At 40.1% G+C, this 71,724-nt stretch overlaps 4 protein-coding genes, 1 long non-coding RNA gene and 1 pseudogene across 9 annotated transcripts in view; 3 read left to right on the forward strand and 3 right to left on the reverse strand.

The window, feature by feature from the left end:
* LOC146579413 (uncharacterized) overlaps positions 1-606 on the forward strand; it is a 6,275-nt gene extending 5,669 nt beyond the window's left edge. Inside the window, exon 4 of the long non-coding RNA XR_014891610.1 lies at positions 1-606. This exon is cut by the window's left edge and continues 1,712 nt beyond it. This is a non-coding gene — a long non-coding RNA (uncharacterized LOC146579413).
* The window catches only part of LOC146579412 (protein NLRC3-like), a 12,236-nt pseudogene extending 8,222 nt beyond the window's left edge, over positions 1-4,014 (reverse strand). Inside the window, exons 1-7 of the transcript XR_014891587.1 lie at positions 3,922-4,014; positions 2,997-3,026; positions 2,674-2,787; positions 2,279-2,404; positions 822-873; positions 159-378; positions 1-68 (exon numbers count right to left, since the gene is read on the reverse strand). The exon at positions 1-68 is cut by the window's left edge and continues 1,727 nt beyond it. The product of XR_014891587.1 is annotated as a protein NLRC3-like (transcript). The remainder of the gene's footprint in view (positions 69-158; positions 379-821; positions 874-2,278; positions 2,405-2,673; positions 2,788-2,996; positions 3,027-3,921) is intronic.
* Positions 4,015-9,691: 5,677 nt separating this feature from the next.
* LOC146579414 (tripartite motif-containing protein 16-like) lies at positions 9,692-13,173 on the reverse strand. The gene has a single exon (XM_085269230.1). It carries the CDS (start codon positions 13,143-13,145, stop codon positions 11,472-11,474), a length of 1,674 nt encoding a protein of 557 aa, XP_085125356.1. The 5' UTR covers positions 13,146-13,173; the 3' UTR covers positions 9,692-11,471.
* Positions 13,174-26,094: 12,921 nt separating this feature from the next.
* On the forward strand, positions 26,095-50,554 carry LOC146579415 (uncharacterized). The gene is made up of 4 exons (XM_085267950.1): positions 26,095-26,144; positions 26,252-26,473; positions 47,903-48,049; positions 50,355-50,554. The coding sequence occupies exons 1-4, from the start codon at positions 26,096-26,098 to the stop codon at positions 50,552-50,554; spliced, it is 618 nt and encodes a 205-aa protein (XP_085124076.1). The 5' UTR covers position 26,095.
* Positions 27,987-41,743, forward strand: LOC146579416 (protein NLRC3-like). Its single transcript, XM_085269184.1, has 11 exons — positions 27,987-28,176; positions 29,389-29,418; positions 30,156-30,284; positions 30,629-30,757; positions 31,422-31,500; positions 31,670-31,889; positions 33,482-35,276; positions 35,365-35,538; positions 35,996-36,169; positions 38,946-38,992; positions 40,107-41,743. Exons 2-11 carry the CDS (start codon positions 29,411-29,413, stop codon positions 40,646-40,648), a joined length of 3,297 nt encoding a protein of 1,098 aa, XP_085125310.1. The 5' UTR covers positions 27,987-28,176; positions 29,389-29,410; the 3' UTR covers positions 40,649-41,743.
* Positions 50,555-56,697: 6,143 nt separating the features above from the next.
* LOC146579417 (tripartite motif-containing protein 16-like) lies at positions 56,698-59,623 on the reverse strand. Of its 4 annotated transcripts, none has more exons than XM_085269229.1 (2): positions 59,423-59,623; positions 56,698-59,020 (listed from the first exon to the last, which is right to left on the reverse strand). In XM_085269229.1, the coding sequence occupies exons 1-2, from the start codon at positions 59,615-59,617 to the stop codon at positions 57,944-57,946; spliced, it is 1,272 nt and encodes a 423-aa protein (XP_085125355.1). In that variant the 5' UTR covers positions 59,618-59,623; the 3' UTR covers positions 56,698-57,943. The 4 variants fall into 4 exon arrangements, with proteins under 4 accessions (XP_085125355.1, XP_085125354.1, XP_085125353.1 ...); XM_085269228.1 differs by having other exon boundaries at positions 56,698-59,447; positions 59,583-59,617; XM_085269227.1 differs by having other exon boundaries at positions 56,698-59,186; positions 59,304-59,617.
* Positions 59,624-71,724: the final 12,101 nt, after the last annotated feature.

The following is a 71,724-nucleotide window of genomic DNA, read 5'->3' on the forward strand; positions in this document are numbered from 1 at the left end:
AGAGACACACTGGAACTTCTTCTTTAGGTTACATTTAAATGTATTCTCACAAAGTGGATCAGGATTTTCTACAGGAAAGCACCAGAAACATGAGTGTTATGAAAATGTGACAATTTCATTCCTGTAAAGACTGAATTTATGAAGAGAAATCCTCTCACTGCTCTGCAGACAGTCAGCCAGCTCCTCCTGTTTCATTATTCTCAGGAAGTTAACTGCAAGTTTCAGAAATGCCTCTCTGCTGCTCCTTCTCTGCTTCTCTTCCTCACTGTCCAACACCTCCTCTTCATCCCTCTGACACTCTGAATAATCTGGATTCAGATCATTCTGCAGCTTCTTTAGCTCGTCCTTCACAAACATGATAATGTTTCCCTCCAGTATCTGGAAAATAAGCAACACAATCTGAATTCACAAAAATCAGATCTTCATAGTAAAAATAATTTTTCACAGATTTGTTTTGTGTGTGTTTTCAATTTAAAAAAAATACCCTGTACTTATGTTCATTTTACAGGAAACAATAAAATAATAACATAAATTAAATTAAATAATTCTAAGTACTCGGTTATTTCCCCATCTTACATCTTATGTTCCCTGTAGTTTCCTGCAAATTCCACGTAAGTAAAGGGTACTTGCGCCTTATTTTCAGGTCGTGTTATAAAGTTATGCTGAAGCTTTGCTTTGAAAAGTGTTTCATAAATAAAAATAAAGTAAAAAATTAATTCATTGTTGAATTGTTTCTGGAATTTTGCCATAATTTTATGACGAATATTGTACTGTGCAACATGAAAACAATTACAAACAGAGGTTGGTGTACATGTACAAACCTTAAATATTGAGTCCAGATCAGTTTGATGCTGCAGTTTCTCCTGATCAGCTCTGTGGAGACATCATTATTTATTTTTATTTTTTTAGAAAGAGGGGCAATACATATTAATGAACATTTTAACAAATTTAAATATGCCAGATTATAGCCTTGGGCTAATTTTCATCTGCATGAAGAAATTAGAACCATTTACCACATAAATACAAGCCAACGATTTCTTCTTCTACTGTTAGATGATCATCCTGATTAAAACAAGCACAACTGTGCTATAACAAACCTATTATGTTAATTTATAGACTTATTTATTAGACTCCACTAGTCCAAGACTAACAGGTCAGTGATGGTTCTGTACCAGTGTTCTTGTAATGACCATATTATGGATATTTCCTGCACATTGCATCATCACATTAAAAAAGTCAGATTCGTGTTGATGTGTTGAAGTGTTTCATTTTAAATTTGACCGTTTTTAAAAATACAAACACCAGGGAAGAGCATCTTACAGCAGCTGACGCTTTTTTCTGAGTAAAAAAACTTAAAATGCACAAATTAAAAAATTGTAAGATGACACTTTGAATCAGCTACATCTGTGGTGTTCAGTGTCCAGATGCTGAACAACAAAATGATCATCTTACTACATGACCCATTTTGTCATGTTATTTCATGGAGGCCATATAAAAAGGAACCACTGGTGAAAAATGTAATGTAAATGGTATGGTAATGTAAAAGGTAAATGGCCTGCATTTGTATGGCGCTCAGTCCCTAAGGACCCCAAAGCGCTTCACACTACATTCAGTCATTCACACACTGGCAATAGCAAGCTACATTGTAGCCACAGCTGCCCTGGGGCACACTGACAGAAGCGAGGCTGCCGGACACTGGCACCACCGGGCCCTCTGACCACCACCAGTAGTCAAACATGGGGTTAGTATCTTGCCCAAGGATATTTGGCATGCAGCCAGGAGGCAGCCTGGGATCGAACCACGACCTTCTGATTAGTGGCTGCCCTGCTCTGCCACCTGAGCTGCAGCCACCCCAATCGAATGTAATGTAAATATCAAGTTTAAAAAAAAAGATTTGCTGTTGTCCTTATTAGTTTTGTTGACGATTGTCATGGTGATGGTTTGTCACTATGAATTATGAGAATCATTTAATAGTTAGAGAAATCCAGCAGCTCATATGGTGGCATCCAGCACCACACATACAGCTGCAGATCATTTCACCTTCCTATGCAAAACTGGCAACTGCATCAGAGTCAAAAGAGTCAAACTAACTGCTGACACATTCCTGCTGATTACCACATAAATTATAATCAGTGTGATGCCCAGTGCAGGGAATGCAGGGCTGTTAAAATAGATTTATTTTTCTTTTAAAGAAGCAGCCTCACTTATGGAGCTCTTCAATCTCAGGACTGAGGCCAGGTGTACCACAGAGCTGTAAGGTAAATGTGAAATGTCTTACTCCTCAGCAGCAGCAGCAGACTTTCTTCCTTTAAAGTTGGTGATGAAATATTTTGACCGATCACTCTTCAAAGACACACAGCTGGGTCCAGGTTCAGGTTCAAGCGCATCTGGTGTCTCAGTGATCCTGGTGAACAGAGAAATTACATTTTTAGCCTTCTGACACAAAAAGTAGGATAAACTTGGAGCTAGTCACAGTGATAATATTACAGTAAGGCTAAAAAGTTTGATGCTCTTCACAATGTTCTCTTTAGTCTGTTTGTTTATCCAACTGTCTTTTCTTCTTTTTGTGAACAAAGTTAAAAATAAATAAATAAATAAATAAATGACTAAACCAAACCTTCTCACTGTTTACTCATGGAGTTAAGATACGTTTAACATTTTGTTAACTCTTACGTCTCATCAGGAGTCAGTTTCCTTCTTTTAAAGTCAGGACGGTCTTTCTCTGGAGAGCTTCTCTCCCTCATTGTTACAGACCTGAGTCTGGTCTCAGGCTCAGGAGAGTCTGGTCTGAGGAGTGAGGAAAAGAATAAGGCAGGGTTATATATATACACTTTTTTAATCTCCAGGTGGAACATACGCTGGAAAAACCTTGCAGGGTTAAATTGAATGAACAAAACAGAGAGCAGTTTTTTTGTAGAGAGTTACTGCATGTATGAAATCATTTCTGTATTTGTTCTTTTAGCAGTGACGATAATGTGAGGTTTTGTGTGTGATACCTTTCCATGTTGGTAAAAACCTGCAGTCACCTGATGGGAGAGAAAAGTGAGAATAAAACACAGATTTTATTTTTTTCTGTTTATTGAGATATTTGATAGCAATAAGGTATCGCTATCAAATACCTATCAAATACCTGTATAATAATAGTTTTATATTATATTATATTATATTATAATTAAGGTTTCATTGTTTGTCAACAAAAATCTGAAATCTGAAAGAGTCAACAAACAATCATTGTGATGATTAAACTTTTTAAAGAGGAGATTACATAGAAAACAAATTTTAAAAAAGCATAAAAAACTTACATGATATAAATCAGATCAAAGATTCACTTTTTCATCATCTTCCTGAACACTGTCTGTCTGCAGCTGTTTGCTGTCTGCACCGGGAGAAGATCTGATTCTGTTCTTTCTCCATTAAGGTCTTGTCTTACTTTCACCACTTTATCCTTCAGGAGTTTGAGTCTGTACTTAAGTAAACTATTCTGTAGCTCACTTCCTTGTTTTTCTCTTATCTGTTATTGTTTTGAATACAGGTGCTCACTGTACTGATGACACGCCTACACTGTTAGACTGGTTAAGCTGGTTAAACTGGTTAAACACTGCCTTGTTCTGATGTTTTGCTGAATTTCCTGCCCCTGGCTACTGAATTTCATCCATCAAGTAAAGGGTTTGAACAACTAAACATAAATTATGCAGTTACTAAATGGCGTAAAACATTTTAATTGAATAATAATTATGTTAAGAACTGTAGGGCTCTGCGTCCTGACAAAGTCAGAAATGATCCAGCCACCTGAATCAAAAACATGATAAACTACACAGAGAGCTCATCACCCAGAGGCATTAACAGTTTTGTCAAAGCACATAAAACCATCATCTGATTGTCTGAAAACACAAAACACCAAATTCATGGTTCATGTCTCACCTTTAGTCCTTCCAACAGAGTCTGTTCTGCCTGCAGTGGGAAACCTTCAGTCTCCTCAGTCCAGTAAAAAGGTTCTCAAAGGTTTTGTGGTCCCTTTCAGAGGACAACATTATCCCATATAATCAGCTGATTTGGTCTTAGCTTCACATGATGATGTGCACTGACTGAAATATTTAACCACGTTCACCAGATAGCTGACTGGCTAATAATTCATAGGTAGCAGGACAGAAGACACAGAATTACAGTAAAAATAAATGAAAGATAAAATACGTACATCTGCCGTGTGTCCTTCTGTCACTCTGTACTTTTTTCATCAGCCCTTACAGGACACGGACCCAAGTGTATTTCCATATGCAAACACAGCCGTCACGCCCGGCTGCCTGAGGTCAGGTTACATCAGCGAGTTTGTTCCTCTGTTTGTTTTCACTACAGCTTCTGTTCAGTTTTCAGCAACTTTGAAGAAACACACAGATATTATTGGGTTTGGTTTTAAGAGTAAAGTTTGAAGACAGCAGTAAAACAGGAGTAAAATAATAATAATAATTATGTGTGTGTGTTGACCTTGAAACAAAAAATATGATCCTCTGTAATAGGAACTAATATGAGCTCATGTTTATGTGTCTCTTTGGCACACTTAGAAATGTTAATGTAGGTAAACTGGAAAATTTATTAATATTAATAATAATTCAGTGTCCAATCTCAGGTCATTGGCTCAGACGCAGTTTTCTTTCTCTCTACCTGAGCTCACCAGCTCAGTAACAGCCCCACTCTTTGGTGTAAATGAGTCTTTTTATTTGCTTTCTGTAACTTGATTTTTCTTACTTATTGTGTGCTCACTGTCTGTGTGTTTGTGTGTGTTTGTTCCTGATTCTTCACTTTTGTTGTTGTTTCAGTTCCAGCCTGAACTTTGAACTACATGATCACACAGTGGATTCTCCATTTTGTGCCAAAATCTGTTTTGAGTTTTCAACAACAGGTGTTTAAATCCACTGTTTCCCCTGTTCTGTTGTGCCTGCCTGTGTTAGAGCCTAAAACATTACACACATCACACTGGAGTGGGTGTTCACAACCAAACCTGACAGATCCTGGAATTATATTTTTATCTTCTGTGGAGAGATAACTGATCAAACGGTCTCTGTCCTGTATTATATCCATGACAATTTGTTTGGCAGAAATCTGGTTTCATTTAACACAATGTATTCACCTCAACACCTGTCATGTTCATGAAGGCGTTCAGGTGTCAGAGTCTCAGGAAGGACGAATCAGACTTCAGCTGTTCAGACTCAGGACTGGACCTGTGTCAGATGAACACTGATTATGGCTTCAGCCTTTTTGTCAAACTGAGTCTGAGAAAAAATGAACTTTTTTTTATTATTTCCTTTCTGTTTGAATCTAAAAGAGGCCTAAACACACAAGATATCAATGGAAATCCCAGGACGTCCTCTATTTAGTACATGAGGACTTAGCTAAAATAAGTCAAAAGATATAGACTTAAAACAAATGTCCATTACAGAGGACATAAATGCTGCTTCTCAGGAGGATAAATGTGTCAGGTTTGGTGGTGAACGTCCACTCCAGTGTGATGTTGTGGTTCTCCTCTGCCTGATAGCAGGTCTGTGTCACATTGACTACAAATGATCCTGTTGAGGAGACAGAGAGGGAAAGAGAGGAGCAGACACACTGAGAACTGGAACAAATCTGTTGTTGAGCTTTATTTGGAGTTCATAAAGTGAAGCTGTAAACTAACCAGAGACACATGAGGTGAGGATGATGAGCAGCAGGATCCTGCAGATCATCTTCTCCCTGTGACGATAAAATTTGATTTGAGGAAGAACCTTTTCACACACATTTATATGTTTTAAATAAAAGTATAAAAAAATTAACAGACCTGAATCCTGTCTCACATGAACTTTCTCATCTTCTAAAACATTTTGGCAGCTACCCCTCAGCCTCTCAGCAGCTGCACTTCTGGTAAATGTGAAAATCACAGGTGATCTCAGAAAAGTTGACTCTGAACTTGAGGTCAAGATCACAGGGATTCAAACTCATCTCAGAGCTGACAACCTGTCTCTGAATGTGGACAAAACAAAAGAGATGATTGTTGATCACTGCCCACTTAACATCAATAGATCCTCTGTGGAGGTTGTCAAGAGCACCAGATTCCTTGGTCTCTACCTGGTGGAGAACCTCTCCTGGTCCCTCAACACCAGCTCCATAACCAAAAAGCCCAGCAGCGTGTCTACTTCCTGCAGAAGCAGAGGAAAGCCCATCTGCCATCATCCATTCTTACCACCTTCTACAGAGGGACTGTCGAGAGCATCCTGAGCAGCTGCATCACTGCCTGGTGTGGTAACTGCACCATATCAGATTGCAATACCCTACAAGGGATAGTGAGAGCAGCTGAGAAGATCATTGGAGCCTCTCTTCCCTCCACCAAGGACACTTTCAGCACCCGCTCCATCTGCAACGCCACCAGCACTATGGAGGACCTCACACACACTTTTCACCCTGCTGCCTTCTGGAAAGAGATAACGGAGCATTCGGGCCCTCACTGCCAGGCTATGGAACAGTTTCTTCCCCCAAGCCGCCAGACTCCTGAACACTCAGTGACTGGACACACACACACACACACACACACACACACACACACACACACACACACACACACACACACACACACACACACACACACATCCATTGCACTGTCTTGTGTCTGTGTCGCCCTGTTCTGTCTAGTGTTGCACTGTCTTGTCTTGTTTTCTTTGCAATTTTTTGCACATTGCACTTTATGTAGTCCCGTGTTTTTCTATTATATGTCATATGTAGCACCAGGGCCTCAGAGGAAAGCTGTCATTTCACTCTGTACTGTACGACTGCACATGGTAATGACAATAACAGACGCTTGACACTTGACAGAGTCTGCAGCCACAGTTTCAGTGCAGCTCACCAGCACATCAAGAGTTAATGTTTGTCTATGATCCAAATCATCCATCAATTTATAAACGTACATTTTAAAAGCAAAACACAGCAGTGTTTGAGTCTTAAGAAGTGAAACACAACACTGACTCACACACTTGTAATCATAACTCAACGTGTCATAAATGTTTCCTGTGCGCTGCAGTTTCTTCTGTTTCATAGTTTCTACATTATTGCTGCTCCAGCTCAGCACACACCTCTGAATGACAGGAGGCAACATGACGTTTAGAGGATACTGGTGACTTATGAAAGTAGACTGGTAATAATCACTTTCTGATATTTGATACTGACTCTGCTGACAGTTGGTCTGTGTAGATCAGCAGAAATGTTTCATATAAATGTGAATTTAGAGTAAAACAGACCAAAGAAAACAGTCGGACACTTTCTGTTTGAAAGTTTATTAGGACATTTTTAGTTTGATGTTTCAATTCAAATGGTTTTGTTCTAAAACTCAGAGACTCAGAGAGAAAATGTGAATTTAAAAGTAAAACTCTGAACATAACCTGCTCCTAACAGTTTTTTTCTCTTATTCTGATGTGTTGTTGGTGTAATTGATTTTAATGAATGTGAGAAACCCAGATGTGTTTGTGTCTCTGCAGTAGAGAGACGAGGAAGGATCGGCCTCTACTGTGGACTGACAGCAGCTCTGCTTGTAAAATTGTTTGCTGCAAACAGGAAAATCAAATCAAATAATAATAAAAATAGTATTACACATATATTATGAATATTAATTATTAATACACTGTGATAGTTTGATATTTATTGTTATCTCAGACCTTGAAAGTTACAGGTGTTTTAGGCTGAGCCTGTGGAGCAGGATTAGAGCTGTCGCTGGTTTTGGGTTAGTGACAGTTCAACAGGTGCTGTGAAGTCGTTAAAATTAGATCTACTTTAATAATCTGCTTCAACTGGAACCCAAAGTGGGAACTCTTCCTGGGTTTAACGTTAAACTTAAATGTTTTCACTCAAAACCACAAAAACTAAAACACTGTGCTTAAAACTGTGCTTTTCCGAGATCATTTGGAGAAATTAATAAAACAAAAACCAATATTTCCTGTGCTCTGTCTCGTTCCCCATGACCAGGCCATATATATAAAATAAGAAGAAGCTGAGGTGTAAACAGGAACCAACAAAGTTTGTGCTAAGTTCAAGCATTTTAGCCAGTTTAACTGTGGCAGGTTGCGCTCTGTTACCATTTACGTTTACCAGCTGAGGCGCAGAAAAGATCACAGACTGGGAAACTGTCGGACCAACACAGGAAGTCTCAGATGCAGAAGTTTTACTGTGTCCAGGGCTGGCTGGGCAACACCGGAAATGTGAAAAGACAAAACAGGTTGGAACACAAACCAGTCACTAGAAGGAGCATCGGCTACAGGACAAAGTCTTCGACTGTTTGTGCTCCTCAGCACGCACTGTTTTATTTCCAGCTGTTGATGGTGTGTGGCTGGGCTCAGGCTGGGAAACCTCAGAATCAACAGGCTGAGGAGTAAAACAGTCCAGCGGGGATACAGTGCCAGTAACAGCGTGTAGGTGAGTCTGGGGTGGAATAACAGTCCTTTGTTCAGCTCAACAGCTGGAAAATCCTTATTGGCTAACTCAGAGAAAACACTGCGAGCATTACCAGAGTCTGACGGCTCAGGAACACAAAGATCACTAACGAGGACAACCGGTGAATAACTTGACACCGAGGGGTCACTCTGAATAATGTCTGTAGAGTTCAAACACACAGTAACAGAGTTTTCTGATTTAGGAGATACAGAGTCCACGGAAGACGAAACAGTGTTACTCACAGTGGTAGATCTGTCATGAAGTGCAGGATCAGAAAGCTCGAGCTGAGCGTGTGAAACACAGTCACTCTCTCCCACGGTTGCAGTCTGCTCAGCTGTACTGGAGCGACGGCGGCGTGAACGCCGTTTTCGGCCAATCTGACAATGTCTGACGTTTTGACAAACACCGGTTCAGGAAGCGCTCCTCTCCTGTTCAGGTGGAGTAGTTTAGTGGACCCGGTTTGTATAAACTGCAGTTTCCTGTTCTTTGAATTTAAATTGTTGTTCTGCTAAATGCAGTTTGTCAGTCTGAAGATATTGTAGCTGCTGCTGAGGGATATCCTGCTGTTTTGTTCTCAGTTTGTTTTCCTGTTTTGTGCTTCTCGTTTGTTCTCGGTTGTGTTGCTGTAGTTCTTTTTGCTGCTGTGTGCGTTGGTTTGTGTCCTCTACATTCAGTGTGGTTTTGTGCAGTTCTGTCACTTGAGCAGTGACCATGTTCGATGTCTTAAATGGAGCCTTAATAATTTAAAGTGAGTGTGTGTGCACCTGTTTGAGGTGGGTTAACTGTGTATTGCTTTTCTTTGATGAAGCATTGTTTAATTTTGTGTGTCTTGAAAAGTTGTGAGGTTTATGCGTTGTTGTTGCACAATTTTGCTCATGTAAAGTTTGAGGTATTTGTGGCGGGGTGTGGTTTGTGGCTGCAGGGGAGGAGCAGCGGGTTCAGGGTTGTGGTGTCAGTGAATGCTGCTTTTGTCAGCCGGCAAACATCATCTAATCATTCTTCCCTGTTTCAGTAGCACCCCGGACTGATCCAGGACCAGATTCCCTTCACGATTGAGTGCACGTTCAAAAGCGCCTGAGTTGATCTATTTTTTTAAATTTATTTATTTGATGGATCCGCCTTCCCCTTGTGTCGACCATTCTCACCTGCTGGTAAGCCTCAGTCCTGAACTCCTCTTCCCTGTATGGTTGAATGTGTAGGTTTTTTTTAAAAAAAGTTATTCTCTGTCTGAATAATAAATCTTGGAAGCACATCTCCTGCCTCACTTTAGTGTAAAGAACCTTTGTTCAAAAAAATAAACTGTTGGTAGATGCAATTTACAACGAATCATTCATCAGTAAAAATCTAACTCAAATCAAATACAACAAATTCAACATTCATAGAAAAAAATCCAACCCTGCAGGGATCAAACATCTGATCAAACACCAGGGTTGGACACAGACTTTCTAATCTGACATCACAAAGTTATTCTGAAGCTGTAAATCTAATTAAAAACTCCCCAAAACTACTAAGAGAAAACCCTTAAAAGGTTCAGTGATAGAAGAAAAATCCTTTACATGTAAAATCAACAGAGGTTCCTGATAAATAGACTAATAAACAGAGAATAGCTGAACAGTTTCTGTGACACAGACGTAAAAATGCATAAATGCTCCATGATTTTCATTTCTATCCATCATCTTGAACACTGACTATAAATGTGTTCACTTCATTATTGTGTGATTTGGTTTCTTCACGTGTCTCCTTCAGTGCAAATAAAGGACTGTTAGAGTGTGTGCTGTGTGTTTTTCTGAAGCATGACAATCCTTTCCAACAAGTATTTCCAGCTGTTTGTCTCCACTCTGCACTTTAGTCTTTCTTCCTGTCATGTCTTTGTTTGTCCACCAGGTGTCTCCCTCAGCTCATTTTCTCCAAATCAGAAGCTTCAGATTTGTGGAGACACTCTGCCTGCCAGACACAGCTCAGGGCAAAGAAACATGTGTATCCTCCACAATATACAGGCCTGTGTTATTTAGTTTTATATTTAAATGTATAAATAATCGAGTGTGATCAAACTTTTCATATGAAATATAAAATTAAATGTCAAACATTAAGTATTTAATTTTTGTTACATTTTAAAAGTTTTAACCTCAAAGACATTAAGTTTACAGTCATATATGATAAAGAAAATCAACAATCTTCACATTTCAGAAACTGGAACCAGCTTTAAATGAGACTAAAATAATGATAAAACAATCAATTCTCTAATCATTGACTAACTGATGTGTTAAGTCTAATTGTTGAATTAAGCAGCCACTCTGTGCTGGGGGAGGTTTTATTGTAGATACATCCTATCTGAAAGATCTGTTTCTTCTGATGTAAGCTTCCTGGGTTTATGACCCTTTGGTCAGCAGGAGGTCACACACACACACACACACACACACACACACACACACACACACACACACACACACTCTTACATACAGTGCCTTGTCTTTGTAACCAAAGGGGGTTGCAGGGGGAGGTGTTTTGTAAACTATTGTTTGAAGTTTGTCAATAAAAGGCAGCGAGAGGAGGCCACCAGTGTGGTCATTTCAATGTGCTGGTCACAGATGGAAGGGCCTCCCTTGCGCAAGAAATCGATCGAACACTGTTGCCTTGTTTTTCTTTCATGGGAATAAGTCCTGGATACAGCGGGGTCTGAGTTTAGACCCAACATGATGAATCACTGCAGCTCCAATATATTGTTGCATTTGACAACCCACTACAGCAACTACAGAATAAAACCACTAACCAGACTGATGACAGATTTCAAACATGCTGAATATGAAGCGTAGTATCATTTAAACTCACATGATTATCAGCCATAAGAACAAATTCAGATTTATATTGATGTAAGGTATATAAATGTAAGTACAGTTTGAATCAGTGCAATATTATTTTCACACATCAATGGACCACTGAACTTCTCAGCTTCTAAAATGTAAAGCCTCATTTAGAAACTACACAAGTACATATAATGTTCAGGGATCAACATGAACCTGTCTTCTCTATTTGACTTTAATCAACTCTGCAGTGACTCCAGGTCCATAAAGCCAAAGTCCAGCATAGAGCGGCTGAGTGAATGTGGTCTGGACTCTGTGGAGGAGAGTCATGGTTTCAGAGACGCTGTAGAAAGACAGAATACCTGCTCTGTGATCCAGGTACACTCCTACTCTGGAGGACTGAGGACCTGAGAGGACAGTTTGGACTTTGTTGTGCAGAAATATATAACTGTTTGTGTCACAACGTAATGCCCAAGATTTGTCATTGTTTCCAAATCCACATTCATCGCCCCACCCTGCTCTGCTGATATTCTTGTATGCAACTGCTACACGAACTCCTCCCCCTCTCCACTCCACCTCCCAGTAACAACGTCCAGTCAGACTCTCTCTACTCAGGACCTGAGACCATCCAGTGAATCTGTCTGGATGATCAGAATAAGACTGTTTTTGTTTCATAGATGTTACTTTTCTGTTCCCCTCAGATAATAACAGATATGCGTTTGCTGTGTTTGGATCCAGTGTGATTTCATGTGAATATTTTAAGAATCCAGCTCTGGTCTTTGGCTCTGCTGGTGACAGTAAAACATCCACTTCAGTGACTGTCAGTGAGATGTTTGTCCATTCCTCTCTCAGAATGTCCTGTAGTTTATCTCTGGTCTCTGACACAGCTGCTGTCACATCCTCAAAGTAGCTCAGAGGACGAATATTGATGCTGGATGAGTGTGTAGACTCACTGAGTGCTGACAGTGAGGGGTAGTTGTGTAGAAACTGGTTGTGATCCTCTGTGTGTGAGAGCTGCTCCAGCTCGCCGTCTTTCCTCTTCAGCTCAGCGATCTCCTGCTCCAGCTTCTCCTGAAGCTCTTTGACTCGACTCACTTCAGTTTCCTGCTGGGATCTGACCTGCTGCTTCACATCAGAGCTTCTTTTCTGGAGGAGACGGATCAGCTCAGTGAACATCTTCTCACTGTCCTCCACTGCTTTATCAGCAGAGCCATTGATGGCCTCCACCTCCTGTTGAAGCAGCTTCACATCTTTCTCTCGCTCCTGGATTCTCTGCTGGATGTTTAGTCGTCTCACCTCGAGCTCCTTCTGCTTCTCAGTCCTTTCTGCTGCAGCTGGGACTGTTTCATGGCCTTTATGTTCATCCATCGTGCAGAGATAACAGATACTCTGCTGATCAGTACGACAGAAAATCTTCATCACCTCATCATGACGAGAGCAGATGTTGTCCTGGAGCTTCTTGGAGGGGGCCACCAGCTTGTGTTTCTGAAACTGAACTACATCATAGTGAGGTTGGAGGTGTTTCTCACAGTAAGAAATTAAACAGACTAAACAGGACTTGATGGCTTTCAGTTTCCTCCCAGTGCAGACATCACAGGCCACATCTTCAGGTCCAGCATAGCAGTGATCAGCTGGAGCAGCTTGGAGTCCAGTCTTCTTCAGCTGCTCCACTAAAGCTGCTAACATGGTGTTTTTCTCCAGGACAGGCCTCGGTGTGAAAGTCTTCCTGCACTGAGGGCAGCTGTGGATTCCCTTCCTGTCCTCTTCATCAAAGTGGGCTTTAATACAGTTCCTGCAGTAGCTGTGTCCACAGGCTGTAGTCACCGGATCCTTCAGTAGATCCAAACAGATGGAACAAGAGAAGGTTTCTCGGTCCAGCTGAACTCCTTTCTGCGCCATTTCTCCTCTCAGTGTCAGTGACTGTGTGAGTTTCACTTCCTTATAACTGAAACTAGTCTGAGCTCTGATCTCAACAACATGTTTCTGCAGTGAATGGAGCCTGTCAGCTCTTACACGTCACCACATGTTGGTTACACCCATCTTCAAAGTGCAGATCTGAAGGGGAGGGAACGAGGAAACACGTGGACAGAGAGGAGGTGCTGTGTTTAAGAGCAGGAAGAAGAGGGAGGGTTATCAGGCTGTGCTTCACTCCAGGAAGAGGAGCAGTTTGAGAGCGATACTGTGTGTTTAACCCTTTTTATTTACTGCAGATCACAGAGCCTGTGTCAGCTCAGCTATCAGAATCAAACAGTGAAGCTGACCTGTGTAAGTCAGCAGGTCAGACAGTATGTTAATGAGGGCAAATCTACAAAGCAGTAATGAACTTTTCATAAACCACATTTAATATAAATCTATGATACGTCCATAAGTCTGCACCGTCTGAAACCTCCTCACATTTCAGCCCTCATTTCTCATCATATTGTAATCTACAGTTATTTATGGTTCAGTGAGTTTTGTTTGGAGTTTCCAGCTTCTGAGAGCATTATTTACATCACTGAAGTATTTATGATTCCCCTGGTATAAAAAAGCTTCACAGTAAAATCTCATCTTTGTAACATTCACACTGAAACATGTTTACTATACTGCATGATGAAGACAGCTGAACACGACGTCCCCAGAAACATGTTTTATTATCAGAAACAGACAAAAAGAATCAGCTTTCCTGACCTACAGTTTGATGGTTCAAAAGCACGAAGGACAAAAAATGTAAAGAATTGAAATGTAAGAAAACTGTCCTCTCCTCATCCTTCACCACCCTCAGGGTGACCTTCATTTTCTTTGCTCTCTTCACCTTCATCATCCTCTGCATCGTCTTCTTGCTCACTGTCTGCTGCACACGCACACACACACACGCATGCACACACGCACACACACACACACACACACGCACGCATGCACACATGCACGCACACACACACACACACACACACACACACACACACACACACCTCTACATCAATGAAGGAAACAGCTCAGATATGAGCCTCTTAACCTGCTCACAGCCTCATACTGTTTTTAACATCAGAGGTCAGCAAGGATCGCCATAACAACTGTAACTAATACCAGAATAGGTCAAAGGTCAGAGTTGTTAAAGTGGTTAAATATATGAAATACTCAACAGTGTGTCAGAGAGAAGGGAGCAGCTATCAGTCTGAGTCATACACTGAGCAGTTTGGCAGCATTCATGGTTTTATTGACACAGTTATGATCAGTTTGAAGTGTTGCAGCATGTTCACTCCTGCTCTGCATGTTGTGCAGTTACTGATGTCTTAAACTGTGTGTGTGCAGGCTGTGGCTCTGTTTCACTTCCACAGTTCAACTACAGAGGGCGCTAAAAGGGTCCAGGTCATGTTAGTCTAAGTGCCTGAAAAGAAGTTCAGTTTCCTTCTTTTTAAGATATCCAGGATGAACTTCACGACAACAATTCAAGCGTCTACCAATGAGAGTTCAGGATACTGTGATTGATCTACGACGGGGTGGTAAATACATCAGAGGGTGACCTCAAGTGTTTTTATGTCTAGTTAACAGAAAGAGTAGGAGTATAAGCCATGTTTGCTCAGCAGCAGCTTTATATTAAAGGTTGTAGCTTTAGTATTTTAGCTTTTATATAAACCCCTGTTTCACCCCCTGCTATGTGCCTATTGTGAAGAGGGAAGCTGTGACCACTAGAAGTATAGTAGTAGGTGGTCGGAGGAGGCTTTAGTGGGACTACAGGGTTGTTTTGAGGTGACAGACTGGGAGACACTCTGTGAGCCTCACGGTGAGGACACCAGTGGGCTTACTGAGTGTGTCACTCACTACATAACCTTCTGCACCAGCTCCATTGTCCCAGCACGGACATTATTTGTTACCCAAATAACAAGCCGTGGGTGACTAAGGACATCAAAGCTCTCCTCAATAACAAGAAGAGGGCGTTCAGAGCGGGCGATAGAGAGGAGGCTACAACGGTTCAGGTGTTACTGAAGGCCAAGATCAGCATGAGACAGTTGTGGCATGAAGACAACCACTGGATTCAAGCCATCCAAACACAGAGGAGCTGGAGGCAGTGAGGACAGAGCCAGATACCTGAATGTGTTTTCAACAGATTCGACACTGCAGTGAATGCTCAGCCCCCTGCTGACTTACCTGTAGCCAGCCTGCAATCCACAACCATGCCACTCTCTCTCCCTCCCTCTCCACATTGCACCATTGCCGCCTCTCCTCCATCATTCACTTCCACTCGTGACCAGATTCAAAGACAAAGGAGAAGACTCCAGTCAAGCACGTCTGCTGGACCAAACCAGATGAGTGCTGTGTCCTCAAGGCCTGTCCCACCCAGCTTTGTGGAGTCTTTTATAAATTTTCATGTTGAGTTCGCCATCTTCAGAAGTTTTATGATGACTCTGCAGTGGTTGGATGTATCAGTGTGTCATGGTCCGACAACTGAAGTTTAACAACTTTTCTGCATCAGGATTAAAGTCAGAATGAAAATCCTCTATTTTCTCTTCTTCTGCTTCTTGTCAGGTGAGGACTGATGATCTTAATGTTGCTCTTTAACTTTAATTTTAACTAAAAACATACTCAACTTTATAAAACACCTTATGAAATACATATATTTACTAGAGCTGGATATATTTAGACCGGTCTTGGTCTCGAGACCACTTTTACGTGGTCTTGGTCTTGTCTCGGTCTCACTGTCTCAGTCTCGCTGTCTCAGCTCGACATAGCGGTCGGGAGATTTGGAGTCAACAGCATCCATGACACACAACATAACGTTCGATAATGTGTCATCTGCAAAAGCATCAGCTCTAAGAGCCGTGCTTAGAGAGAGCTTTGTAGTGAATCAGAAGAGTCGACTCCCACTGAGCGAGAGCCGGCTCCTCACTTCATTTCCTTTCACTGCTCAGCTCTCACACAGTGGCTCAGCTATGCTCCAATCTCTCCATATTGTGGCCAATCACATGCGAGGATATAGGATAATATCATTGTGTGAAAAACAGAGAGGGTGAGAGACGCGACAGTCAAGTGGAGCGTGCGTCTGTCCTCTCAGTACCCCTAACCCTCTCATTTTTCCAGCCATATTCTCTCCATCGTCTAGAGCTGGTGGAATTATGCTGTGTGAGACATACGGATCGCCAGTCATCCTCTGACAACTCAAGATGTAATTCAGATTCCCACTTTTGTTTGATGTATAATGTTTCATTCCTATTCAAATTTTGCAGGCCATTATATAATTTCGATAAAATTCTTGATGGAGGATTTTTATATGCACCTGTTATTATTTCTATTATATGGCTTCCTTCTCTCAAGAACTTCTTCCTAATTGGAGAAATTACTGTATTGTAAAAACGTCTTAATTGAAAATACCTAAATAAATCTGATTTATCCAGTCCAAATTGTTTCTGTAGATTCTTGAAGGATTTGAATGTTGTCCCGTCTATTATTGTGCACATTGCTGTAATTCCTTTATTGACCCATCTTAAAAATGTACTATCCCATTGTCCACTTTGGAATTTTCGAGAATATGCAGGCCAAATCAGCAATTTACAGTCTTCTATAATTCTATATTTCTTCACTATAATCCACCAGAGTTTAATAGTGAATTCAGTAATGAGATTTGTGTTCGTAGACTGGATAGTTTCTTCTCCCAATCTTGCTTGTGGATGATATGATAAGCAATAATTTATCTCCATATGCTTCCATTTTGAGGTGTAATCCGGTGAACACCAGTAAACATTATATCTCAGCTGGGCTGCATAGAAATATTCCCTGAAATTCGGGAGGGCAAGTCCTCCCTTTTCTTTTCTTAATTGGAGTATTTTAAATCCTATTCTTGGCTTTGTCCCTTTCCAAACAAATCTACTAACTAATTTATCCCATCTACCAAATTGTGCATCTGGTATATGGACTGGCAATGAAGTGAATAGATACAGTAGTCGGGGAAGCACATTCATTTTTATTACCTCTATTCTTGAGCTAAGATCCATGACAAGCGGAGCCCATTTAATCAAATCTTTTTGGATTGTATTACTAATCTTTACATAATTTGCCTCGTATAGTGTACTTATTTCGCTAGTTAGATAGACACCTAAATATTTGATCTTATTTGAGTCCCATTTTAGTTTATATTCGTTTTGAATTGATTCTTTGGGGAAATAATTCAGACAGAGTACTTGAGTCTTTACGATATTTAGTTTATATCCTGAATTTTTGCCAAAATATTTTAATGCTTTAATCAACCGAGGAAAGGTCGTGTCAGGATCCTGTAGGTATATAATTATATCATCTGCAAAGAGACCTATTCGTTGTTCAATTTTAGAAACTAAAACCCCTTTTAAGTCTGCACTTTGCCGTATATACTGAGCCAAAGGCTCGATATACAGAGCAAAAAGTGCTGGACTCAGGCAGCAACCCTGCCTGGTTCCTCTGAAGAGCTCAAAACTGTCTCTTAGGTCTCCATTTATTTTAACTCTAGCCAATGGCCTGTGGTACAAGGATTGTATACACTCGATGAAGATACTGTTAAAGCCCATTCTCTTCAAAACAGCAAAAAGAAATATCCAAGAGACTCTATCAAAGGCCTTTTCAGCATCTAAGCTCACTAAGGCTGTTGGGATTTTCTCTTTATTAACTTCATTAATTATATGCAATGTGCGTCGTATATTATCTTGTGTCTGTCGCCCCTTAATGAACCCTGTCTGGTCTTCATCCACCAGATCTGGGAGAAACAGCTCTAAGCGTCTTGTGATTATGGATGTAAATAATTTATAATCCACATTTAAGATAGAGATTGGGCGATAAGAGTCACAGTTTTCCTTGTTTTTACCTTCTTTTGGTAAGACTGATATAATCGCCTCTTTCCAAGAGGGTGGAGTTTTAGCGTGTTTTAATGTCCAGTTAAAAGAATCTATCAAAATAGGAGCCAAAACCTCTTTAAAAGTCTTATACCACTCATTGGGATACCCATCACTCCCTGGACTTTTATTAGATTTCATTCTCCTTATTGCCTTATCCAGTTCTTCCTTAGTGATTGGTTTAGTTAAAAATTCATTTTGAGTTGTCCCAATAGAAGGAAGGTCCAACTGATCCAAGTACTCTTCAATTTCTTGTCTGTTTTTCTGGTCGGGTTGATTATACAATGTTTTATAATATTTTTGAAAGGCATTTTTTATCTGTATTGGTTCATATAATAGTTCCTTGGTGTTTGGATCTCTAATCTTATTAACTGCATTACTTATTTGTATTGATTTTAACCGTTTAGCCAGTACTTTGGTTGCTTTGGAACCAGACTCATAAAATGTTTGTTTTGTGAATCTCAGTTTCTTTTCTATTTCCTCCATAGACAGATTGCTTAGTTGTTTTCTTACATCTTTAATGCTTTCAGCCAAGTCGGCATTCAAATCTGTATGCTGTTTTTTTTCTAAATCCCTTAATTGTTGTTCTAATTTGAATTGTGTGAGCTTTTTCATTTTTTTGATATGGGTAGTCCTTGACATCAGATACCCTCGGATTACTGATTTAACAGAATCCCAAATTATTGTTGGATCCATCTGTTCATCCTTGTTGTCAGCAATACAGACTTGTAATTCTTTTTTAATCTCTTGTACCACAGATTCATTGTTAAGAATACCAGTATTTAATTTCCACAATGATTTCTTGTTCTGATTATATAAATGAATAGTCAAGTGTATGGCGTTGTGATCTGACACATTTATCAGAGATACCACATTATTATTAATCTTCCCTTTAACAGCAACATATCTACCATCCTTGTCACAGACTTCCTCTAACATTTCACAATTTACCGTATTAGAAATTAAAGTTATAACTCCTCTTCGTCTGCTATTCTTACATGAGCTGTAAAAGGAATTTATATAGCCAAACTTGTTAAATTTTTCATGTTCTTCTTTTGACATATGAGTTTCTTGAATGAATATAATCTGCGCCTTGTGTCGTTTCAATTTAGATAACAACCTACTCCTTTTAACCGGATTCCCCAGACCGTTGATATTGATTGAGATAATGTTTATTTTACCTACACCACTCATGACTTGTACAATGTGCAGTAACCATCCCCTCAGATTTGAAAAAACAAAAAACAAAAACAATATTACTAAACATAAAACAAAAAATTATCAAAAACTTGCGACTCCCAATTAGTAGGAAAAAACAATCTCCCACCATGACCCCGTTGGTAGGTTTAGGGTAAAAACCTCCATAAAGGGGGGGCCCTGAAAGGCTCTGGATTTAAAAGCGAGGAAATGTGAGAGATAACTGACAATGATTCAGACTGCAGACATCCTGACACCTGATTCACACCTGTTTGCTTTAACATCTCTGATCAAGTTCAACAATCAGGACACCAGATGATGTTCCTGTTCTCACTGAGTGTGATTAATGAAGATTCAAATAAAACAGTTTCACCTCAAGTTTCATTTCTGAGGATTTTAAGTTTACAGTTAAAGATCAATTCTGCTCTTTAAACAGTTTAAACAGTTTCTGGATCCACAAACACTTTATTAGTCTGAGTTGATCCAGATGTAACTTGAAGGAGAAGTGAAAATCAAACAGGGATGTTGGAATTTGTCTGATCACCTGATCACTGACAGGAACATGTGAACCTTAAAGCAGAGAGTTTGTTTCAGTCAGTAAGAAGAGCGAGTCATCATGCACAACAACGATAAATCAAGTCTTTGAAGCAAAGAGAAAGCTTCCATTTGAAACGAGGAGACATTAGGAGTAAGTATTTGAGTGTTTATAATATTTTACTCTATCAGTGTGTTTATGTTATAGTGTGTTTGTTTCTATTTTATTTGAATCTGTTTTCTTTGTGGATTCAAAGGCAGCAGCTGTATAAATAAAATAACTGAGTGTTCGTCTGTTACTGGCTGCAAAGTATGAAGCTGCTGTGTTTGTACAGTGAGATTGAACAACAGTAATGTGGGGTAATTTCCAATAAACCAAGTTCAAAAAGGGGAGTCTATGGCTGACGCGTGTTCCTGGTTTCCAAAAGAAATGCTTCCAGTTGCATTATGATTTGAAGACTGTTTATTTATTACAAACTGAAGATGTAGCAATGAACTCCTTCCTAAATAAGCATGAAAGTTCCAGAAAATAGCAGTCATCCAGAACTACCTGTGCACACGGTCAGAAAACCGTGAGACTCATAACCTCTCTGTCCATGCTCCTCCCCTCTCACACAGGGTTTCATGCTACTATTGCATTTGCATACTTAAAGTGAGAGGTGACTTAAAATTACTTTATGGAAACACATATATTTTCACATTTATTAATCCTGAAAAGATGACTTATGTAATGAATCTATGAATTACCAGTGGCAAAGAAGGCAAGAAGTAGCACTAACAGGTCTTACATGCCCATTAACACTGGTGGTGCAATACTAGTAATGGGCATGTAAGACCTGTTAGTGCTACTTCTTGCCTTCTTTGCATGTAGTGCGGCAGTATAGTTACCTTTAACCACAGTACGAGGACAGAAGGGAAATATGGACCAGATCAGACAGGTTCTAGATTGGTAGGAGCCAAGGGTGTATGACAACAGAGTACTTGTACACAGTGGGTGTAGAAAACACAATCGCATTTATTAGCAATTATTAAAGTTTAGCACGTTGTGCACATTTAACAAAAGTAGAGCACGCTTCTTGAAAACAAAATAAAATAAACCCCACAAATGGTCGACTCAAGGATATATTGTCTTTTGTGTCTTTTTTAAAGTCATTTTCAGTCTTTCAATGTTCAATAGTCACTCAGTGTGTTTGTAACCAGTCGGGTTACAATCTACCAGTTCATCCGGCTCTTTGGGCTGGGCTCGCCATCCAGTACTGGAAAAGGGATTCTCGATTCTTCTCAGGTCCTCAAAACCAATCCAATCCAAATAAGCAAAGGGAAAAAACCTGACCATGTCAAGCAACAAATGCTACACGGGGCTTCACAGTGCTCACGCTGGCTCACGGCCTCTGGAATACAGTATCACTGTTATTATTCTCGCCGAAAAAAGGACTTTCACTATCCAGCTAGCTTCTTCGCTGCACGGGTAAACTGATCTTTCACTGTCTGTGTCTCTGGCGTATCTCACTGGCACACGAAGGCACACACAGGTGTCTGAGCAGCGCACAGACTGGGGGAGGGTCAGACCGGCCAATGATTGGTTGCTCAGTGGATTTGACAAACACACTCTAAAAGACTAAGTCCTGTATATAAGTACATATTAATTAACTTATATTTACATGCTTTTTATCAGTATTTATTATATTTTAACTTTGTTTTTATCAATATTTATTCTCATTGTGAGAGTATGAATATTTATACTTTTAATCCCATTTTTAACACTGGGTTATACCTGCCTATACAGAAATGTGGACACAGAACAGCAGCACAGTATCACCTATAACATATAATAATAATCAACATAATCTACTTTCAGTCTTGGCCATCTCAAACACACGGCTGTGACTGCACAAAAGTCCACCCAGCTGCTGTGAAATCCTTTTTCTGAAGCAAAGCCAATCAGAAGAACCTGGGTTAAAAGCAGGTGGGGTTAAAAAGTCTCATCTCAAGTTCCTGCAGTGAAGTCCAAGAATGAAAATATGGAGCTAGAAAAAGACCTGTGAGTGTGGTGATCAGCACATTCACCTAACATGGGAAAGGTCCCTGTCTGTACTGATCACCTACAAATAAGGCATAAAAGAAGCTCTGTTTGTGTATTAGTTAGCTGGTTTCAGTGATTATATATTTATACATCATGTATGTCACAGACTTATTCTTAAAGCCCTTTTCACATAGGAAGAGCACATCCTGAGCTGACTGCCAGGTTGAGTAAATGAGACAGAATTTGTGCTGAGCTGATCGCTGCTCTGCATGTCCTGTGCTGTAGTTTGTCATTCTGCATTTCTATCAATGTCACACCATGCTACACTTTGTTTTATGTGGCAGGAAACCATTATTGCACAGCACAAGCCTTAAGAAATAGTGTGTTTATACCATGTTTGTACCCATAAGTGAGGGAAAATGAAAAAGAGAAATACCTGTACAGCTCACAGGTGCCATGTCCTGGACTCTTTTAATAAAAACCTTTGTTAAATTTGTACAAGGCTCTCTTTGTTTGTTTGTTTGTTTTTCATTGGTTGGTCATGAAAACTGAAGCTTACACTGTAAACAGCATGAGACGTCTTTTTAAAAGATTCTTCCACTGTGAAAATTACTGTTTTATGTTGTTTATTGTTTGTATTCTTCCTGCTGTAATGGTCGTCCTAAATATATCCTGAAAATGACTGGAGCTGTCCTCCTTTCTGGCAAACATTAAGGATAAAAATACAAATGACTGAGCGTGTTGAACATAATATAATCTTTGTGGTATTAGTGACGTTTTGCTGTGGGAAGATCAGATAATGCAAACTGTTTTCCACACTGAGTTTCATTCACCGAGCAGCGATGCTGTTTGTTTTTCACACAGTGAGCTCCTCTCTGCTCAACTTAAGTGGATGAAATCTAAATTTGTCAAAGCACTGAATCAGTAGGTTTGTTAGCAGTTAGCTGCTACCTAAACTGGAGAGTGAGAGGAAGTGACATCACAGAACTCTCCAATGAGACAAGAGGACTCTGAGCCTGTTGTCTCTCTTATGACTGTTTATTTTTTATTTCTTAAAAATACATAATAAATATACAATCTTACAAATACAAACAAAAATGCCACAAACCCAGAGTGTGCTTGCACCTGATCACCTGAGTCAGGATAAGTCACTGATAAATACAGCAGCACGATGTTCGTTATATTACACTGAACATGTATAATGTGCATGCAATTTTTCTGATGTTCAGATTAAATTAGATTTGTTTTATTGTTATTCCAGTAAAATGCTGATGCATAGAATCAGTAAACTACAGTATAATACAGCATGTGATGCATCTGATTTAATGTTAGAAAAACACTTTAGACTATTTAACTGTAGCAACAAACAACAACTAGTCTCACAACTATGACATGCATTCAGTTATAATTACAGGAAGTGATGCTTTGCTTTCACTTGACATGAACTTTGAGTGTGAAGGACACAAAGATGAGCTGCTGTCTGGTTACCTGCTGGACTTTATTCTGCTTCCAGAACAGGATCATCACAGGAACCTCAGCTCTTCTACATGGAGACCAAACAAGGTCCCAGTGGACTGAAAACATTCACTGAGTGACTGATTCCATCATTCAAACATTCACATGTTGGATTCATGGAAGGAAAGAACTATATGAACCAAACAGCAGCATCTGGAACACATCTGGAAAACACAATCCCTCCATGCTCAGACAGTCAGGACAAACTCTGATTTTCTGCATATAAAGATTAATACATAAAGATTGATTCAACTTTAACACTCTAGGAAATAATAGAGTCACATTTGTGTTTACAGAGTTACAAAGTGTTTTATTGAGTTTAGTTTGAATCATTTTCTATCACAGAAAAGTTCATAGAGAATATAAATCATTTGATAACAGCTTCTCCTCACAGGAATCATCTGTGTGAACAGATTCAGAGGTAAATACAGGAAATAAACAGAACTGGTGCAAACAGTGTAAATATCACAGTAATATGCTGACTTATGAGTGTTATAGAGGAGGAGCATCACAGCAGCAACAGCTTCACCAGGGGCGATCGTGGCTCAAGAGTTGGGCGTTCGCCTTGTAATCGGAAGGTTGCCGGTTCGAGCCCCGGCTTGGACAGTCTCGGTCGTTGTGTCCTTGGGCAAGACACTTCACCCGTTGCCTACTGGTGGTGGTCAGAGGGCCCGGTGGCGCCAGTGTCCGGCAGCCTCGCCTCTGTCAGTGCGCCCCAGGGTGGCTGTGGCTACAATGTAGCTTGCCTTCACCAGTGTGTGAATGTGTGGGTGGATGACTGGATATGTAAAGCGCTTTGGGGTCCTTAGGGACTAGAAAAGCGCTATATAAATACAGGCCATTTACCATTCACTGAACAAACATTTTTCCATCCACGAAGTAAGAGCGTATAACATGATGTGTTTCAATACTGCATCAGAACTCGTGACAAAAACAAAGAAGGATGCTTAAATGTTGAGATAAAAACACATTTCAGGACTGAGTTGGAACAGATTTCCCTCTAAGACCTAAATAAATATCCACAGGAAGCAGCAACACTGAGTTGATACTCTGAATAAAGATTTTATTTATTTGAAAGGTTCAAGGACTGAACTGCTCTTCTGTTTCCTCAATGCGCACTTTAAATTTTCAAAACTTCACAGCTGTGATTGGTCCAAACAAAAGCTGACGAAGGACCAGAGTCAAAATATAAAAGCTGGTTTAATAATAGTTTAATTAATGGGCTTCCTCTGGATCACTAAGAAGTCCCGACCAGCTCAGGACGTATCCTGCCTTCCGCCCAAAGACAGCTGGGACAGGCTCCAGACCCGGAATAAAGTGATAAGCGGAAGTAGATGGGTTGAAAACAATTCTAACATGAAATCCTGCTGAGTTTTATATTTTAACATTAAAGATGTTTTAAAGGACTGAACATGAAAAATAGAAAGAGCCAAACTCACCAGTTTAAAGAGAGCAAGCAGCGAGCTGTCCCTGTTGTTCACATTAATAATTTAATGATCAGCTGAAGAACGAAGTGACTGTCAGCAGCAGTGAGAAAGACTCAGAGGAGGAAGAAGCTGCTGGCTAGAAATTAAAGACTGATCAGAAACACAAGAAAAACAAGTTCATGTAAAACATGAACGGCTTTGATTCACACCGAGTAAAAATGAGGAAACACGAGAGTCGATTCATCTGGAATCAAACATTTTCTTTAAGTCCGGAAAAATAAAAAAAATGTTAATACGTGAAACGAGTTTGAAGCAAAAACTAAGCTGAAGCGAAAATATGAAAATGGTTGTTAGGTAAACAGTTCCTGCTGTAAGACACGAACACATCAAATACTGCTGCTGTCTGTTCTTCTTCCCACACAAATTCTGAACACAACATCCACGGACAGATTTCACAGACTGGAGGGAACAGACCACTCCCGCCTCGTCCAATGGGCGTGGTTGTGCTTGATTATTCCCTGCCCCTCATCATTGGGCGGGGTTTGTGCTAGGCACGAAGGGGCGGTAGGCGGAGCAGAGGTTAGTAACTATAAGTAACTCTGCTCCTTCCAGCTCAGTCAGTGAAATCTGTCCGTGTTTGTTGGTGTGTGCAGAATGTGGGTATAAAGAAGAGCAGACAGCAGCAGTGTGTATGTATTTGTATCTGTAACTCTGTTTTTTCATGTCAAACGTCTCTGAGAGTGTTTAAAGTGAAATCTCTGCTCTCATTATCATTAGATATAATGTTATTATTTTACCAGCTGATGTTACAGTCTAATACAGACTGTTCTCCTTCTTTTCTCTCTCTCTCTATTTCATCCATCATCATCATCATTTTTATGAAGCTGAACAAGTGATGATGTCATTTCTGATTTCACTGTAATGTGAGAACTCACAGAGGCAGATTTTATGAGTTACGCTTTATATTTTACTGTCAGCTTGGAGAAACAGTTTCTTTATATTGTGATCATTCCTATAAAAGTAATGAGGTTTATATAACACTGTGCTATATTTGCATGAGGCATCAGTTTGAGGTTAATTTTTTATAAGAAGAACACAAAAATTGTTTTTTTTCTCCTGGTGGACAAACTCTGTAACTACAAAACTGTTTCTAAATGATTTTAAGCCTACTTTGATATTTCTGCAGTTTCTCTTTGTGTTTGTTTGCAGATCTTGAAATGAGTGAATAAAGTCAGATTTTCCTTCTTCTAGCTGCAGTGCCTGACCTTTGACCTCATGTGTTGATGACTCTTCACCTCTGTCTCCTCTCACAGGGAGAAGATGATCTGCAGGATCCTGCTGCTCATCATCCTCACCTCATGTGTCTCTGGTTAGTTTACAGCTTCACTTTATGAACTCCAAATAAAGCTCAACAACAGATTTGTTCCAGTTCTCAGTGTGTCTGCTCCTCTCTTTCCCTCTCTGTCTCCTCAACAGGATCATTTGTAGTCAATGTGACACAGACCTGCTATCAGGCAGAGGAGAACCACAACATCACACTGGAGTGGACGTTCACCACCAAACCTGACAGATCCACCAAAACTCTCAACATCCTCTGTGAACTGATAACTGTGGTTAAACGTTTAATCCTGTATGATGTTAATGAAGGTGTTGAGGTGTCAGAGTCTCAGGATGAAAAGTTTTCAGGACGAGTCCAGAGTGACAAAGACGCCCTCAGAGAAGGACGAATCAGACTGCAACTGTCCAGACTCAGGACTGATGACTCGGGTCGGTACTTGAGTGAGGCGGAGACAGGTCATTGGTCCGGACAACATTTTTTTCTTGTTTCTCCTCCTCTTCTTTTCTCTTTTTTCTGAGGACCTGATGGCTTTGAACTTTTCTTGTCCATCTTCCATTGGTTTTAATTTTGCACTCCAGTATGAACACCCATCTCAACCCGAGGATCACCACAACATAATCTAATAATAATAATAATAGACCTACACCTTAGTTCACAGATTCACTTTGTCTAGGGTGCATTTCTGAGATTTCACACAACCCAGGATTCAAATCATGAATACGTAATGGACTTGGATTTACAACATTATAAATGAAATGTGCTCTATTTGGAAGCAGCATGTCTCCGTCCCCTTTCGACGGGTTGTGTGTGAGACTTTAAATCATCAAACTGTAAATTTTAAATTGCTATTGATCTCTTTACCCCTAGTCTTAAGTGTATATTTATTTTTTTACTCTTCTTATATATATATATTGTTTGTTTACTTGCACTGCTGTAACTGGAGCCTCGTCGTCTCGTCTCTCTACATACTGGACTGTATGTAGCGGAGATGACAATAAAGTTTACTTTGACTTCAGCAGCGAGCAGGCGCACCGAGGGCTCTCGCGCCTGCGAGAGCCCTCGCAGGCGCAAACCAACAAACACGCTGTTTTCGTGTTTGTTGGTTTGTTTTTATTTTGTTTTATTTTGCGAGTTGGTTTTTAGATGCCGCACCAGCCCGCCCTCTCCTCTGCGCCGCAAGCAGCAGGCGCACCTCGCAGACGAAGGGCGTCCTTACTCCCAGCAATGGGCGATAGAAAACCGATCGGAGCCTATGCCATTCCCAATATGCGCTGGCTGACGTCGGGGCAGCATGAGTACGGGCATTTTTTTTTGTGCCGATGCCCGTGATGTCGCCCCCCACCACGATGCCGCCCCGGGCACCCGCCCGTGTCGCCCGTACCTAAAACCGCTACTGGGAGACAGATTCAAAGTTCAATAAAATAACTAAATGTCTTGATGTTCCTTACTTGAATATACAACATCCACAGTGTTACATATTTTATAAAGGAGGATCAGCACAATGACAACAGCATCACTACATAAACCAAATTTAAAGTATTTAAGGGAAGTTAACTGGACACGAATTAAGTTTTTCCTTAAAGAAAAACAATTCTAAGTAAATGTTTCAGTCCTTTTGGTCAGATGTTGGTGCAAAATTACTGACGTAGCAAACATGTCAGGTTAGAATGCTACAAACACTGACGCTGGATAAAATCTAACTGAGGACTTTCAGTTCAGTTCAGAAGAAATGTGTCATTCTTCTATAAAAGTCATAACCTCGTAAGTGTGTACAGGTCACACTTAAATTAAGCTACCAGAATTTTTTTTCTGGTTAAGCTGGAGGGCGTGACATAGAGCTGACCGCCGTTTAGTGCTTCTGCGTCTTTATAACGACCATAAAAAGCTGGCTGAAACTGATATGAAATTACTTTCAGAGCGAGCTGCCATGTTGGGTCACACTGCTTCCTGAAAAGGTTTATTCCTGTGTTTTCTCATGGCGGTCCGTTAACGTTTCTGTTCAGCTGGACCGTTTCTGCATTATCGGTGGTTTCTGGATTAAATTCTGCACCGTTAATTGGAGGTAAAGTTGTACACCGTAAACCTTCATGCTAATCGTGTCGTTTTACGGTGTCATAGGTTTTTCTCTCTTCTTCTTCAGAGTTTGTTTTCCTTTCTTCAAGCTATACAATTAACTTTATTAACGCACAGATTACATTTATGCGGTTTTATATTATTGATATTATTGTTCTCGGTCATCCGGTTCATGTTACTGTAAAGAGCTTGGGGGAAAAAAGGCGACTGGACTGCTATTGTAACCAAATAAACTGCTGATGCGTCTTTGTTGCGAATTTATCGAAATAAACTCAATTTCCAGTTTATGTCGCACATTTTCACTCGTCTTTGAAGGCTTAGTCTTCTTTGTTTCCTATTATTATTTGGATTCACTGGGTTACGAACATCCTGATTATATCTGCGTAGTTTGATAAATAACGAAAGTGAAACTAAAGAGGACGCCGCCATCTCCCCAGGGACAAAAACAAGCAGTATAGACAGCAGTAAAAATGCACTACATGAAACATGGAAGTAAGTTAAGGTAGTAAAAAATAAGAAGTCAGTTAGGGCTCTCTGTGTTTAAATGCAGTAATTAGTATTTAAGGAACATTTTAAATCTGATTAAATTATGTTATTGATCGGAGTCTCCTTTGTTCCATATTTCATATGTGCCAAGATCTTTTCAGTGGGTCTGGAACACAGCTGTGACTCTGAGCCATGTTGCTGTAACTGCTTGATGCATTTTGTTGAATTAAGCAAAAAAAGGACGTGAAAGTTACACATAACATTATCAAAAATGCTCCGGATGACGAGTTTCTTTTTTCTGTTTTTCACCGTCCACTTTTCCCTAAAATAATTTCACGTGTTGAGATTCAGACCAAAGTCTTCTGCTTTGCCTCAGCCCGGAGTTTGTGGAGTGTGTGATCCAGCCGCTCTGGATCATTTTCTTTTATTTAATAATACAATACAATGTACTATTTTAAATTAAATTAATTTTATGTATTACTTTATTTTTCCACAGTATTTTCTTCTGGATTTTTTTTAGCCACTTATGAATTTAATCACTTGTGGAATTGCCCATAAACATCTGTAAAAGCTCTTTAAAGCGCTGGTACTTTGTATCTATGTATCAGAGTATCCATATTATTGAATACACCACAACCTAATTAGAAACAAACAAATAAACAGAACACATCAACAGAAACAAACCAGATTAAAACTTGTTTCTCTCTTTGATCAGGTGACTGCAGGATTTGGCCAAAATGGAAAGGTATGACACTCAACACCACACATTACATTTCTCTGTATTAATTCTTTCCTTTTTAGTATAAGTGTTATTTATTCATACAGTGTCACTGAAAGCTTTACTCTATGATGGTTTGAAACTAAAGCTTATTTTTCCTACAGATTAAGATGCCTTTTAGGGTTATATATATTTACTAGAATAATATTTACAATGAACAACATTTCCCCTGATCTGCCTCATTATGAGATTTTCTTTAAAGAGAAAAGAAAGTGTTTTTACCACCTTATCAAAACGCTTCACTATAAAAGCAGCATCAATGTGAAATCATTTCAAAAGACTGCAGTAAATATTGGACTGGTGTGTTTTTGATACACATGTGCCATATAACCTATATTATAAATCTAGAGGTGCTGGTTATTATATTAGTCTTGTTTTTAGATCCAAAGAACACCTGCCTGCCTTTAGTCTTCACAGCCATTATAAGCTGTCCTCTAACATCCATAGATTTATGTGATCTGTTTCAGATCATAGGTTTCTTGCAGTTAAGCACCAACAAAAACAGATGAAAACAGATGTCTGAAGTCTTCCTGGAAACCAGAAAAGACTGAAGTGAACCAAAATAATTTAGTGTGAAGAGCTGTAAACTATATAGACCCAGTGTTTTTTTTCTTCTTCTTGTAAATAGTTTGTGCAGCATATCCTGCAGCTGAAGACTGTAAAGGTAATTTCCATCCCTGATGGTCTCCTTTTCTGCCTGCCAGGATCCATCAAAGACCAGAAACCCTGGAAACTGAACAGGAACCTGAACTCAGCTGTGTGTCTGTGAAGAGTGATCGGTCAAAGGAAGCCATCGTTGTTTTCCAAGGAAGTGGATCTCCTTCAGATGATGAGTAAGATATAACCATTTGTCTAGCAGCTGTTGTAGCTGAAGAGTAAAGAAAAAGCAAAATTATATCCCACTGAAGTTAAAAGAAGAAAATCCTCCGCTGCACATAAGTAAGATATGATTATTTCCATACATTACATATCTGCAGTAAGGAAAACCTAAAAACTGCTTTTGTTTCACTTACACCTTAAATTAAAGCTAAAAATAGATGAAAACTATTTTTGTCTAAAATGTGTCTAAAATGGTCAGTGTAAATAAAAAACAATCACATGTAGCTTCAGTAGTTTATAAAACTGAAGATTGAAAAGTGTATTTTCCTCCTTGATGGTCATTGTTTCTGTTTACCAGGACACATCATAAACCAGATGTCCCTGAACTTGGACTTGAAGCTGAACCCAGATGTGTGTCTGTAAAGAGTGATCGATCAAAGGAAGCCATCGTTGTCTTCAAAGGAAAGGGATCCCCTGCTGTTGAGAAGTAAGATTAAATGATGCCTAGTAGGAGTTATAGCTGACGTGTTTCCTTACTCCAGTCTGGTGAACTGGTGATAAAATGGTAACTTAAAGTAAGAATTGAAATATAAGGAAATCATTTTCTGTCTGAAAGATGAATTCAGTGTATCACTGTAATCCATACATGATATCAACATGAGCTTGGTATTGATCTTTCTCTTTGTAGGAACACTACTGATAAAAAATTAGTATGTGATTATTATTCTTGAGTATCAAAGAAAAGTCTTATTTTAATACTAACATTATTCAATAGTCACCTTTTGTTTATATTCATGTTTTATAGTACTTTTCAAAATCGGGTCTACAAAGTTTTTACAATGAAAAATTAAGAAACAACTATGTAAAACAAAACAAATTAGACATTTTTCCCTTTGATATTTATGGTGGTATGAAAGATGAAGAGAGAATGGCCTTTATATTGTTATTTCAAGCACTGTGAGTGTAGAATCCGCCTGCTGGTCAGACAGAGGATGAATTGAAGGCCTGCACTGTTACTCATGCAATGGTACTCTAGTAGAGTCCAAATTTTAAAAAGAGAGCTCAAGATGAACATAAATAGGTTAATTTTAAGACCTTTATAAAACAGACACACAAAGTCTAAGCTTTGATTCTTCACGTTGTCTCCATAGAGTTGTTCAGTCTGGCTCAGATGTCTCCTGCCCCCATCATGCCCCGCAACATAAAACTGACCTGAGCCAAATATTTATGGTCTGTATATGTGAAACATTTATTTATTTGTTTTTTTACTATACAGCTTAAATCAAAAAGTAGATAAAAGTAATCTGCTTTCACTAGAGCTACATTTTAAACAGAAATAAAGCCAAAGCGTTACCTTCACTTCAGGAAATTTGTTCATTTGTCATTCATTCTGTTTCAGGGGCTGGAGGACAACATTGTCACTTTTGTGAAGAATGAGCTAAAGAAAATGCAAAATCATCTAAATGCAGAATCCCCTGAAAGTCAGAGAGAAGATGTGAAAATATTGGACAGTGAAGACGAGGAGCAGAGGAGGATCATTGGAGAGGCACTTCTGCAGATCACAGTTTATTTCCTGAGGACAATGAAACTGGAAGATCTGGCTGCCTGTCTGGAGAGCAGTAAGAGGATTTCTTTTCATAAATGCACCATTTAGGAGGACAGAACTGTTGTGTGTCCTGTATAGGGATGGGTATCGTTTAGGTTTTATCCGATACCGGTGCCAAACCGGTACTTTTGAAACGGTGCCGGTGCTTAAACGGTGCTCAAACCGGTGCTTAAAGAATGGAGAACACAAAATTGGTCCAAAAACCTCTCGTGTTCAGCTGTTTTTTTGTAAAGAGATAACAATGTTAGCCTTTTCTGCAGCTATAGGGCATATATGGTATCACTCATGGCTGGAAGCAGTGCTTAAACAATGGAAAAAAACACAAACTTTGTCCAAAGACATCTCATGTTTAACTGTTTTCCACTTTTGGCAGCACGGTGGCACGGTGGTTAGCACTGTTGCCGCACAGCAAGAAGGTCCTGAGTTCAATTCCACCGTCAAGCCTGGGTCTTTCTGTGTGGAGTTTGCATGCTCTCCCCGTGTTTGCGTGGGTTCCCTCCAGGTACTCCGGCTTCCTCCCACCGTCCAAAGATGTGCAGCTTGTGGGGATAGGTTAATTGGATAATCCAAATTGCCATTAGGTGTGAATGTGCGAGTGAATGTGAGTATGAATGGTTGTCTGTCTCTGTGTGTTGGCCCTGCGACAGACTGGCGACCTGTCCAGGGTGTACCCCGCCTCTCGCCCTATGACAGCTGGGATTGGCTCCAGCGCCCCCCGCGACCCTGAAAAGGATAAGCGGTAGCGAATGGATGGATGATGTATTTTAGCCTTTTTGGCCTGGGTGAAGGGAGTATCTGCCATTAAACAAGAAGACAGCCGCATGTAACTACTACGGTGTTTGCTAGTTCACCTTACTTGCATTAATGTAATAACGTGGTTAGCCTACTCAATGTAAAGTATACACGAACAACATTAAGCTACTCACGCAGAGAAGAACGGCTGCTGCTGCCATCATCATCCATCATCATTTCTGCTACACTTGCAGGGCTAGGGGCCAGGACTCTACTCTTCGGGTTTTTGGGGGATGTTGCTAACTCCGGGTCCAATAACAGGCAACCCACCCGCAGTAGATGTGCTCGGTGTGAGGTCTCGCAGCAAGCTATCAAATACGCTGCATTTTTCGGCTTAAAAAAAAAAACACTATGCGTCGCCAGGTGTTTCATCGGATTTGAGGTGTTACCTCCTTTGACAGTATCACAGTATCAGCTTAAAGCACTTGTTGCTGCTGAGTTTGCATATTTTGCTGTGAAGTACAGCCAGACTTTTGACCGCTTCGCCTTGGGCATTTTTAATCTGTAGCTCTGCTCTAAAAGAACGTACGTACCTGGACCCGCCTACTATCCTCGGAAACGTAAAATGATTGGCTAGAATTCAAATTGTGTGACATCTCAGGAAAAAAAAAAGCACCGAAATAAAGCACCGAAATGTGCGCTGCTTTTCGGTCTGGTTACTACCCTTTATGCCATCATGGCACCGGATACTGGTACCCATCCCTAGTCCTGTATATTCAATACTTTAATAAAAATATATAACATTCTTACGATACTTTTATAAAAGAAATTATGGACTAACATTTATATTTGAATTTCTCTTTTTTTGCTTAGAAAACCCTTATTCAGGTTGTAGGTGTGAGCTTAAGTCTACCCTAAAGAAGAAGTTTGAGTGTGTGTTTGAGGGGATTGCTAAACCAGGAAACGCAACCAATCTGAATAAGATCTACACAGAGCTCTACATCACAGAGGGAGGAACCGGAGTGGTCAACACTGAACATGAGGTCAGACAGCTTGAAATGTTTTCCTGGAAACCAAACAGACCAGAAACAACAATCAGGTGTGAAGACATATTTAAAGCTTCAACTGGAAGAGACAAACCAATCAGAACAGTTCTGACCAAAGGAGTGGCTGGCATCGGGAAAACATTCCTGACACAAAAGTTCACTTTGGACTGGGCTGAAGACAAGACCAACCAGGACATCCAGTTCATGTTTCCATTCTCATTCAGAGAGCTGAATTCACTGAAGGATAAAAAGTTCAGCTTAGTGGGACTTATTCATCACTTCTTTACTGAAATCAAAGAAGCAGGAATCTGTAACTTTAAAAAGTTCAAAGTTGTGTTCATCTTTGATGGTCTGGATGAGTGTCGACTTCCTCTGAACTTCCACATCACTGAGATCCTCACTGATGTTACAGAGTCCACATCAGTGGATGTGCTGCTGACAAACCTCATCAGAGGAAATTTACTTCCTTCTGCTCACATCTGGATAACCACACGACCTGCAGCAGCCAATCAGATCCCTGCTGAGTATATAGACATGGTTACAGAGATCAGAGGGTTCACTGACCCAAAGAAGGAAGAGTACTTCAGGAAGAGACTCAGAGACAAGGAAGAGGCCAACACCATAATCTCTCACATCAAGACATCACGAAGCCTCCACATCATGTGTCACATCCCAATCTTCTGCTGGATCACTGCTACAGTTCTAGAGAGCGTGTTAAAAACCAAACAGGCTGGAGGAAAGCTGCCCAAGACACTGACTGAGATGTACATTCACTTCCTGGTGGTTCAGACCAAAGTGAAGAACATCAAGCATGATGGAGGAGCTGAGACAGATCCTCTCTGGAGTCTAAAGAGTAAGAAGATGATTGAAGCACTGGGGAAACTGGCTTTTCAGCAGCTGCAGAAAGGAAACCTGATCTTCTATGAAACAGACCTGACAGAGTGTGGCATTAATGTCAGAGAAGCCTCAGTGTACTCAGGAGTGTTCACACAGATTTTTAAAGAGGAGGGGGGACTGTACCAAGAGAAGGTTTACTGTTTTGTCCATCTGAGCATTCAGGAGTTTTTAGCTGCTCTTCATGTCCATCTGACATTCACCAACTCTGGTATCAACCTGCTGAAAGAAGAAGAAACAGCCTCAGTGCAGACTGGAGAATCTTCAGTAAGACATTTCTACCAGAGTGCTGTGGACAAGGCCTTAAAGAGTCCAAATGGACATCTGGACTTGTTTCTTCGCTTCCTCCTTGGTCTTTCACTGCAGACCAATCAGGATCTCTTACAAGGCCTGCTCACACAAAAAGGAATCAGCTCACAGATAAATCAGGATATGGTCAAATATGTTAAAGAAAGGATGAATGGCACTCTCTCTCCTGAGAAAAGCATCCATCTGCTCCACTGTTTAAATGAATTGAATGATGACTCTGTAGTGAAAGAGGTCCAGCATCACCTGAGTTCAGGACACCTGTCCAAAGTTGATCTCTCTCCTGCTCAGTGGTCAGCTCTGGTCTTCATCTTACTGTCATCAGAAACAGGTGTGGATGAGTTTGACTTGAGGAAATATTCAGCTTCAGAAGAGGCTCTTCTGCAGCTGCTGCCAGTGGTCACAGCCTGTAAGAAAGCCCAGTAAGTATCCAGTTTAAGCCTTTCAAGAGATTACTTTAAAGTGCTTCTTTTAAGAGTTTGGAAAGTTCTCTGATATTTACGTTTCCAGGTTGAGTGGCTGTAACCTCACAGAGAGAAGCTGTGAGGCTCTTTCCTCAATTCTAAGTTCTCAGTCCTCCAGACTGAGAGAGCTGGACATGAGTAACAACAACCTTCAGGACTCAGGAGTGAAGGTGCTTTGTGTTGGACTTGGGAGTCCACACTGTATGCTGGAAACTCTCAGGTTAGCTGATTCTTTGTTTAAGAAAATGTGGGTATTTCACAACAACTGTCGTTATTTTATAGATTTTAAGATGTTGTTTCTGTTCTGTTGTAAGCTCTGAAAGAGAACAGTAGAGTAGAAATGAAACACACACTTCACAAATCAAAAAAACTATAACTTTATTTATGATTTAGTGTAGATTTATTCCAAACGGCTCTCATATTTTCGAATGTGTAACATACAGACGATTTGTCACATAGCATCGGTATGTTACGTTTTTGGATGAGAACGTGTCCGTCATAGTAAAAAAGACAGAAAATAATTATGTTTTTTGTTGTTTTTTTTAAATTTGAGTACAGAAAAGCCAGTTAGTGTGTTTTTAACAACTTTAACTAGAATCAGAATCTGTTAGTTCGACTGTACATCATCAAATTCAGAGCAGTTCCTAACAATGATGTGACATGTTGTATGTTTGAAGGCTGTCAGGCTGCCAGATCACAGGAACAGGCTTCCCCTCTCTGGACACAGCTGTGCGCTCCAATCCCTCCTATTTGAAAGAGCTGGACTTGAGCTATAATCATCCAGGAGACTCAGGAATGAAGCTTTTGTCTGATCTAAAGAAGGATCCACATGTGAAACTGGACATACTCTGGTAGGAAAACAGGAAATACAACTGGAAATATATTTTTTCTCCAACATATTGTAACAAAGAGCAGATATTTTGAATTTTTGATTTGTTTAACCCCAGTTATGACAGGTGCCTTTGTGATGGTTCTGGTTCTGTGACACAGGGTTTTGAGGGTTTTTTTTTTTTTTTTTTTGCTGCTTCCTGTTGTGTACCCATGTCCTTTGTGCTCCACACAGTCACAGCCATACCTCCCTGTTTTTAGTCAGACGAGGCGCCAGGGTTTCCATTTTCACGAAGAAGTCATCTGTGGGTGTGGGCACACCCGGGGAACACAGATTAACAGAAACTAATTGATGAGACAGGAAGCAAACACACATGAGATGAGGAACTTTCAAAATAAAACAGGAATTAAGAGTGTACTGACTGTGACAGAGACACATGAACCTGACCGAGACAGAAAGGTAGACAAACATGGAGACAGAGGAATACAAACACAAAGACAGAGACTCAAGGAGTGACACAGGGAAAGCAGGGAACAAACTGAAACTCCAGGAATCAAAATAAACAATCACTATAACCAGGAATATGAAAGAGCAGAAACAAAAATAAGCACAACTGCATAATAAGTAATGAAGAAACCCAGGAACACTAAATCAAAGACGCCTACCCTAAAAACTTTCAATTATAAAAATATGAGAATAATAAAGATCAGTCAGAACTTAGAGTCCAAACACAAACGCTGGATCGAAGCCCCAGGACTATATGACAGGGTCAGCAGCAGTCCAAATGAACTGGAGGGGCAATTAACTTTGAAAGGTTGACATTTGACTCTTTTTGCCATCTCAAATAAAAAAAAAAGCAATGTATATTTGCAACTATACAGTCACAGTATACTCAGAAGGAAATATATCCATGGTTAAAATAAGTACAAAAATATCTGTGTTAGACTGTAGAAGCAAGAGACAAGCTGTACACACATGTTCTCTCAATGAACTCACCACACACAGCTGACTTTGAAGACAATATCTTCAGCATATTCACATGATGATGAATGAAAGACTTTCCATGATGCTCATGCTTCCCTGCCCTGTTATTCCCACTGACACTTCTGGTAGAAACATCTCATAAACAACAGGAGAAAGACTCAGACTGAGTTTAGAGGTTGCACAGGGTGATATGTTTGCTCAGATTTTGAAAGGTATTGGACAATCTCCAAAAGTTGATTCTGTTCATCTGGACGTAGCGTTTTTGTGGGAGAAACGTTTCGTCACTCATCCAAGTGACTTCTTCAGTCTCAGCTGACTGCAGGTTTCCCCAACCTTATAAACAGTACATTTGCATAATGACTGAAACCAGCCCACTGAAGGAACAATGGGCTGGGAGGACAATGTGACAGTTATGTTGTGACTGGTCAGAATTAGCCAACAAAAGTTAATACATGTTTTATTATTCATGTTTTCTTCGTCTTCGTCTTCTTCGTCTTCATAATGGATTGCATTTATATAGCGCTTTTCTACGCACCCAAAGTGCTTTACAATTCCACTATTCATTCACTCACATTCACACACTTTTAACCCTTTCACATATAGTGGTCACAACAGTGGACAGCTATTCAAAGGCTATTTTCTTGTATTTGTGTCAGTGTACATGGTATACTGGCACTAGTACATTCACGTTGTTGTAAAAAGCATGATAATATATTAAGTAATCCAACGTATTCAGAATACGTTACTGTCATTGAGTAACGTAACGGAGTACGTTACAGAATACATTTTCGGGCATGTATTCTGTATTCTGTAATGGAATACGTTTTAAAAGTAACCTTCCCAACACTGTCCCCCACTAATGCTGGGGCAACAGTGACAAAGACAGAAACAGACTCAGACCCAAATAACTTGAAGCCTGAACACAGCAGTCTTTTCTCAAAATGTTTTGTTCTATATATTGATTTGTTTTGTGTTGCACTGAATAACTAAGCAACTGAAACATCCTCACACATGTTAACAGAGACAGAACATAGTATTTGAAGCACATTGTTTATTGTAGTGACAGAAACACAGGGAGGCAGAAAATAAAGCAGACTGAAACCAAGAAATGCTGCTGCAAGAAAGTATGAAACCAATACAGAATATGGAGAATAATCAAAAATTCAAAACCAGAAAAAACCCAAACATCCCAAAACTCCAAACTCTGAGTCTAAAACCCAGGGATCATGACATTATGTAACCCTGTTTCATTGTCCCCTCCAGATTTATTTTCCTCCCTTGCCAATGTTTAGGCTCAGATTGTCTTCCCAGACTGACTCTCAGTCTGGAGCTTACTGTGTACCTTTATGCCAATAAATGCAGAACCACTGTAAGCTTTGAAACAGGATTTTGACTTTCCTGGTGCCAAATAAAAGTGAAGTAAGTACTTGCATTTCATGCGGTGCAGATACAGTCATGTGAAAAAGTAAGAATTCTTCTTAAGTTATTCAATTCCTACTCATTGTTGAGGTGATCCTACAGGGGTGCACTGTTTTATACAGTGTTATTTATACAGGATCTTTTTTTTTACACGTCTTCAATGTCCTCAGGTTGTATTTAGGTAATTTAAGAACCTAATACAGACCTGATAATTAAAAGAAACGTGCTTACGATACATAAAAACAAAAATCCAACCTTAGAACTAAATGAGAAACTATGATCATTTTCAATTTATTGTGAGATAAAATAAAGTGCAAGCTTATTTCTCTAGAAGAGATGAATCAGAGAATATAAAGGCCATGTTTTCACACTAAAAGATGATGTGCTTATTTCAGTGTGGAGCCTCAAGGAGTCCAGTGGATGAGACCAGGTCTAAGAAAATGTAAGTGTGTTTTTGATTTACTAGCTGTATTTACATCATTTTTTCACACTTTATATGTATCTCTGCTAAATATCTTTTATCATATATTTTATAAAAAATTGTTTCAGTTATTTAATTCCACAACTAAAAACCCATTTTTGATACAATCTTAAAACATCACAAAGTTTTGCATACTGGTTTTTCTTCTTCATAAACTAACGTGAAAACCAATTAAACCCTTTCTTCATTATCTGGTGAAGAAACGTGGCCACATAGTCAACTAGAATTTTCTATTCAGATATAATTTTGCTAGTGGTAAGATTGGCATGGCTAGAGGAACAGCTGTAACAGCGCCAACCTCGTGATTAGTTTATAATATTTGGTGCGAAATCAAAGTTACCAGAGAGGGGGGGGGGGGGGGGGGTAGATTAATTAAATTATTGATCTACTTTGAACAGAATTTGGCTTCATGAGTCAGGTTGTAATTCATCTGTGTTAACTAGCATTAGCTAATGTACCGATGATCAGATTTGAGAATGAAGACAGAAAAATCTTTCCATAAATCAAATACACTGCTGATGCTGACTGATTCTGACGATGACCTGATTTTTGACTGAAAGGCAAATGTAAAGTTTGGCTCTGTTAACACTAAACTACCAAGGAGAATATTTTTACCCATCAGCATTTTAAAAATCCTGTCACCACAGGAGATATTTTCACTGTGTAGAAATCAGTGTAAAACAACTCTGGCACTCCTAGTTGCCTAGCAACACATTTACATGCATTTTGATGTGCACATAAAATGAAAATAATCAAATCACATAACATCACTTTGATGTTTGTGTTTAGTGTTGGTGGTGCACCTTAGACGTGAACTGAATGTGAATGCAAAGCCTCTATACTTATAGTTATATGTTCATATATATTCCAGTCACTTCCCTTTTGAATTAATTATTGTTGATAATTTTGAATTTTAAGATTTTTTTTCTATTTTTCATTCACACTCATCATCACACTGCCTGCATCCTTGAATGTTTAAGCAATAGAACACAAAATATGAGGACCACATTTACTGTTACACATTGGCTATAATTAATTATTTGCTATATACACTGTGTCTTATTGTCCCTTTTAGATTTCTGTGATCTGACGCTGGATTCAAACACAGCACACAAGAACCTCAAACTGTCTGATGGAAACAAGGAGGTGACACATGTGGAAGAAGATCAGCTGTATCCTCATCATGATCATAGGTTTGATCAGTGGCCTCAGCTGCTGTGTACCAACAGTCTGACTGGTCGCTGTTACTGGGAGGTCGAGTGGAGAGGAGAGGTTCATGTTGCTGTAGCTTATGGAAGAATCAGACGGAAAGGAGATGGTGATGAAAGCAGATTTGGAAGGACTTACCAATCCTGGAGTCTCTACTGCAGTGATGACAGGGGTTACTATGCAGGTCACAATTACATAGCAAGAGCCATCCCTCTGCTCTCCTCACCTCTCTGTCACAAAGTAGCAGTGTATGTGGACAGTTCTGCAGGAATTGTGTCCTTCTACAGTGTCTCCTCTGATAAACTGATCCACCTGCACACCTTCAACACCACCTTCACTGAACCTGTATATGCTGGGTTTAGGGTGAAGCCTGACTCTAGTATCCACCTCTGTGCTGACTCAGAATAATGAACTTACTGTGCAGAGAAATATTCTCACATTGGTGTTTCACACTTTTTCTCACTTAAATATTATGAACCTTAAATATATCAGGTAAACTGTCAGATACGTTGTACATATATTGGCTTGGTTTGTAGCCCCGAGTTGTTGAATGAGATTCTCCTGAAAAAATCATCTTATTGTCTTTGGTGCCTATTTTTTAAGAGCACTTGTCAGTTTCTATTATGCGTCACAGTTTAAATAGGAAAGAGGAACTTTACTTTAAAATCTGTTGCATTACTATTATCAACTATTATATTTGTTCCATTATACACATTTTAATAATTTTTAGACTGATGGATGAAATCCTTGGAACAGAAAATGTAGACATTTTAGATGTTGATGAGTTAGACTTTGTGAGGAGGAGAGCTGCAGGCTTCAGATTTTGTGTTTAGGCTTAATTTCTTACATTGCATTACTATACATTTGTGTTTCTCTCTCTTGTTATGCAAATTAATTAACATTTCACTACAATTAATTCCTGGAAAAAGGCGATATCACCACCATGTGACCAGTTTTCATAACAATTGATCCAAATGGTTCTGGATCCAAAAAAAAATTATTAATTTCTGATGATCTAAATGTAGCTTTAAATACTACTGACACGAGTGCACCTTATGGAGGTTGTAACTGGAGGCCTTGGAGACATCTCTCTTCATTTCATATTCAGTAAAAACAGTCTGACTTGTAGATGACCTCCAGTCTGTGTTTCTCGACTGATCTAAGGAGCTTGGAAAGAAAAGCGTCTGGACTTCTTAAAGTTACTACGATGACTGAGAACCTTCACAAACGTATTTCTCGACTGATCAGAAACTGTTTTTCAATCTCAGATTTGGTTTTTATTCTGTGTGAAAAACACAATCCTGATTTGTAACAGAAAAGGGAAGGTGAAGACAAAAGAAATATGTAAAGAGTAGGATTTTTTTCTTGTTGACGAAGGTGTTTTTACTTCTCCAGTGTATAAATGTGTGTAATTAATTTAAAACCTTTGTCAGTTTTTAAATTCAGTTGGAGAATATTTAAACACAGCTGTTTTTTAAATAAATTTTAATAAAGGACTGTTTGTCTGGTACTATGTTGCACTGTTTATATGAAACACTAAAATGAAACTGTTTATATGTGTATAAACTGTACACTGTATCCAGAGAGTCAAAAACAAAAACGGAGGAAAAACAGACAGGAAGATATTTTTAAAGCATCTTTGTAAACATTTATACAACAAGTGTATATTTTCTGTACAGTATATGAGGGGAAAAGCGAGAAGCAAAAAGACTCGTTCCAACTTTCATTCTATCAGTTTCTCCTCTCATCACATAAATACCTGAGCAGTGACAGAGACCGCGACTGCAGCATTTCTCATCAGAACACAAAATACTGAGAACCATCCACACTTTTGGATCTCGTCCAGCATAATTCAAAGCCTTGTTGATAACAATAATATAAATTGTGTGGTGTGAAGTTGTGGAGAGTTTCAGGGTTGTAGGTCAAAGAACTAGTAGGGGAACACTCCCGCTTTGATCGTTTCTGCTCTTCTTCTCTTTTTTCTAAACGGAGCACCTGATGGTTTTGAACTTTTCTTGTCCATCTTTTATTGGTTTTAATTTTGCACGCCAGTGAACACCCATCCCCCAACCCGAGGATCACCACAACATAACCTAACAGACCTTAGTTCACAGATTCGCTTTGTCTACGGTTTATTTCTGGGATTTCACACAACCCAGGATTCAAATCATGAATACATAAACGGCTTGGATTTACATCATTATGGATGAAATGTGAAATATTTGGAAGCAGCCGCCCCTGTCCCCTTTCGACTCTAAATTATAAATTTTAAATTGTTATTGATCGTCGTCTCGTCTCTATATACTGGACTGTATGGAGCGGAGATGACTTTGTTTGACTTCAGCAGCGAGCAGACACACCGAAGGCTCTCGCACTCACTTTTCGCGTTGAAATTTCAAAAAAGAAATTATAAGTCTGTATCATAATGTCTGGTGTTTTCATGTTTGTTGGTTTGTTTTTATTTTGCGAGATGCTGCTCCAGTCAATCAGAGAATCCCCCACCGCCCTGCCCTCTCCTCCCTGTGCCACAAGCGGCAGGCGCACCTCGCAAACGGAGGGCGCCCTTACTCCCAGCAAATGGGCGATAGAAAACCAATCGGTGCCTATGCAATCCCCAAAATGAGGTGGCATGATGTTGGGGCAGTATGGGTGCTAGCAGCTTTTTTTGCTGGTGCCCACGATGCCGCCCTCCACCACAATGTGCCCTGGGCAACCACCCATGTCACCCAAAAACTACTATTTACTGTCTGAATAGAAAACGGGATTTCTACTCATCTAATAATAGATGTCAGAAGACTTCATCAGATCAATCAGTGGAAACAGTTTGATCAACAATGTAAACGAGACTGTTGGAGTTCACTTTAATAACATGATGGACAGAATAATGAGACACGATCCACAAAATCATGAACTTCATGGAAGTCTGTTCATTCAAAAGGAAACTTTATCAAACTGTCACTTTTCAGTCAGAAGATGAAATTTGCTCCATGTTCACTTTACTGATGAGAATCATGTCGACCTCACAGACCTCGTGTATCTGATAGGTATTAATGTTAAACATTAACTGTGTATTTGTATAATATATACTGTGTATATGATGGATTTAGCTAGTCATTATGCAGAGACATGAAAACCTGCAGATCCTGCAGAGTTTGTGGGAAATCCAATCCAGCACTGACCCTTGTATTCATGTTCAAATATCAGTAAATGTGCCATAAATGTTTCCTGTGTTTTCTGCAGTTTCTTCAGTTTAAACATTTTCTACATTATTGTTGCTCCAGCTCAGCACATAGTGAGTTTACAGCTGTTTGTATTTTATACATGTGCTTTTGAGAGTGCTTCACTGATATTTTTTTTCCTGAAAAACCTAAAAAACAATACATTTATAAGCAACAAAGTGCACAAAACGTTAGGTGTAAATGGTAAATGGCCTTTATTTGTATAGAGCTTTTCTAGTCCCTAAGGACCCCAAAGCTCTTTACACTACATTCAGTCATCCACCCATTCACACACACATTCACACACTTGTGTAGCAAACATTATAAGACAACAGATGAAAGTAACCTTATTGCTGACTTTGGCGTATTTACATTGACATATTCATTAATATTCCATTTCCATTGAAATCAAATGTGATTTTTAATTTTTCTAACTATATTAGAATATTCAGTAAGTAAACTAAATAATCTGGCAATTGACAGTTCATGTAAGAGGACAGCTAATGTTATCATGTTTTTGATGTTGTCTTGTAAATGTTTAATGGACATACAAGAGCCCACCTTTCATTTTATATTTGATTGATTTGATAACTTGCAAATGGTCAACAATCAGTGAATCATTTAAGATCAATCAACTGCACATCTTATTCAATAAGTAGCCTTTAAGCTACAGTGTATCTGGTGTACAAAGTGTACAAAGCTTGTGCCAAAACATAGTTCCATTTAGTGAGGCCAGTTGTTGTAGCAGAATCAGTTAAAGGTTTTTAGAGCACCAAAAGAAGTTTTTGGTGGTCTGTGAGCCAACAATGGTGGATTATGTGCTGATGTAGCACAGTGTCCACCTGATCCCTGGTTTCAGCATTCAGGCTTTGCAGGATTAACATCACCGAAGAACCTGAGATTAAAAACCTAAACCTGTTATGTATTTTTGTTGTTTTTTTTCCTATCAGCCTACCTTTCTGACATGTCTGCCCAATGTGATGTTTGTGTAAAGTTGGTCAGAAGGTTCCTTTGTAAGTGCGCATGCGCCATTAGCGTGCTGCCTGCTGTAACCCTAATTTCCTTCGGGATTAATAAAGTATTCTGATTCTGATTCTGAATGTTGACAAAACAAAAGAGATGATTGTTGATCACTGCCCACTTAACATCAATAGATCCTCTGTGGAGGTTGTCAAGAGCACCAGATTCCTTGGTCTCTACCTGGTGGAGAACCTCTCCTGGTCCCTCAACACCAGCTCCATAACCAAAAAGCCCAGCAGCGTGTCTACTTCCTGCAGAAGCTGAGGAAAGCCCATCTGCCATCATCCATTCTTACCACCTTCTACAGAGGGACTGTCGAGAGCATCCTGAGCAGCTGCATCACTGCCTGGTGTGGTAACTGCACCATATCAGATTGCAATACCCTACAATGGATAGTGAGAGCAGCTGAGAAGATCATTGGAGCCTCTCTTCCCTCCACCAAGGACACTTTCAGCACCCGCTCCATCTCAACGCCACCAGCACTATGGAGGACCTCACACACACTTTTCACCCTGCTGCCTTCTGGAAAGAGGTACCGGAGCATTCGGGCCCTCACTGCCAGACTATGGAACAGTTTCTTCCCCCAAGCCGTCAGACTCCTGAACACTCAGTGACTGGACACACACACACACACACACACACACACACACACACACACACACACACACACACATCCATTGCACTGTCTTGTGTCTGTGTCGCCCTGTTCTGTCTAGTGTTGCACTGTCTTGTCTTGTTTTCTTAGCAGTTTTTTGCACATTGCACTTTACGTAGTCCCGTGTTTTTCTATTATATGTCATATGTAGCACCAGGGCCTCGGGGAAAAGCTGTCATTTCACTCTGTACTGTACGACTGCACATGGTAATGACAATAACAGACACTTGACACTTGGCAGAGTCTGCAGCCACAGTTTCAGTGCAGCTCACCAGCACATGAAGACTTAATGGTCGTCTATGATCCAAATCATGATCATTGTTCTGTGCACACTTTCAGCTACAAGATGTAAAATTGTCTGTTGACATCAGAGTGAAGTGTGTTGTTTTGTTACTCCAGAAACATGTTTAGATGTTTGCAGGCTGAGGAGTTTATCTGTACCCGTCCTTGTGTTTCTCCGTCTCTGGCAGCTGTCTCTGCGAACCATGAGCTCCTCTCTACGAACGTGGAAGAACATGTGAAGTTTGTTCTGTTGATTTCACCCGGTGCATTTCACTCACTGACCTGCAAGATAAAAACAAAATATCACTGTAATGGATTTTCATTTCATCAGAGCTCACAGATAAGTTGAGCATTAGCCAACAGGGGGCGTTTCTCACCAGAAAATAAATGAGGCAAAATTAAACAGGTCATGTGATCGGTGTTCTTTAAAAGTTCCTTTCAGACTCACTGGTTTATTTGAAAGTTACAGGTTAGTGCAGGATAAACAGGTTAGTTTGCTGCACTGTGATGGATTTAACAGAATAGTGTCCCAGATAGGAAACATTGAAACTATGTTGAGTCAATATCAGGTGATGTCATTGAATCAACGTTGAAGTGTGATGTTGACCTAACGTCACTCTTGCACCTTTTTTTAATGTTGAAACAACGTCAGGTTTTGATGTAGAATCAATGTTGAAACCTGACATTGATTCAACATTATATTTTCTGATACTGTTGACATTGAAACAATATCAGAATCTGACATTGAAACAATGTCAGATTCTGATGTTGAAACACTGTTGAGCTATGGTGTTGATTTTCCACCTCTTTCGCACAGTTGCTTTTTATTAAAACAGTTAAATCATGACTGGAAATCTACCTTTCTTTATAGGTATTTTAACCAATACTAAACTACTGCATGTTTCCATCAATACTTCAACCACCTAAACACATAATTGTACTTATTCCTTAAATTGGACACCCTTTATTGTCATGGTCGGACGGTCCTTCCCGGGGCGACCTGCCTGTGTGTGTATGTGTGTGCTTCTCTCTCTCTCCTCCTCCACCCAGTGTCTGACACACCCGCACCTAATTTGCCACCCAGCTGTCACTGATCATCCTTCGTTGTGGGCTGAGGTATTTAACTGTGTGTCCGGAAGTCAGTCGACGCTGGATTGTACTTGAAGCTCGGTAGTAAGGAGTGTTTTGTGACTTCCTGCTTAGCTTTAGCCAGCTAGCTTCCTCACCTGTTGTTTATAGGAGGAAGAGATATGGAGGTTGGAGAGAAGGAGCCCGTGGATTAAGCTATTGGAGGAGAACACACACTCTGAGAATCACTTTGGAAACTCACCTGCGCACTACTGGGAGTTTGGAGAAGATCACTGTTGGACTTTGCACTTCACTTTGTGTTTTGAAACTGTTTTTGGGCACTGTAAATAAACGCACTGTGTACTTTGCATCCTGAGCTCCGCGACTGAGTCCGTACTTTCCCATTACCCGTGACAGCTTCATGTCCTGAGCATTGTGTTTTCCTTTTTTCTATGTAGTGCTTAGCAACTACTCAGAAGAGTATTTAATTTAGATTGACTTGAGGCATGATTTGATGGCATAGTTCAGTTTTGAATTGTTTGGCGGTGAAAGTTTGGTTTTGTGAATGCAGCTTGAAATTTGGGTTTTGTGTTCACAGTGTGGGGAAAAGGAGATCAGCTTTCCAGGAATGTGTCTTAGAATTAATCTCTCCTTTCAGGCACATTAATGATTACGGCTGTGAATTCAATCCCAGGATAACAGGAGCCTGAATTAACATAAGTCATGTTACACAGCACACATCACTTCCTGTAATTAAAGCAGCTCAGAGTCTTTTGTTGATGTGACTGATGATTCGCTCTGATCCAAAGTTGGTCCTGCACAGAGAATCCTGTCAGTCCCAGTTTGTTTTTCTGAGACACTCAACATCGCTACATCAGCATAGAGGTGTCGTTGGCTTAATTTCTTTCTCAACATGAAGCAGCAACACTGCAGTTCAAACACTGAATATAGTTTTGGTTTATGTGAGAGGTTTAAGGGCTGAACTGCTCTTGTATTTCCTCAATGTGCACTTTAAATTTCCTCAAACTCCACCGATCCAAACAAAACCGATGCAGAAGCAGAGTCAAAACACTGAAACTTTAATACGTTTAATAATAGTTGGATTAATTAATGTGCTTCCTCTCTGATCGTCATTCTGTCATCTATAACCTGCTGGACCATTAAAGATCTGGATCATTAAGAAGTCCAAACAGGAAACATGAAATTTGTTAACGAATGCCTCGTCATAGGGGTCAAAGGTCATCAGCCATGCTGGTCAGACACAGATGGAGACCGTTCACATTTAACATTTGGGACCATCTTACAGCAGAGATCCAGGTCACCATCAAACTCCATAACATGTGACTCATGGATCAGAAATCACCATGACGACAAGTGGCTCATCTGAGGTGTCAAAGTCTCAGGATGAAACGTTTTCAGGACGAGTCCAGAGTGACAAAGACGCCCTCAGAGAAGGACGAATCAGACTTCAGCTGTCCAGACTCAGGACTGATGACTCGGGTCTGTACGTGTGTGAGGTCAACACGGATTATGGCTTCAGATCTGACAGATGTCGACTAAACGTCAGTGAGTTGAAGGTTTCAGTGAAAGTTATTTAATGAATGTGAGCGACTCAGATGCTTGTGTCTCTGCAGCAGTGAGGGATTGTCCTGAACCTGAGAGAAAACCTGAGACATCAAACACAGAGAGATGAGGAAGGATCGGCCTCTGCTGTGGACTGACAGCAGCTCTGCTGCTTCTCATTTATTTACTGTCTGAATAGAAAACAGAATTTCTACTCTTCTAATAATGGATGTCAGAAAACTCAGTCAGTAGAAACAGTTTGATCAACACTGTAAATGAAACGATTGGTGTTCACTTTAATAACATGGACAGAATAATGAGCTATAATCATAAACTCAATGGAGGAAACTTTCTTCAAGTTTACATTATTTTGAAGGGAAACTTTATCAACCTGTCCCTGATAACATGATGAAATAATCTCTATGATTATGGAAATGAAACAAAATTAGCTCATCAGCCTCACAGAGAACGTGAAGCTGATCTGAGATGTTTAGTTTCATTTGGTTTTCTGTCAGTGATTCAGTTTGCTTTTGAAGGACAGTTTGTAACGAAGTATTCATGCTGATTTGATGATGATGATGATGATGCATGGATTATAGATGGATTAAAATGCTGCACATCATTTATGTAACTGAATCATTAATATTTTGGAGTTCAAACATTTCATCCATCCATCCATTCACTTCCGCTTATCCTTTTCAGGGTCGCGGGGGGCGCTGGAGCCTATCCCAGCTGTCATAGGGCGAGAGGCAGGGTACACCCTGGACAGGTCGCCAGTCTGTCGCAGGGCTAACACACAGGGACAGACAACCATTCACTTGCACATTCACACCTAGTGACAATTTGGATTATCCAATTAACCTATCCCCACAAGCTGCATGTCTTTGGACGGTGGGAGGAAGCCGGAGTACCCGGAGAGAACCCACGCAAACACGGGGAGAACATGCAAACTCCACACAGAAAGACCCCGGCCTGATGGTGGAATTGAACTCAGGACCTTCTTGCTGTGCGGCAACAGTGCTAACCACCGTGCTGCCTTTCACTTGATAAGAAATTCAAGTGAAAGGCAGCACCTGTTAAATACAGTCGGACAGCGTAGGCGTGTCAGTGCAAGTAAAATCACAGTACAGTAAGTGCCTTTAACATAACAGAACCTTTATTAGTCCCACATGTGGGAAATTGTTGTTGTTCTTTTGCCATCAGAATTATTGTCTAAAGGCAAAGAAAGATGCCCAACGGACTAACTTTACCAAATGGACCATCCCAGCCTTGCCGTATTGGATTCACCTTTTATTGTTTATTTCATTTTATTTTCACTTTGCTAAATACGGGACAGACTTGACTGGGGGAAAGAAAGAGGGAAAGAAAAACAGCGGGGAAGAGGAACGGTGATAAAGGGCAATAAACAAAAACCAACAAAACAAACAGACAATAAATACATCTATCAATCACATGGATCACCTGTTGAGAAAGAAAGAAGAGAAAACAAGCAAAAAAAAGACAGAAATATAGCAAAACATCATCGCAACGATCTATGTGAATATAACAGTAAATACTAAATATTAAATGTTATTGTGCAGCACGTAAGATCGACAGCGCACAGTGTGCTTCGAGGTAGGAGCCAAAAAGGGTGTAGTTTGTGTGTTTGAGCACCCGTGTGTACACCTGTGAGCATGAGCGCGCTTGTATTTAACAGGTTCCTTCATTTAATGATCTGCTAGAGGGTGTGGGGGCCACAGCCCCGTCCTCCAGGGCATGAAGCAGGTATGGAGGAGATCCAGGCTCCAGACATCCAGAGGCCCCCAGAACACAAGAGACCAAGGAAGACCAACAGAGGGGCAGCCGCGCCACTGTCCCAGAAAGAGCTGAGCAAATTGCTTTTGTTACAGCAGAAAGTGGACAGTGCAAAGTTACATAGCAAAACATTAGAAAAACTCTGGAACAGGATTAGAATAAGATACTGTACACAGTAGAATAGAATAAAATTAAATACTATAAACAATAGAATAAATAGAATACAAATACTATATACAATAGAGTAATATACAACTTTGCCAGATATTATTCTTGATGTTAATAAATTACTAACATCAAATTATCAACATCAAGAGAAAAACCAGTAAGTGAGCTGCAGAATAAACCACACAGTGATGACAGCAGGTTTGTAAGGACTTCTCAGTCCTGGAGTCTCTACTGTCATGATGGTGTTGGTTACTATGGAGACCATGATTACATAGCAAGAGCCATCCCTCTGCTCCCCTCAGCGGTGAGTGTGGCAGTGTAGCAGTGTATGTGGACTGTTCTGCAGGGATTGTGTCCTCCTACAGCGTCTCCTCTGACAAACTGATCCACCTGCACACCTTCAACACCACCTTCACTGAACCTGTATATGGCCTTCAGATCTTGTCCATTCAAGGCCTTGTTGATAACATAATGATAGAAATTGTCTTGTGTGAAGACGAGGAGAGTGCCAGGGTCACAGGTCATAGAACTAGTAAACACATTTGAAGGGAGTAAGTGAACATCCATATTCAGCCCGTTACACAATTCCTCCATAACCAGGAACACATAATTGTTTGTTTACTCTTGGTTAGCATAGTTAACTAAGAGTAAACTACGTATTAACAGCTGTTTTTGTTCCCGGTTAAACTGTTTCCTGCTGAATGAAAATATTTTTAATGTTAGGTTTAATCCAGAGTCAGTTAATCTCAGCCAAACCGATTTTCTCAGGAACAAATAAAACACTGTTAACATTAGTGGTGTGCAGATCGATGTTGAAATATCGATTCTTTCGATACCAGTAATTTATGTTCTAGAATTGATTCTCATATTAAAATATCAACATTTTAGTACTTTGGGGTAAATTTGTAGTTTTTAATTAATCAGAACACAGTGGAAAGAAACTGTATCATTCGGATCGTCTAAATTGGAAGGAACTACTTCCTCTTACGCCTTTCATAGTCATATGTGAAATACAGCTGTATAAATGTGTTGTAGCCCCTGGCGTGCGCACTCACAACAATGGCTGAGTGTAAACGGAGTCACGTGTGGACGTATTTTACCTCCACAAACAGCCAAGAAACTGTTTGCGATACACGTGGCAAGACAGTGAGTTGTTGTGGCAACACCACTAATATATAATATATATATATATATATATATTATATATATATATATATATATTATATATTATATATTATTACAATTACATAATACAATTACATATTGGATTTTGAAATACAATGAAACATTACGTGTTTGTACAGAGTGTCAGTTATGGATCAGTATCACCCTGAATTTTACTTGGTATCGTATCGGAAAGGAAATCAGTGTTTAAAACACTGTTCGAAATGTTAATGTTTGAAATAAACCAAACATTAACATTTCAAAGTTATCTAAGAGACGTATATATCATGTTTAACTTGAGTAATGAAAGACCGCGGGGGGTTTGAATCCACTCTTCTCGCCGGGCTCTAGTGATCCTTGACCTCTTGGTCTGCTATCAAGCTGGTGGGTAACAGACGTCTTCGAAAACATCAGAGCACTTTTGGAAATATCCTGATAAATCGAGCAGATATTTAAAGTTTACAGAGATACATTCTTGCCTGAAAATAAAGTTCATTTTGTGACCCAGAAAGAGTAATATTTTATATTTAAAAGTGTTTAGCCGCGCTCCTCCACCATTGCCGCGTTTGAGTTTTGGACGAAATGTATTCTGGGATATTTAGCTGCACCAAAAACACAAAAAAATCACCACCAATGCATCCTCGATAAAACAGGCGGAGCGAGAACACATCCGGGGATTCTTTTGCGTCCTCAGCTTGATGCGTGCTTTGAATTGGAACAGTACTTGGTCTCCGATTGATGACGTATTACGAGTACACAAGAACACGAGTACGCATATTGAGACGGGGCCAATATTTCCAGGTTTTTCACTCACTTGATGTATCAGGATTACTCCACGTTCAAAATGACTGACAAGTTAATGTCACATGATAAGCAGTCACATGTCTACAAAACCTCAACAGAGACAGTTTAAGAATTAAATCCATCCTGCTGTGAAAGCACATTTCACTGCACCTTCACTCCTCCCAGTCCACTTGTGACAGCCTGATTGCTCTTCACCGAATATGGTACAAACACAAAACTCATCGTCACGCCCCCAAGTCCTCTGGCACTGGAGCGGCCAAACACACTATTTCTGGTTTCCACTTTCAAGCAAAAATATCTTGTGTTAAGGAAGCAGATCTCAGGACTCTAATGTTAATATTCCTCTACATGCAGTGTTGATCAAAAGAACCAATAATCAGTTTTCTCAGTTTACAGGATTCTCTTTGTTCTCATTATGATAGTCAGGAGGTCCTAACAGGATATGATGTTATTCACAGTGATGTCAGAAACAGTAAAGCTTTAAACTTGGATTCAATAGATTTATTTCACAGCCTTCATTACTAATGCAACTTAACTCGTCTAACAATGGAGTCAGAAAACTTCCTCAGATCAGTCAGTGGAAACCGTTTGATCAACAATGTGAATGAGACTTTTGGAGTTCACTGTAACCCTTGTGTTGTCCTCGGGCCACAAATGGTCTCGAGGTGAATGTTAAACAAGTATATGGGAATCCCGAGGACAACACATGATGGACAAAATAATGAGACGTGATCCAAGAAATCATGAACTTCATGCAAGTCTGTTCATTCATGACTATAATCATAAACTGGATGAAGGAAACAGTTTTTCAAGTTTACATTATTTTGAAGGTAAACAGACTGTCGCTGATAATGAAACACAATGAAACCATCGACCTCACAGCAACGTGTAGCTGATCTGAGATGTTTAGCTTTATTTCATTTCCTGTGATTCAGTTTTTTACTGAATGGCAGTTTGTAATGAAGTATTCACGTTGATTTTATGATGATGATTATGTATGATAAGCTCTGATTAAGCTGTAGCGTAGAACAGGAGGTGATGCTTTTCTTTTCTTACAGAATCAGTGGTGTTTGTGTTCTTCGATCCACAGTGATCTGCTGCTTTATTCTCTGATCTCATACAAACTCTCAGAGTGTAGCTGTGAGTTCAGACCCTCAGGATTCATTTAGAGACTTAAACTTTGTACTTGAAGCTTTAATGTTTTGATTGATAAGTTGAAATTGTGTTATGAACAAATGTTATTTTTCTATTTATCTATTTAAAAATAATTAATAATAGTACATGTAAAGATATTTTATGGATTTATAAACGTACATTTTAAAAGCAAAACACAGCAGTGTTTGAGTCTTAAGAAGTGAAACACAACACTGACTCACACACTTGTAATCATAACTCAACGTGTCATAAATGTTTCCTGTGCGCTGCAGTTTCTTCTGTTTCATAGTTTCTACATTATTGCGGCTCCAGCTCAGCTCACACCTCTGAATGACAGGAGGCAACATGACGTTTAGAGGATACTGGTGACTTATGAAAGTAGACTGGTAATAATCACTTTCTGATATTTGATACTGACTCTGCTGACTGTTGGTCTGTGTAGATCAGCAGAAATGTTTCATATAAATGTGAATTTAGAGTAAAACAGACCAAAGAAAACAGTCGGACACTTTCTGTTTGAAAGTTTATTAGGACATTTTTAGTTTGATGTTTCAATTCAAATGGTTTTGTTCTAAAACTCAGAGACTCAGAGAGAAAATGTGAATTTAAAAGTAAAACTCTGAACATAACCTGCTCCTAACAGTTTTTTTCTCTTATTCTGATGTGTTGTTGGTGTAATTGATTTTAATGAATGTGAGAAACCCAGATGTGTTTGTGTCTCTGCAGTGGAGAGACGAGGAAGGATCGGCCTCTACTGTGGACTCACAGCAGCTCTGCTTGTAAAATTGTTTGCTGCAAACAGGAAAATCAAATCAAATAATAATAAAAATAGTATTACACATATATTATGAATATTAATTATTAATACACTGTGATAGTTTGATATTTATTGTTGTCTCAGACCTTGAAAGTTACAGGTGTTTTAGGCTGAGCCTGTGGAGCAGGATTAGAGCTGTCGCTGGTTTTGGGTTAGTGACAGTTCAACAGGTGCTGTGAAGTCGTTAAAATTAGATCTACTTTAATAATCTGCTTAAACTGGAACCCAAAGTGGGAACTCTTCCTGGGTTTAACGTTAAACTTAAATGTTTTCACTCAAAACCACAAAAACTAAAACACTGTGCTTAAAACTGTGCTTTTCCGAGATCATTTGGAGAAATAAAAAAAAGCCAAAAAACAAAAACCAATATTTTCTGTGTTCTGTCTCGTTCCCCATGACCAGGCCATATATATAAAATAAGAAGAAGCTGAGATGTAAACAGGAACCAACAAAGTCTGTGCTACGTTCAAGCATTTTAGCCAGTTTAACTGTGGCAGGTTGCGCTCTGTTACCATTTACGTTTACCAGCTGAGGCGCAGAAAAGATCACAGACTGGGAAACTGTCGGACCAACACAGGAAGTCTCAGATGCAGAAGTTTTACTGTGTCCAGGGCTGGCTGGGCAACACCGCAAATGTGAAAAGACAAAACAGGTTGGAACACAAACCAGTCACTAGAAGGAGCATCGGCTACAGGACAAAGTCTTCGACTGTTTGTGCTCCTCAGCACGCACTGTTTTATTTCCAGCTGTTGATGGTGTGTGGCTGGGCTCAGGCTGGGAAACCTCAGAATCAACAGGCTGAGGAGTAAAACAGTCCAGCGGGGATACAGTGCCAGTAACAGCGTGTAGGTGAGTCTGGGGTGGAATAACAGTCCTTTGTTCAGCTCAACAGCTGGAAAATCCTTATTGGCTAACTCAGAGAAAACACTGCGAGCATTACCAGAGTCTGACGGCTCAGGAACACAAAGATCACTAACGAGGACAACCGGTGAATAACTTGACACCGAGGGGTCACTCTGAATAATGTCTGTAGAGTTCAAACACACAGTAACAGAGTTTTCTGATTTAGGAGATACAGAGTCCACGGAAGACGAAACAGTGTTACTCACAGTGGTAGATCTGTCATGAAGTGCAGGATCAGAAAGCTCGAGCTGAGCGTGTGAAACACAGTCACTCTCTCCCACGGTTGCAGTCTGCTCAGCTGTACTGGAGCGACGGCGGCGTGAACGCCGTTTTCGGCCAATCTGACAATGTCTGACGTTTTGACAAACACCGGTTCAGGAAGCGCTCCTCTCCTGTTCAGGTGGAGTAGTTTAGTGGACCCGGTTTGTATAAACTGCAGTTTCCTGTTCTTTGAATTTAAATTGTTGTTCTGCTAAATGCAGTTTGTCAGTCTGAAGATATTGTAGCTGCTGCTGAGGGATATCCTGCTGTTTTGTTCTCAGTTTGTTTTCCTGTTTTGTGCTTCTCGTTTGTTCTCGGTTGTGTTGCTGTAGTTCTTTTTGCTGCTGTGTGCGTTGGTTTGTGTCCTCTACATTCAGTGTGGTTTTGTGCAGTTCTGTCACTTGAGCAGTGACCATGTTCGATGTCTTAAATGGAGCCTTAATAATTTAAAGTGAGTGTGTGTGCACCTGTTTGAGGTGGGTTAACTGTGTATTGCTTTTCTTTGATGAAGCATTGTTTAATTTTGTGTGTCTTGAAAAGTTGTGAGGTTTATGCGTTGTTGTTGCACAATTTTGCTCATGTAAAGTTTGAGGTATTTGTGGCGGGGTGTGGTTTGTGGCTGCAGGGGAGGAGCAGCGGGTTCAGGGTTGTGGTGTCAGTGAATGCTGCTTTTGTCAGCCGGCAAACATCATCTAATCATTCTTCCCTGTTTCAGTAGCACCCCGGACTGATCCAGGACCAGATTCCCTTCACGATTGAGTGCACGTTCAAAAGCGCCTGAGTTGATCTATTTTTTTAAATTTATTTATTTGATGGATCCGCCTTCCCCTTGTGTCGACCATTCTCACCTGCTGGTAAGCCTCAGTCCTGAACTCCTCTTCCCTGTATGGTTGAATGTGTAGGTTTTTTTTAAAAAAAGTTATTCTCTGTCTGAATAATAAATCTTGGAAGCACATCTCCTGCCTCACTTTAGTGTAAAGAACCTTTGTTCAAAAAAATAAACTGTTGGTAGATGCAATTTACAACGAATCATTCATCAGTAAAAATCTAACTCAAATCAAATACAACAAATTCAACATTCATAGAAAAAAATCCAACCCTGCAGGGATCAAACATCTGATCAAACACCAGGGTTGGACACAGACTTTCTAATCTGACATCACAAAGTTATTCTGAAGCTGTAAATCTAATTAAAAACTCCCCAAAACTACTAAGAGAAAACCCTTAAAAGGTTCAGTGATAGAAGAAAAATCCTTTACATGTAAAATCAACAGAGGTTCCTGATAAACAGACTAATAAACAGAGAATAGCTGAACAGTTTCTGTGACACAGACGTAAAAATGCATAAATGCTCCATGATTTTCATTTCTATCCATCATCTTGAACACTGACTATAAATGTGTTCACTTCATTATTGTGTGATTTGGTTTCTTCACGTGTCTCCTTCAGTGCAAATAAAGGACTGTTAGAGTGTGTGCTGTGTGTTTGTCTGAAGCATGACAATCCTTTCCAACAAGTATTTCCAGCTGTTTGTCTCCACTCTGCACTTTAGTCTTTCTTCCTGTCATGTCTGTGTTTGTCCACCAGGTGTCTCCCTGAGCTCATTTTCTCGAAATCAGAAGCTTCAGATTTCTGGCGACGCTCTTCCTGCCAGACACAGCTCAGGGCAAAGAAACATGTCTATCCTCCACAATATACAGGCCTGTATCATTTAGTGTCTGTATTTAAATGTATAAATGATCGAGTGTGATCAAACTTTTCATATGAAATATAAAATTAAATGTCAAACATTAAGTATTTAATTTTTGTTACATTTTAAAAGTTTTAACCTCAAACACATTAAGTTTACAGTCATATATGATAAAGAAAATCAACAATCTTCACATTTCAGAAACTGGAACCAGCTTTAAATGAGACTAAAATAATGATAAAACAATCAATTCTCTAATCATTGACTAACTGATGTGTTAAGTCTAAGTGTTGAATGTTGCCATTGTGTTTCTTAAATTTGTACAGTCTTAGTTTAAGCAGCCACTCTGTGCTGGGGGAGGTTTTATTGTAGATACATCCTATCTGAAAGATCTGTTTCTTCTGATGTAAGCTTCCTGGGTTTATGACCCTTTGGTCAGCAGGAGGTCACACACACACACACACACACACACACACACACACACACACACACACACACACACACACACACACACACACACACACATTCTCACATAACACACACACACACACACACACACACACACACTTACATACAGTGCCTTGTCTTTGTAACCAAAGGGGGTTGCAGGGGGAGCTGTTTTGTAAACTATTGTTTGAAGTTTGTCAATAAAAGGCAGCGAGAGGAGGCCACCAGTGTGGTCATTTCGACGTGCTGGTCACAGATGGAAGGGCCTCCCTTGCGCAAGAAATCGATCGAACACTGTTGCCTTGTTTTTCTTTCATGGGAATAAGTCCTGGATACAGCGGGGTCTGAGTTTAGACCCAACATGATGAATCACTGCAGCTCCAATATATTGTTGCATTTGACAACCCACTACAGCAACTACAGAATAAAAGCACTAACCAGACTGATGACAGATTTCAAACATGCTGAATATGAAGAGTAGTATCATTTAAACTCACATGATTATCAGCCATAAGAACAAATTCAGATTTATATTGATGTAAGGTATATAAATGTAAGTACAGTTTGAATCAGTGCAATATTATTTTCACACATCAATGGACCACTGAACTTCTCAGCTTCTAAAATGTAAAGCCTCATTTAGAAACTACACAAGTACATATAATGGTCAGGGATCAACATGAACCTGTCTTCTCTATTTGACTTCAATCAACTCTGCAGTGTCTCCATTTTTCCAAAGCCAAAGTCCAGCATAGAGCGGCTGAGTGAATGTGGTCTGGACTCTGTGGAGGAGAGTCATGGTTTCAGAGACGCTGTAGAAAGACAGAATACCTGCTCTGTGATCCAGGTACACTCCTACTCTGGAGGACCGAGGACCTGAGAGGTCAGTTTGGACTTTGTTGTGCCAAAATTGAAAACTGTTTATGTAACAATGTAATGCCCAAGATTTGTCATTGTTTCCAAATAAACATTCATAGCCCCCCCCTGCTCTGCTGATATTCTTGTATGCAACTGCTACACGAACTCCTCCCCCTCTCCACTCCACCTCCCAGTAACAACGTCCAGTCAGACTCTCTCTACTCAGGACCTGACACCATCCAATGAATCTGTCTGGATGATCAGAATAAAACTGTTGTTGGTTCATCAATGTTACTTTTCTGTTCCCCTCAGATAATAACAGACGTCTGTGAGTTGTGTTTGGATCCAGTGTGATTTCATGTGAATATTTTAAGAATCCAGCTCTGGTCTTTGGCTCTGCTGGTGACAGTAAAACATCCACTTCAGTGACTGTCAGTGAGATGTTTGTCCATTCCTCTCTCAGAATGTCCTGTAGTTTATCTCTGGTCTCTGACACAGCTGCTGTCACATCCTCAAAGTAGCTCAGAGGACGAATATTGATACTGGATGAGTGTGTAGACTCACTGAGTGCTGACAGTGAGGGGTAGTTGTGTAGAAACTGGTTGTGATCCTCTGTGTGTGAGAGCTGCTCCAACTCGCCGTCTTTCCTCTTCAGCTCAGCGATCTCCTGCTCCAGCTTCTCCTGAAGCTCTTTGACTCGACTCACTTCAGTTTCCTGCTGGGATTTGACCTGCTGCTTCACATCAGAGCTTCTTTTCTGGAGGAGACGGATCAGCTCAGTGAACATCTTCTCACTGTCCTCCACTGCTTTATCAGCAGAGCCATTGATGGCCTCCACCTCCTGTTGAAGCAGCTTCACATCTTTCTCTCGCTCCTGGATTCTCTGCTGGATGTTTAGTCGTCTCACCTCGAGCTCCTTCTGCTTCTCAGTCCTTTCTGCTGCAGCTGGGACTGTTTCATGGCCTTTATGTTCATCCATCAAGCAGAGATAACAGATACTCTGCTGATCAGTACGACAGAAAATCTTCATCACCTCATCATGACGAGAGCAGATGTTCTCCTGGAGCTTCTTGGAGGGGGCCACCAGCTTGTGTTTCTTTAATGGAGCTGCATCATAGTGAGGTTGGAGGTGTTTCTCACAGTAAGAGGCTGGACAAGATAAACAGGACTTGATGGCTTTCAGCTTCCTCCCAGTGCAGACATCACAGGCCACATCTTCAGGTCCAGCATAGTAGTGATCAGCTGGAGCAGCTTGGAGTCCAGTCTTCTTCAGCTGCTCCACTAAAGCTGCAAACATGACGTTTTTCTCCAGGACAGGCCTCGGTGTGAAAGTCTTCCTGCACTGAGGGCAGCTGTGGATTCCCTTCCTGTCCTCTTCATCCCAGAAACTTTTAATACAGTTCCTGCAGTAGCTGTGTCCACAGGTTGTAGTCACCGGATCCTTCAGTAGATCCAAACAGATGGAACAAGAGAAGGTTTCTCGGTCCAGCTGAACTCCTTTCTGTGCCATTTCTCCTCTCAGTGTCAGTGACTGTGTGAGTTTCTCTTCCTTATAACTGAAACTAGTCTGAGCTCTGATCTCAACAACATGTTTCTGCAGTGAATGGAGCCTGTCAGCTCTTACACGTCACCACATGTTGGTTACACCCATCTTCAAACTGCAGATCTGAAGGGGAGGGAACGAGGAAACACGTGGACAGAGAGGAGGTGCTGTGTTTAAGAGCAGGAAGAAGAGGGAGGGTTATCAGGCTGTGCTTCACTCCAGGAAGAGGAGCAGTTAAGAGAGCGAAACTGTGTGTTTAACCCTTTTTATTTACAGCAGATCACAGAGCCTGTGTCAGCTCAGCTATCAGAATCAAACAGTGAAGCTGACCTGTGTAAGTCAGCAGGTCAGACAGTATGTTAATGAGGGCAAATCTACAAAGCAGTAATGAACTTTTCATAAACCACATTTAATACAAATCTATGATACGTCCATAAGTCTGCACCGTCTGAAACCTCCTCACATTTCAGCCCTCATTTCTCATCATATTGTAATCTACAGTTATTTATGGTTCAGTGAGTTTTGCTTGGAGTTTCCAGCTTCTGAGAGCATTATTTACATCACTGAAGTATTTATGATTCCCCTGGTATAAAAAAGCTTCACAGTAAAATCTCATCTTTGTAAGATTCACACTGAAACATGTTTACTATACTGCATGATAAAGACAGCTGAACACGACGTCCCCAGAAACATGTTTTATTATCAGAAACAGACAAAAAGAATCAGCTTTCCTGACCTACAGTTTGATGGTTCAAAAGCACAAAGGACAAAAAATGTAAGAAATCTGTCCTCTCCTCATCCTTCACCACCCTCAGGGTGACCTTCATTTTCTTTGCTCTCTTTACCTTCATCATCCTCTTCATCGTCTTCTTGCTCACTGTCTGCTGCACACACACACAAACACACACACACACACACACACACACACACACACACACACACACACACACACACACACACACACACCTCTACATCAATGAAGGAAACAGCACAGATATGCTAAAAGGGTCCAGGTCATGGTCGTGTTAGTCTAAGTGCCTGAAAAGAAGTTCAGTTTCCTTCTTTTTAAGATATCCAGGCTGAACTTCATGACAACAATTCAAGTGTCTACCAATGAGAGTTCAGGATACTGTGATTGATCTACGACGGGGTGGTAAATACATCAGAGGGTGACCTCAAGTGTTTTTATGTCTAGTTAACAGAAAAAGTAGGAGTATAAGCAATGTTTATAAAATTAAAATTTTATAAATTTTGGAAAACCAAAATTATAAAACACTTACCACTGTAAGTGGTTTTCCTTTGGCAGATAAATTGCCATAAAGCTGGGTTTTCTTTGTTTTTTTGTGTCCCGTTTGGATCTTTAGCCATCAGAATTGTTGTCTTAAGGCCAAGAAAGATGCCAAGCGGATTTATTTTACCAAGTGGATCATCATGGCCTTGCCATATTGGTCCATTTGATTGACCTTTATTATAATTATGAATTTATTTTATTTTCGGTTGCTACAAACGGGACAGACATGACTAGGGGTAGGATATGACTCTGCTAATAATAGGACTGCCTGTTTCTGTCTTACGGAAAACCACACTCAGATGTGTGTTATAGCCCAGTGTGTTCAATCATGACAGAATCTGAACTGAGACAGGCAAGCAATTGGATGTAACCAATGTTTCTGCAGGACTTTATAAAAAGCCGTTAAACTAGCTGTTAAACCACACAGACTTGGTGTCATCATTGTCTCCAAATGTCCTTCAATAAAGTGCTGAGAAAAGGATGTGAACAATTGTGTGCATGTTAGATTCTTTTTTTCTTTTTAATGAAGTTACAAGAGTTTCAAGCAAACCTTTCTCCCTTTGTCGTTGTGGGCACTGTGTGCAGGATTCAGAGGTGAATGACTGTAATCCACTGTGGAATAAAGCTGTAACATGACAACATGTGGAACAAGTGAAGTAAAAACTTTGAGGCTTTACTGTAAGAAATGTTTTGTGAGTCTGATTTCACTAAAGAGGGAAAAAAATCATGTGATGGAACCCTGTCAGTGTGACAAACACTTATATAGTGTTGTTTTCAGTGTTGAACTATTCTCACTGCTGTTATCCAGTGTTGAAGTCAAATTTCATAATTTCATGTACAGTTTATTGGTCAGATTATCAGAATGAGCCTAAAGGTGGACCCAAGGAGCAGACTCACACAGACGAGGAGAGTGAAGAAGGATTTTGTATACAGTGAGGTGTGACTGGAGCAGATTACACAGGATGTTCTGAAAGGAGCAGAAACTTAACTGATGAAAATGAACTGATGAAAACAGTACAAAGGTTGAAGTACCACATGTGCTGTCAGTGAAAGCTGCAGCTGTTTTAGTGATAAATTAATTCCATGTTACCAGGCTGTAGAGGGCTCTGAGGATTTAAACCGTTTTAGATCCATTACACTCACAGTCTTATGTTAAAATCTCAAAGGACAGCATTATATTTTTGATATTAACAGTAACTCTGGGCCTCTGTAGAGTGTGCAGCCGATCTCATCGCTGTTTAAAAATGTATAATAAAACCTGAGGAGTCCTGAATCATTCAATTCAATTCAATTTTATTTATATAGTGCCAAATCACAACAAAAGTCGCCTCAAGGCGCTTCATAGATACAGATACATAGATACATAGATACATATGACCCCCCTATGAGCAACCACTTTGGCAACAGTGGGAAGGAAAAACTCCCTTTTAACAGGAAGAAACCTCTGGCAGAACCAGGCTCAGGGAGGGGTGGCCATCTGCTGCGACCGGTTGGGGTGAGAGAAGGAAGACAGGATAGAAGACATGCTGTGGAAGAGAGACAGAGGTTAATAACAGATATGATTCAATGCAGAGAGGTCTATTAATACATAAGCTACTGAGTGACAAAGGTGACTGGAAAGGAAAAACCCAATGCATCATGGGAATCCCCTGGCAGCCTACATCTATTGAAAAAATTTTTAAGAGATGATTTCCATCTCTTTCCAAAAAGTGATTGTCTGCAAAAAACTGATTTCCGGTATTTGCCAAAAACTGATTGCTCGTATTTAAATTGCTATAAGTAACTTGTTGGGCTATAATATGTGAAACATATGTCAAATGCATCCCTCATGGATGACATAAAGTCATCTCTCCATCTCCATCGCTCTCTGCTGCTCATCTGTCTCCTCTATCACAGACTTCTCCACTTTTGATGGTAAATCAGCCTGGTGCAACATGTAAGGATTGGCACAATTTGTTAAGATTTTGAGGAGTTTGAGAAACTAACTTTAAGCATAAAATAAAATTTACTATCAGTAACTTAATTGCACCCGCCCAGCAGTATATAAACTCCGTCATGCTAGCTAGTACGCAGTACCTGTTATTCTAAGCGACTGTAAAAAGTCAGCACAACGAAAACAAACTACAACTAAACTTGGTTTATATCTGACACAGATAGACAGCAGGTCATAATTTCTTACCTGAAGTTCAGTTCCTCTGCCACTATGACCGGCGGCCGCCTCGGTCTCTCCTCCTCTTGCCTCCCCTTTCCCTTATCCACCTGCTGGCCTCCACCACTTGCTGATGTTTCTAAATCTGTGGAAGCTCTGCCATAGCTACCGCCAAACAATTCAGTTATTTTTACACATTTGGCAGCGTCTGCCTGAAGGGCTTGTTTCTTTTGGCCCTAATTTTTTCTGCACCTTGTTTCCTTTTTTTGTTCTCCATTTTCTTTAGTTCATCTATAAGATTGCTAAACAAGGGGGAGAGTGCATCCGACCTCCTCGGCTGTAATTGGTCCAGCCCAGAGTCGATCATGACCAATTGGCCAATCCAACACCTTTCATTATATATACCCTTCCAAAAAAAAAAAAAAAAAAGATCGGCCCATAAAAACAAAAAATCGCCAGCGGCGGCCTGATGGCCAGTCCAGCTATGTTACCAGCTGATGTTAGTCTGATACAGACTGTTTGTATCGTTTATTTTCACACAGTTTGTCCTGCTTCTTTTCTTTTCTCTCTCTCTCTCTCTCTCTCTCTCTCTCTCTCTCTCTCTTTAATCAATCCATCATCATTTTTTACAAAGATGAACAAGTGATGATGTAATTTCTGATTTCATTGTAATGTGAGAACTCACAGAGGCACATTTTATGAGTTGCACTTTATATTTTGCTGTCAGCTTGGAGAAACCGGTTTCCTTCGCCAGTCTGCATCCCTGACAAGCTTCAATGAAAACACCGAAGAGACAAACAATCTAGAAACAACTCGAGTCACACGGACTTTCCATCGACATGAGTCACAAAATAACCCAAGAGACTGACCTTTTGTATCTGACATTTGTTTTTGATTTTATGGTGTTTTCCTGGCTGCGCGGTGATTATCGCTGTTGCCGCACAGTCCGTCTCTTAATGTTGTAACTCCACCATCAGGTCGGGTCTTTCTGTACATGTTCTCCCCGTGTTTAGATTCTCTTCAAAGTTAGTGGGGTTAGTTAATTGAATTGGTTAATTGATCATTCTAAATTTCCAATAGGTGTGAATGTGAGTGCGGATGGTTGTGCATTAGTGACAACCAGACTGACGACCTGTCTATGTGTACCCTCTCGCGGGGGGACCCTGAAAACGATAAGCAGAAGAGAATAAAAGGATGGAGGTGTTTACCGAAACAGAGCTCCTCTGCGTGGGGGTAAACTGGAAATCACAATCCACATGAGCCTTTCATACGCCTACATTATCAATGAGTCACAAAACTGCTCTGTGTGCACTAACACATTTCACCCACTTGAACTCACCATCGGTTGACAACAAAACTCAGCCCCCCGGTTAATTCTTACTAACCTCACACGTAAAACATTTCGAGTAGATCATGATGTAAGAGACATTTACTCCGTTGTGTGGACGGTTAAACATTTGGGCACACGATGGGTTCATTCATAAATAAAGAAGACCCGGAGGCAAAACAACTGGAGCGCATGCATCGAAAACGGCTTGTGTGTCCTTTCTAGTGTCTATTATAAAGCTGCTTGTGAAAGAATTTCGACTCTCCACTGAACTTTTTTAACCGGAATATTCGTGATGCCAAACACGTGAATATCCCCAGGTGTGTGGCTGAATGTCTAACTACAAAAAGTGAAAACCAGGACGTCCTAAATATGTATGACCTCATCGTCAGTAAGGGACAGTATAATACATAAAATCAAGTCAATGTTTTCATGGAGACGCTCACAACACATTTCACTCCAAGCGTCAAACCAGATATAGTTTTTTTTTAAATTAATATTTCTTTATTTCTTTATTGTGTTTCATATAGGGGTCTGCATTTATTTTTATTCTGCTGATCTCTGTCTATCAGTAGTGTTTATCTAGACTGAACCAACGGGGTCAGTATTTGCAGAGAAATGATGCTAAAAAGGTAAAACAGTAATAATCACTTTTTTATTTTATTGCTATTTTATTTATTTTGTATTTTTATTGGTTGAAGTCAGACTGTAGATTTTTCTTCTTCTAGCTGTACTGCCTGACCTTTGACCTCATGTGTTGATGACTCTTCACCTCTGTCTCCTCTCACAGGGAGAAGCTGATCTGCAGGATCCTGCTGCTCATCATCCTCACCTCATGTGTCTCTGGTTAGTTTACAGCTTCACTTTATGAACTCCAAATAAAGCTCAACAACAGATTTGTTCCAGTTCTCAGTGTGTCTGCTCCTCTCTTTCCCTCTCTGTCTCCTCAACAGGATCATTTGTAGTCAATGTGACACAGACCTGCTATCAGGCAGAGGAGAACCACAACATCACACTGGAGTGGACGTTCACCACCAGACCTGACAGATCCACCAAAACTCTCAACATCCTCTGTGAACTCTTCATCAGTGATGAAGTCTCAGTCCTGTATCAGGTTCATGAAGGTGTTGAGGTGTCAGAGTCTCAGGATGAAAAGTTTTCAGGACGAATCAGACTTCAACTGTCCAGACTCAGGACTGATGACTCGGGTCTGTACCTGTGTGAGGTCAACACTGATTATGGCTTCAGTGTTGGAAGATGTCGACTCAACGTCACTGGTGAGTTATAGAATCCATGATGATCCATGGTGAGATGATTTTGTAAAAGCCACAAATGAATTCAGATCAATTTCAGAACTGATTTATTTGGAATAAGATCTGCTTGTTGTTCGTTGTTATATTGATGTTTGTTTTTGTGTATTTCTGGAGATTTTTTTCTTTAATATTTAAAGGTATTTTAAACTTGTTTATCTGAGTAAATAGTGGCAGTGAGGATCAGAGGGATTGTTTCTGTATTTGCTTCACTTTTTCACTGTATTTTTATACATGTTGGAACAATTAGACTCTTTTTGCATTAACACAAGATATAAATGATTTATGGTTTTTGAATATATTTAACAGTTCACTCATACATTCAACACAACACAGCCTGTTCAGTGTCTTTTATTATCTTAGATGTGTCTGGTAAAAGGTTCATTTTAGAGGATTTTTTTAATCAAACATAAAAATCCCTTCTCACTCGGTCAGTACTAAACAAACACGTCTCCATGCACCGATAGATGTGTTAAAACTTCTTTCAACGTGGATGTTTTGATGTTTTTAATCTCAGATGTGTTTGTGTCTCTGCAGCAGTGAGGGATTGTCCTGAACCTGAGAGAAAACCTGAGACATCAAACACAGAGAGACGAGGAAGGATCGGCCTCTACTGTGGACTGACAGCAGCTCTGCTGCTTCTCTGCTGCTTTCATTCATTTACTGACTGAATAGAAAACAGGATTTCTACTCATCTAATAATAGATGTCAGAAGACTTCATCAGATCAATCAGTGGAAACAGTTTGATCAACAATGTAAACGAGACTGTTGGAGTTCACTTTAATAACATGATGGACAGAATAATGAGACATGATCCACAAAATCATGAACTTCATGGAAGTCTGTTCATTCAAAAGGAAACTTTATCAAACTGTCACTTTTCAGTCAGAAGATGAAATTTGCTCCATGTTCACTTTACTGATGAGAATCATGTCGACCTCACAGACTTTGTGTGTCTGATATGTATTAATGTGAAACATTAACTGTGTATTTTTATAATATATACAGTGTATATGATGGATTTAATGAGTCATTATGCAGAGACATGAAAACCTGCAGATCCTGCAGAGTTTGTGGGAAATCCAATCCAGCACTGACCCTTGTATTCATGTTCAAATATCAGTAAATGTGCCATAAATGTTTCCTGTGTTTTCTGGAGTTTCTTCAGTTTGACCATTTTCTACATTGTTGCTCCAGCTCAGCACACAGTGAGTTTACAGCTGTTTGTATTTTATACATGAGTTTGTGACAGTGCTTCATTGATATTTTATTTCCTGAAAAACCTAAAAACAATACATTTATAAGCAATAAAGTGCACGAAATGGGACTACAGATGAAAGTAACCTTATGGCTGACTCTGGCATATTTACATTGATATATTCATTAATATTCAATTTAAAATTGAAATGAAAATAGATTTTGAATTTTTTTTTAAATATATTAGGAGATTCAATGAACTAAATAATCTGGCAATTGCTGGTTCATGTAAGGGGACAGCTAATGTTGTCATGTGTTAGGATTGAAAATGTTTGATTTTGTTTACTAAAATAAGTGGTTATAATCATTTTCATACATTTATTGCAAATGTGCTCATGTGAGTTGGCACTCAGTCTTCGGAAGGTCATAAGCTTCGTTCGGTGTGACTGTCCGAACTGATATATTGTGTGAAATGACTTAGAGTGCAGAGGGGTAATTGCAAACACGCTTACACACATAGATAATAAGTAAAATAAGTCCCTGGGTCAGAGAGTTCTGAACATGATATTCTAAACCAACTTTGAATCACTAGAAAAACAATGGATAATAACATTAGTGTCACGGTCCCCGTGTCTCTCTGGTTGGCCCACGCTGGCTACAGGTTTTGTTGTTGTTGTTTGTTTTGTTTTCTTTGTCTCTCCTCCTCCTCTCTGTCTGGGTGGAGCTCGTTACGGGCTCTCGCTCTTGGCCCACGCACCTGTGTGATTGTGTCCACCTGCTGCTGATCTGGCTGATTTCCCCAGCTGCTATTTAAGGCAGTGGCACTGAGCAGCTCACTGCTGGAACGGTGAACCTCCTGAGTTCGTGCTGTTGGCATTTTCAAAAAGAATCCCTTGTATGTATTTTTCTGTGGAACCAACCTTAACTTCTGTGTGTAGATATCCCTCTTCGGGACCAAATCACGGGACCTGCCCAAGTGTGGCAGCGTGTGTGGAGTTTTGGAGCGAGTGCGGCTGAAGAGGAGTGCGTGTGTGCGGAGGAGCTGTGGCGGTGATTGTGTGGAAGAGGAAGCGTGTGTGTGGATTCCCCCCCCCCCCCCCCCCCCCCCTTCTCTCCCTGGAGCCCTGGACCCCCCCCTCCCAACTCACTGTACATATATATAGCACTGAGGTGATCCCTGTTGTGAATAAATCTCCTTTTGTTCTCTCAGAAAGAACTTTCTGCGCGTGAGTCTGTTCAGTAGCCATGACAATTAGATTATCCAGGCTAGGCAGAGAGGTGTCCCATTGTCCCAGCATGGACATTATTTGTTACCCAAATAACAAGCCGTGGGTGACTAAGGACATCAAAGCTCTCCTCAATAACAAGAAGAGGGCGTTCAGAGCGGGCGATAGAGAGGAGGCTAGAACGGTTCAGGTGTTACTGAAGGCCAAGATCAGCATGAGACAGTTGTGGCATGAAGACAACCACTGGATTCAAGCCATCCAACAACAGAGGAGCTGGAGGCAGTGAGGACAGAGCCAGATACTTGAATGTGTTTTCAACAGATTCGACACTGCAGTGAATGCTCAGCCCCCTGCTGACTAACCTGTAGCCAGCCTGCAATCCACAACCATGCCACTCTCTCTCCCTCCCTCTCCACATTGCACCATTGCCGCCTCTCCTCCACCATTCACTTCCACTCGTGACCAGATTCAAAGACAAAGGAGAAGACTCCAGTCAAGCACATCTGCTGGACCAGACCAGATGAGTGCTGTGTCCTCAACGCCTGTCCCACCCAGCTTTGTGGAGTCTTTTATAAATTGTTCATGTTGAGTTTGCCATCTTCAGAAGTTTTATGAGACTCTGCAGTGGTTGGATGTATCAGTGTGTCATGGTCCGACAACTGAAGTTTAACAACATTTCTGCATCAGGATTAAAGTCAGAATGAAAATCCTCCATTTTCTCTTCTTCTGCTTCTTGTCAGGTGAGGACTGATGAGCTTAATGTTGCTCTTTAACTTTAATTTTAACTAAAAACATACTCAACTTTATAAAACACCTTATGAAATACATATATTTACTAGAGCTGGATATCTTTAGACCGGTCTTGGTCTCGAGACCACTTTTACGTGGTCTTGGTCTTGTCTTGGTTTCGCTGTCTCAGTCTCGCTGTCTCAGCTCGACATAGTGGTCGGGAGATTTGGAGTCAACAGTATCCATGACACACAACATAACGTTCGATAATGTGTCATCTGCAAAAGCATCAGCTCTAAGAGCCGTGCTTAGAGAGAGCTTTGTAGTGAATCAGAAGAGTCGACTCCCACTGAGCGAGAGCCGGCTCCTCACTTAGTTTCCTTTCACTGCTCAGCTCTCACACAGTGGCTCAGCTATGCTCCAATCTCTCCATATTGTGGCCAATCAAATGCGAGGATATAGGATAATATCATTGTGTGAAAAACAGAGAGGGTGAGAGACGCGACAGTCAAGTGGAGCGTGCGTCTGTCCTCTCAGTAAGTGAGTGAGACAGTAGACAGCAGTGAGGAGGGCTGTGTGAAAGCAAGAACACATAAATATGCCTGAAACCCGTAAACGAAGCAGCATCTGGCTGCAGTTTAAAGACTTTTTTGTCTCGGTATCGTCTCAACTTTGTCTTGGTCTTGGTTCAGTCTTGACTACAAGTCTAATATCTACATACAGTAAATAATGTTGTGATTATCCATCTTGTGTTAAATGTATTATTATTATTTTTCATCTGACAGGTCCAGCTGGGCTCGTCAAGGCAAAACATAATATTTGGTCTGCAGCTGAAGGATTTAATGGCACGCTTAACTGCAACTTATCTTTGTCTGGAAGCACAAAGTTCTTCTGTGAGGAAAAATGTGAGTGAGCAGAAGATATCCTCATTAAAACAGATGGAAGCACAGCTCAGAGTGGCAGATACAGCATGAAGAATAAAGATGGATCTCCAAGAAGAGGAATTGTGTTTTTAAGCTTCTCACAAATGATCAAGTCTGACTCAGGAATGTACAGGTGTGGTTTGGGAAGATCTTCTGCTCCAGATTCATACTTTGACTTTGAGGTCAGAGTTTCAAATGGTGAGTTTTTTAGTAAAGGTGAGTGGAATTGAAAATGTGGAGACCCCCCAGGTCTAATTTAGTAATGTGGATCACTTTTAGATCAACCTGTTCAATCAATAAATACAAGCACAAAATCTTGCTTTTGTTCAGATTTTCTTTTCTCTATAACTGATTTTGAGCATCAGTATCGTGGTTTACATCATGATTTAAATAGATAAAATCTACTAATTTAATTCCTATGATGGAGAGTAACAGAAGAAATGTTTGACCTAAAATGTTGATGATCTTCCAAGAGTGTCATCATGCTAAAAATAAGTTAGTCACCTTTTTTTATATACAGGCTCATCTTCTAGCTGTGAGTCCTGAGAAATGCCTCAAAAAATAAGACAAATGAAACAAAACAAAAACATTTGCACTCACACCAGTGAACGTCAAGGGTCTATAACGCTGCCCTTTAAGTTCATACTATGAAGGTAACGTTTTGCATGGCTTCATTAAATATGGTGCAACAAAAAAGTTTTGATTTTATCTTAGTCTCTGTCTCAGTGTCTGTCTCTTTGTGCATTTAAACCCTTAGTTAGGAGTAAATGTGGATTTTCTGTGGCAAACATGAATGTCAGTTTCTCGGTTTATGAAGGTCACCTTTAACTATGACAGTGCTGAGATACGGACCTCCTGTGAAGTTGTCACCATACTAGTGATGAGCAAAGCGAGACTTCGTGAAACATTTGAAGTCTTTGTGCTTGTATTGATGATTCCAAACAATCTGAAACCATCTCCACAGTGGCACCTGCTGGACAATTTGGCTATTGTCACGTCCTGATCATATTCTGTGAAATGGTGACACAGACAAGTTCTGCACAACTTCAAACAAAACCACATATTAAACCAGACCATCAATAACTGTGATCATCACATGTTTTGGAGAAATCCTCAAACAAACAAGGCACCTTGCGCACTCTGTGCGCAACAATCAGCTAATGAGGGTACCCCTCATTGGCTGATTGTTGCGCACAGAGTGACATCCCCTCCACGCTGACCAGGGACATTTACAAAAGCCCGATGGCCAATTATGTTCCTCGCCCTCCTCCATCTCCTCCTCCCTGGTGTCCTAGACCTTCTCCTCCTCCTCGACCTCTTCCTTTGCATGTCTTTGGATCCATTGTCTCAAACCTGAATGAGCTGACTTTGGCCCTTTTGTCTATCCATCCAAATTTCTGATTGGTGTGTGATACGTTTTGACTCCTAGTGTTTACAGTTTGTTAATTGTGTACTAATTGAGCTAAAGCTGTGCTGATGCGAGTTAACATTATTGACTGCTATTGCTTTCTAAGTGACCACATGGTGTCAGCACAGTTCAGCACATCTGACTCGTGTGTTAAAGCAGAGGCATGGGGTTTATAGTTCAGGGAAGTGGGTGTGCTTTTTGGAAAGGGGAATTATGGCTTTGAAATTTAGGTTCACAAGATTGGTTATAGTGTTTAAGAAAAACATTAATGGCTCTTAAAGACCACAAAGGGGTGCTGTCAACGAGGCTGCAGTATTTGTCCGCATCTTCACCTGACTCAGGTGTGGTGATCAGGTGAAAGCACACTCTGGGTTTGTAGCATTTTGGTTTTAACGATGGAAAAATATAAAGTGAAGCTGCATTTTTGTTTATATTTGTAAGACTGTATATTAGTTGTGTATTTTTGAGAAATAAAAAAAAACAAAAAACAATCATAGGGAGCAAAATTTTATC

This window comes from Mchenga conophoros, linkage group LG3, assembly GCF_057382185.1.
Source record: "Mchenga conophoros isolate Kocher_MC1m ecotype Shallow Benthic linkage group LG3, M_conophoros_male_GT1.1, whole genome shotgun sequence".
Taxonomy (NCBI): Eukaryota; Metazoa; Chordata; class Actinopteri; order Cichliformes; family Cichlidae; genus Mchenga; species Mchenga conophoros.

Bases quoted from the DNA above. Each gene is read 5' to 3' on its own strand.
- LOC146579414 (XM_085269230.1), bottom strand. From the start codon at position 13,145: ATGGCGCAGAAAGGAGTTCAGCTGGACCGAGAAACCTTCTCTTGTTCC.
- LOC146579415 (XM_085267950.1), top strand. From the start codon at position 26,096: ATGATCTGCAGGATCCTGCTGCTCATCATCCTCACCTCATGTGTCTCT. The intron at 26,474-47,902 runs GTGACAAAGACG...AAACGTTTTCAG, and splicing joins GTTTTCAGGACGAGTCCAGA to GACGAGTCCAGAGTGACAAA. The intron at 48,050-50,354 runs GTGAGTTGAAGG...ACTGTTCTGCAG, and splicing joins CAGATGTCGACTAAACGTCA to GGATTGTGTCCTCCTACAGC.
- LOC146579416 (XM_085269184.1), top strand. The intron at 36,170-38,945 runs GTAGGAAAACAG...TGCTTATTTCAG, and splicing joins GTGAAACTGGACATACTCTG to TGTGGAGCCTCAAGGAGTCC. The intron at 38,993-40,106 runs GTAAGTGTGTTT...TGTCCCTTTTAG, and splicing joins GAGACCAGGTCTAAGAAAAT to ATTTCTGTGATCTGACGCTG.
- LOC146579417 (XM_085269226.1), bottom strand. From the start codon at position 59,617: ATGGCACAGAAAGGAGTTCAGCTGGACCGAGAAACCTTCTCTTGTTCC. The intron at 59,077-59,148 runs ATGATGAGGTGA...TGATGGATGAAC, and splicing joins GGAGAACATCTGCTCTCGTC to ATAAAGGCCATGAAACAGTC.